General features: G+C 45.6%; 2 long non-coding RNA genes and 1 pseudogene across 2 annotated transcripts; 1 reads left to right on the top strand and 2 right to left on the bottom strand.

Moving 5' to 3' along the window:
* Positions 1-12,097: 12,097 nt before the first annotated feature.
* Positions 12,098-15,742, bottom strand: LOC130207626 (uncharacterized). The gene is made up of 2 exons (XR_008834309.1): positions 15,420-15,742; positions 12,098-12,310 (listed from the first exon to the last, which is right to left on the bottom strand). It is a non-coding gene; the product is annotated as an uncharacterized LOC130207626 (long non-coding RNA).
* Positions 15,743-31,183: 15,441 nt separating this feature from the next.
* LOC130207598 (DNA helicase MCM8-like) lies at positions 31,184-58,585 on the top strand (annotated as a pseudogene).
* Positions 50,504-54,525, bottom strand: LOC130207285 (uncharacterized). Its single transcript, XR_008834267.1, has 2 exons — positions 53,776-54,525; positions 50,504-50,733 (listed from the first exon to the last, which is right to left on the bottom strand). It is a non-coding gene; the product is annotated as an uncharacterized LOC130207285 (long non-coding RNA).
* Positions 58,586-72,089: the final 13,504 nt, after the last annotated feature.

The following is a 72,089-nucleotide window of genomic DNA, read 5'->3' on the forward strand; positions in this document are numbered from 1 at the left end:
TTATGCATGTCGTATCCATGTCGTATGCATGTTGTATCCATGTCGTATGCATGTCGTATCCATGTTGCATGCATTTCGTATGCATGTTGCATGCATCTCGTATTCATGTTGTATGCATGGTGTATGCATCTCGTATTCATGTTGTATGCATCGATTCATGTTGTATCATGTGTATGCATGTCATATATTCATGTTGTATGCATGTCGATTCATGTTGCATGCATGTTGTATGCATCTCTTATGCATGTCGTATTCATGTAGCATGCATGTTGTATGCATCTCGTATTCATGTTGTATGCATGTCGTATCCATGTTGTATTCATGTCGTATGCATGTTGTATGCATGTTGTATGCATGTTGCATGCATGTTGTATGCATGTCGTATGCATGTTGCATGCATGTTGTATGCATCTCTTATGCATGTCGTATCCATGTTGCATGCATGTTGTATGCATCTCCTATCCATGTTGTATGCATCTCGTATTCATGTTGCATGCATGTTGTATGCATGCATCTGTTGTATGCATGTTATCATGTATGCATGTTGTATGCATGTCGTATCCATGGTGTATGCATGTCACATGCATGTTGTATGCATGTTCTCTATGCATCAGTTTCTTCATGTGGTATGCATGTCGTATCCATGTCGTATGCATGTCGTATGCATATCGTATGCATGTTGTATGCATGTCGTATGCATGTTGTATTCATGTTGCATGCATGTCAGATTTCTTCCTCGCATGCATGTTGTATGCATGTTGTATGCATGTCGATGCATGTTGTATGCATCTGTCGTATGCATGTTGTTGTGCCATCAGATTTCTTCGCATGTACCATGTTGTATGCATGTCGTATCCATGTCGCAGATCTATGCATGTCTGTATTTGCAGGTTTCTTCTCGCACCATGTTGTGGATGCATGTCGTACGCATGTCGTCGGCATGTCGCAGATCTACTGCGACATGCCTACGGACTTTTTTTTTTCTCCATTGTGCCAGCTCAGGTTTCTTCCTCGCACCATGTTGTGGATGCATGTGCGCATGTCATGTTGTATGTCGCAGATCTATGCGACATGGACTTTTCCTTGTGCCAGCTCAGGTTTCTTCCTCGCACCATGTAGTGTGGATGCAGGTTTCTTCCTCGCACCATGTAGTGTGGATGTCGACCATGTCGCATGTCGCCGCAGATCTACTGCGACATGCCCACGGACTTCTTTTGTGCCAGCTCAGGTTTCTTCCTCGCACCATGTAGTGTGGATGTCGCATGTCGCATGCGCATGTCCGCAGATCTACTGCGACATGCCTCCGGACTTTTTTTTCTCTCCGTTGTGCCAGCTCAGGTTTCTTCCTCGCACCATGTAGTGTGGATGTCGTACGCATGTCGTACGCACGACGCAGATCTACTGCGACATGCCTACGGACGCCTAATTTTTCTCCGTTGTGCCAGCTCAGGTTTCTTCCTCGCACCATGTAGTGTGGATGTCGACGCATGTCGCATGTCGTAGGCATCGCAGATCTACTGCGACATGCCTACGGACTTTTTTCTCCGTTGTGCCAGCTCAGGTTTCTTCCTCGCACCATGTAGTGTGGATGTCGATGCATGTCGTGTATGCACGTCGCCGCAGATCTACTGCGACATGCCTACGGACTTTTTCTCCGTTGTGCCAGCTCAGGTTTCTTCCTCGCACCATGTAGTGTGGATGTCGCATGCATGTATGTAGGCACGTCGCAGATCTACTGCGACATGCACGGACTTTTTTCTCCGTTGTGCCAGCTCAGGTTTCTTCCTCGCACCATGTAGTGTGGATGTCGTGCGCGTCGCGCAGATCTACTGCGATGCCTACGGACTTTTTGTTTTTCTCCGTTGTGCCAGCTCAGGTTTCTTCCTCGCACCATGTAGTGTGGATGTCGTATGCGCGTATGCATGTCGTAACGCCGCAGATCTACTGCGACATGCCTACGGACTTTTGTTTTTCTCCGTTGTGCCAGCTCAGGTTTCTTCCTCGCACCATGTAGTGTGGATGTCGTACGCATGTAAATGCATGTCGTAAACGCCGCAGATCTATGCGACATGCCTACGGACTTTTTTCTCCGTTGTGCCAGCTCAGGTTTCTTCCTCGCACCATGTAGTGTGGATGTCGATGCATGTCGTATGCATGTCGTAGCGTCGCAGATCTACTGACATGCCTACGGACTTTTTGTTTTCTCCGTTGTGCCAGCTCAGGTTTCTTCCTCGCACCATGTAGTGTGGATGTCGTGCATGTCGACGCATGTCGTAGGCACGCCGCAGATCTACTGCGACATGCCACGGACTTTTTTTCTCCGTTGTGCCAGCTCAGGTTTCTTCCTCGCACCATGTAGTGGATGTCTGTCGTAGGCACGCCGCAGATCTACTGCGACATGCCTACGGACTTTTTGTTTTCTCCGTTGTGCCAGCTCAGGTTTCTTCCTCGCACCATGTGTGGATGTCGCATGTCGTATGCATGTCGTAAACGCGTCGCAGATCTACTGCGACATGCCTACGGACTTTTTTTTCTCCGTTGTGCCAGCTCAGGTTTCTTCCTCGCACCATGTAGTGTGGATGTCGACCGCATGTCGTACGCATGCCGTAGGCCCGTCGCAGACCTACTGCGACATGCCTACGGACTTTTTGTTTTTCTCCGTTGTGCCAGCTCAGGTTTCTTCCTCGCACCATGTAGTGTGGATGTCGTACGCATGTCGTATGCATGTAGGCACGTCGCAGATCTACTGCGACATGCCACGGACTTTTTTTCTCCGTTGTGCCAGCTCAGGTTTCTTCCTCGCACCATGTAGTGTGGATGTCGTCGTGCATCGTCGCAGATCTACTGCGACATGCCTACGGACTTTTTTTTTCTCCGTTGTGCCAGCTCAGGTTTCTTCCTCGCACCATGTAGTGTGGATGTCGACATGTCGTATGTCGTAGCACGCCGCAGATCTACTGCATGCCTACGGACTTTTTTTCTCCGTTGTGCCAGCTCAGGTTTCTTCCTCGCACCATGTAGTGTGGATGTCGTGACGGGCACGTCGCAGATCTACTGCGACATGCCTGGACTTTTTTTTGCCAGCTCAGGTTTCTTCCTCGCACCATGTAGTGTGGATGTCGTGCGCACGCTGTCGTGAAACACGTCGCAGATCTACTGCGACATGCCTACGGACTTCTTTTTTTTCTCCGTTGTGCCAGCTCAGGTTTCTTCCTCGCACCATGTAGTGTGGATGTCGCAATGCATGTCACCGTAGGCACGTCGCAGATCTACTGCGACATGCCTCGGACTTTTTTTCCCCGTTGTGCCAGCTCAGGTTTCTTCCTCGCACCATGTAGTGTGGATGTCGCACGCATGTCAGATAAATGTCGAGGCACGCCGCAGATCTACTGCGACATGCCACGGACTTTTTTTTCTCCGTTGTGCCAGCTCAGGTTTCTTCCTCGCACCATGTAGTGGATGTCGCGCATGTCGTTAGGCACGTCGCAGATCTACTGCGACATGCCTACGGACTTTTTTTTTTCTCCGTTGTGCCAGCTCAGGTTTCTTCCTCGCACCATGTAGTGTGGATGTCGTACGCATGTCGTACGCATGTCGTAGGCACGTCGCAGATCTACTGCGACATGCCTACGGACTTTTTTTCTCCGTTGTGCCAGCTCAGGTTTCTTCCTCGCACCATGTAGTGTGGATGTCGTGCGCATGTCGAAATGCGCGTATCGGCACGCCGCAGATCTACTGCGACATGCCACGGACTTTTTTCTCCGTTGTGCCAGCTCAGGTTTCTTCCTCGCACCATGTAGTGTGGATGTCGTACGCATGTCGTAGGCACGTCGCAGATCTACTGCGACATGCCTACGGACTTTTTTTCTCCGTTGTGCCAGCTCAGGTTTCTTCCTCGCACCATGTAGTGTGGATGTCGAACGCATGTCGTCGTAAATGTAGGCACGCCGCAGATCTACTGCGACATGCCTACGGACTTTTTTTTTTCTCCGTTGTGCCAGCTCAGGTTTCTTCCTCGCACCATGTAGTGTGGATGTCGTACGCATGTCGTACGCATGTCGTAGGCACGTCGCAGATCTACTGCGACATGCCTACGGACTTTTTTTCTCCGTTGTGCCAGCTCAGGTTTCTTCCTCGCACCATGTAGTGTGGATGTCGTACGCATGTCGTAGGCACGTCGCAGATCTACTGCGACATGCCTACGGACTTTTTTTTCTCCGTTGTGCCAGCTCAGGTTTCTTCCTCGCACCATGTAGTGTGGATGTCGTACGCATGTCGTACGCATGTCGTAGGCACGTCGCAGATCTACTGCGACATGCCTACGGACTTTTTGTTTTTCTCCGTTGTGCCAGCTCAGGTTTCTTCCTCGCACCATGTAGTGTGGATGTCGTACGCATGTCGTAGGCACGTCGCAGATCTACTGCGACATGCCTACGGACTTTTTGTTTTTCTCCGTTGTGCCAGCTCAGGTTTCTTCCTCGCACCATGTAGTGTGGATGTAAACGCATGTCGATGCGATATGCGTAGGCACGCCGCAGATCTACTGCGACATGCCCACGGACTTTTTTTTCTCCGTTGTGCCAGCTCAGGTTTCTTCCTCGCACCATGTAGTGTGGATGTCGTGACGCATGTCGTGCGATGTCGTAGGCACGTCGCAGATCTACTGCGACATGCCTACGGACTTTTTGTTTTTCTCCGTTGTGCCAGCTCAGGTTTCTTCCTCGCACCATGTAGTGTGGATGTCGTACGCATGTCGTGCCGATGTCGTAGGCACGTCGCAGATCTACTGCGACATGCCTACGGACTTTTTGTTTTCTCCGTTGTGCCAGCTCAGGTTTCTTCCTCGCACCATGTAGTGTGGATGTCGTACGCATGTCGTACGCATGTCGTAGGCACGTCGCAGATCTACTGCGACATGCCTACGGACTTTTTTTTCTCCGTTGTGCCAGCTCAGGTTTCTTCCTCGCACCATGTAGTGTGGATGTCGTACGCATGTCGTACGCATGTCGTAGGCACGTCGCAGATCTACTGCGACATGCCTACGGACTTTTTTTCTCCGTTGTGCCAGCTCAGGTTTCTTCCTCGCACCATGTAGTGTGGATGTCGTACGCATGTCGTACGCATGTCGTAGGCACGTCGCAGATCTACTGCGACATGCCTACGGACTTTTTTTCTCCGTTGTGCCAGCTCAGGTTTCTTCCTCGCACCATGTAGTGTGGATGTCGTACGCATGTCGTAGGCACGTCGCAGATCTACTGCGACATGCCTACGGACTTTTTTTCTCCGTTGTGCCAGCTCAGGTTTCTTCCTCGCACCATGTAGTGTGGATGTCGCGCGTAAATGCGCGTGTCGATGGCAAACGCGTCGCAGATCTACTGCGACATGCCTACGGACTTCTTTTTTTTCTCCGTTGTGCCAGCTCAGGTTTCTTCCTCGCACCATGTAGTGTGGATGTCGTACGCATGTCGTACGCATGTCGTAGGCACGTCGCAGATCTACTGCGACATGCCTACGGACTTTTTTTTTTCTCCGTTGTGCCAGCTCAGGTTTCTTCCTCGCACCATGTAGTGTGGATGTCGTACGCATGTCGTACGCATGTCGTAGGCACGTCGCAGATCTGCGACATGACTACGGACTTCTTTTTTTTCTCCGTTGTGCCAGCTCAGGTTTCTTCCTCGCACCATGTAGTGTGGATGTCGACGATGACGAGGCACGTCGCAGATCTACTGCGACATGACTACGGACTTTTTTTTTTCTCCGTTGTGCCAACTCAGGTTTCTTCCTCGCACCATGTACTAAGGATGTAGAACGAATGTCCGTAGGGATGTCGCAGCTCTACTGCGACATCCCTACGGACATTTTGTTTTTCTCCCTTGTGCCAACTCAGGTTTCTTCCTCGCACCATGTACTAAGGATGTAGAACGAATGTCCGTAGGCATGTCGCAGATCTACTGCGACATCCCTACGGAAATTTTGTTCTTCTCCCTTGTGCCAACTCAGGTTTCTTCCTCGCACCATGTACTAAGGATGTAGAACGAATGTCCGTAGGCATGTCGCAGATCTACTGCGACATCCCTACGGACATGTTGTATTCTACCGGGCGCGTCGGAAGGGCCTGGAGATGGCGTTGCCCACGGCCGAGAAGAACCTGCCGACGGCACTGAGCTTTCTCGGTGGCGGTGCCAGGCGCTCTTTGACGGAGGAGGCGATGTCGCTCTCAAGCTCTGGTTTCTGCAATTTCGTGGAGCAGCACCATCTTTGCACCGCCCCACGTCTTGCACAGGTCCCGTGAATCGTCCTGTCGAGGTTTTAAAGGTTTTTCAGCGGCAACGAAATCCACACTCGACTTGGACCATGTCCTTTCAAACACTCGCTTAATGTCGGCATCTGAAATCTCAACGGTCCCACCCACTTTGGCCTTCTTGACAATCCGCGACAACAGACCCTCCACGAAGATCTCGACGGACTTCTTGTTCTCGTTGTCCCGTGGAGGTTCGGCACGGGTTTCTTCCTCGATGATGACCTGCGGCAATTCTTCTGGGGTCGGCAAATCAAGGTCCGGCAAATCGTTGCTGCCGACGTCTGTGTTTGTTTCATGGCAGCACGGCGCTTCAGGGGTCTGATTGACCGATTCCTGAGGGATCTGACTTTCCACAGAGATCTCGACGGACTTCTTGTTCTCGTGGTCCCGCGGAGGTTCGGCACGGGTTTCTTCCTCGATGATGACCTGCGGCAATTCTTCTGGGGTCGGCGAATCATGGTCCGGCAAATCGTTGCTGCCGACGTCTGTGTTTGTTTCATGGCAGCACGGCGCTTCAGGGGTCTGATTGATCGATTCCTGAGGGATCTGACTTTCAACGAGATCGGAGGTTTTCTCGCAGGCTGGCGTGTCAGACACGGCCGTAGCCGCCACGGGCTCGCTCTCCTCGACGGCCACCTGGGCCGTCGAATCTGCGGCCGTTATTTGACACTTGCAGGTTGGACAACACGCGTCCATTGTTGCCTTTTGTTTTATCGCCTTGAGGATGCTGATGATATTGGTGCCGATGATGGGATTGGTGAGGTTTTTCATGACTAACACGGGGGACAATATCTTTGCCGGCGGGTCGCTAATCTCGAAAATGAGGTTGACGATCCCGAGAGCGGAAGCAACCCCGTTGACTCCCTTTACCCTCATGTCCTGGTTTTTACCCCCGTATTCAAGATAGGGGGCGTATGTCCTCATCCATTTTTCACTCACTACGGAGACGTTAGCGCCGCTGTCCAGCAGGACTTTGAATGAAACTCCTTCAATCAAACAGGTGATGAACGACGACGGACCGGAAGTTGAGGCCTTCGTGAAGCTGGGAGGGAGCTTGCCCGAGTCTGGGATTAAATCCAAGGTATCCATAACTTTTGTTTTACGTTGTGCGTCTCAAAAAAGAAAGAGGTTATGTATTATTATTACTCCGGTAATAATAATAGTGATAGTTCTGCTTGCTGTACTTTGTCTTGCTTCTCCAGGAGTATATATAGAAACTGAGATCAACGCCACATTCTGTGGGCAGTGTCGTCAAGTGTGTCATAGGCACAGTGAACAGGAAATAGATTAAAGCCACAGTGAACGAGAAGTGGATCAAAGGCAAAGTGGCTAAGATGCCATTATTCTGGGGGCGGGGTTTGTGGCTATTCTGGGGCGGGGCTTATGGAACTATTAAATTTTATTTTACATATTAATAATAAAGAAGAAGTTAACCAGCAGGATTATAGTCTTTACAGCCTTGTTGCACCACAGCTGCACTGAAACATACATATATTTAATTAGTAGTATGTGAAATCAGTAATATTACTGTAAATATTACTTATTTGAAATATTCAAAAATATTTATGGTATCCCAATTTATTTATTATTTTTGTTTAAAACTACAAGACTGAATAAATCAAGAGAAGATGCAAAGTACTTTTATGTAGACTTCTAGACATCCAGAGGAGTCACCCCCTAGTGGTCAGTAGAGAGAATGCAGATTTAGCAAGTGAAGCGTAGACTTGTATACAACCAGAGGAGTCACGCCCTGGTGGTCAGTGGAGAGAATGCAGCTTTAACAGTTCAATTCAATTCAGTTTATTTGTAGAGCCCATAGATGTCATGTGTACAGAAGGAATCATTTTACACAAATTAAAACACAGTAACAACACAATCAATGACTTTGACAGAGTGTATGAATAGTTGGTAGTCGGCATATTCCACGACCCAGACCTCGATGATCCATCAGCAGATAGGATCTATGTCGTCTCATAGGGTCCGATGACCCCATGAGACGTGAAGTCAAAAGGACTCCGGGGAGAAAGCAGAGTTAGTAACGTGTGATTGAGAGATGAAAATGCATCCCCAAGGAGAGAGAAAAGAGGAGATAGGTACTCAGTGCATCCTAAAACGTCCCCCGGCAGCCTATCAGCCCATAGCCAGGGGTGCACATAACTTTCTCAGTACTCAGGTGAGTACTGGGAGATGGTGTTTGGGACTCACATTTTCCCATATGTAGCGTGGTCTTAATAAGTGCAGTCTTCCTCACTGTCCTCTGCTTCAGCTTCCTGCATGGTAGATGATGAAGATGCTGCAGATGCACCTCCTTGTCCTCGGTTGATTCTCCGATTAGCGGTCTTCATCCACAGGTCAACAGCTTGCTTTTAACACGTGAGGCATAGACTTCTAGACAACCAGACTTTCCCTTGGCAGAACAGCAAGCACAGCAAAGTAGGCCGCATCCTTTGAAGCACGAGGTCCATGAAATAGGACTTGCGCCTTACAGCTAGACGTCGGAGCAGGTAATTTATGGGTTTGAAATATACCTTGCATTGAAGTAAATCATCATGTTTCCATCATCCCAGCCTGCAGGATTCACTCTGTGCTTTATCAGGACGACTCAGACGCCCAAACTACTACTTTTCACCAATCTATCTCTGAGTGTGTAAGTGCGTATTGATTTGCCAGAGGTATTTCCAGCTGTGATTCGGAGGATTTGAGACCATCAGCTCCCTTAGTCCTTTGCGGGATTCTTTCAGAAATTGGGTTTCGTCCTTTCTTTGTTTCCTGCTTCTTTTACTTCATTCTTCACATTTCTTGTTTGTGTGTGTGTGTGTGTGTCTTTTCAGCGAGAAAAGTCAATTCCAGTTTGACAATGAACACACGAGACAAACAGACCTCCGGACTGCTGTTTGTTCTCTCTAGTTAGTTTCTATCTAACCAGTCAGAGATACTCCCCTCTCCGCTAACTGGAGAATGTCATTGTCAACAGGGTGTGTGTGTGTGTCTGTGTGCTTATCGCCCACAGAAATGACACTCAGACGGCGACTAAATTGAGTTTGCAATCCTCAGTATTTTGCTCTCATATCTTTTATCAGCACAAGGAGATCTAGTTTGGTGATTTCAACATTTTTCTCGACCCCTTTTGACGCCACTCGTTTCAGTTCTCCTAGAGCGGTTGCTTCCAGAATTTGTTGGCATAAAACATCGACTTTAATTCAATATGCGAGAGGAGCGTTTCCACTCGCACGGAGCGAGCCTTCAGCTGCTGCTGAGATAGAGAGGAGAAGTTAAACACACACACACAGATCTGTTGCTGTCATGTGATATAAGGGTTAACAGTTTCAGCAGCCGTCTTCTGGTCTTCTGACACACAAAGGAATTATCATTATACACTGATGACTGTACACACACACACACACTTTGTATACCCTGCGTACTCTGACACATGCACGCATTAAAGTCTGTTAGATGTCAGTCAAACATGCCCTCAGGAGATGCCTGCATCACACACACACACACACACTGACAGAGATTGATTGGATGAAAGGAGGACGGCTGTAAGTGTGTGTGACGTTAGAGATCACCTAGGAGATGGGGAGACCACACACACACACTTACACGCACACTCACACACAGAGAGAGATCGACTCAAACCAGAGCAGAGCTGTGCCAAGGCAAATGAACCCATCTGAAATGCAATTCCCATGGCCTTATAAACACACACACACACACACACACACAGACAGGCAAGCTGAGCGCTCCCTGTATTCTCATTACTGCAGATGGAGGGAGGAGGATGGTGGTGATGGGGGGGGGGGGGTAGCGACTCAAGACAAGAGGAAGAGGATGAAAGGAAGGAAGCGACAACGAAAAAATAAATGGCTTAAGGAAGGAGGACGGAAGGTAGCGACACGAGAGTAAAGAAGCTGAGAAGATGATGGGAGATTGTGTTATTAGACACAACCGGCTGGCTGGGGGAATTGGTGTGTGTGTGTGTGTGTGTGTGTGTGTGTGTGTGTGTGTGTGTGTGTGTGTGTGTGTGTGTGTGTGTGTGTGTGTGTGTGTGTGTGTGTGTGTGTGTGTGTGTGTGTGTGTGTGTGTGTGTGTGTGTGTGTGTGTGTGTGTCACTGGTGGTGGAAATTGTTGTCGGCAGGACCCCAAATGGCTGTTTCCCTGCCTGACAGAAGATAAGAGAGACAGTATATATATATTTATTTATTTAAGGTAGCAAGCTCACAAGGAGAGAAGACTGAGAAAGAAAGAGAGAGGGGAAAGTTAAAAGGAAGAGTAGGAGGACTAGAAGAGGGGGAGTGAGGTGGAAGTGAAGAGGGCGAGAGAGAGAAGAGGAGATAAAGGGAAACGGAAGGAAAGAAAAAGCCTCAGCAGGTAGAGATGAAGAGAGAAGAGGAGGAGGAGGAGAGTGGCACAAGGATACAAAAAGGAGAGGCCTAAGGTCCTGGTGGTCCTGATAGTCTTGATGGTCCTGATAGTCTTGGTGGTCCTGATAGTCTTGATGGTCCTGATAGTCTTGATGGTCTTGGTGGTCCTGGTGGTCATTGGGTGTAAAGTCCTAAACATCCCCTGGAGGTTGTTGTACAGGTCGTCCGTGTCTGTATACATGGAGGGGGGGGGGGGGGCAGATGCCTATGACAGAGGTCGGAGGTCAGATCCCATCCCAAGATGCTTTGTGGCACAAACCAACCAGGAACGCTGTCAGCCTCCGTCTGGCTTCAGGCTCACCTTACAGAGTGACCCTCGTCTTAGCACACACACACACACACACACACACACACACACACACACACACACACACACACACCTGCCGGCCTACTTGGTTTCCTGTATTGTGTATTCAAGTACATATTGCTGTCTTTTTCTTACATGTTTTAGCAGTGTGTGTGTGTGTGTACATGTGTGTGTGTGTACATGTGTGTGTATAATAGGCAAGCTTTATGATAACAAAGTCTCACCTTCAATACCTACATTTTTGATTTTCCATTAATGGCCCAGTCTTTGAGCCAAAAAGCTTAGTAATATATAAATATATATATATTTACATTTATATTCATTTATATATATATATTTATATTCATTTATATATATTTATATATATATGTATATATATATTTGCAATGGGATTGTGAGATCTGAAATATTGATTTTTAAAGTGAGAAGAAGAGGAAGAGAGACTCCTCTTGTCATCCAAATAGATTTTGTCCCAGCGACTCTTCCCCCGACACAGGCGCCATATGTAATGCTGTAAGGGGGCAGGTGTGTGTGTCTGTGTGTGTGTGTGTGTGTGTGTGTGTGTGTAGAAATTGGTGCTTTCCCGCTCTTTGGGCGGCGGTGAGATTACCCTTCACAGTCTAATGACTTCTGAAGGAGTTGAGCATTAAACGGGAGAGAGACGTTCACAGGCCAGCAGACACACCTGAGAGCGGGGGGGGGGGGGGGGGAGGCGAGGTGGGAGGCGGAGGGGAGGGGGGGGGGGTAGTGGACCTTTAAAAAAAGTGGAATACAAACATCAATGCAGATAAAAATCAAGAGCAGATAGCAAAAGAAAGAAAGAATAAAAGAAAGGGAAGAAGATCATTTGCAAATGTAGAGAAACAGATTTTTTTTTGCACAAATACACAGAAAACCAACCAAACAGCTTGTGATGGAGAACGTGATGTGTGTGTGTGTGTGTGTGAGAGTGCGTGTGTGTGTGTGTAGGTATATGAGAGAGTTTGTGTGCGTGTGTATGTTTGTGAGAGTGTGTATGTGTGGGTGCGTGTGTGAACTTAGTGACACATTTCTAGACACACATCGTTGCATTCATGTGTAATATTTATTGTCTTCGTCTGTTTCTGGTCAATGAGCTCGTCTTCATCACCTGAAGAACGTTCTGCTCTCCAATCAGCTGGAGGTTTGATCTTCCCGAGGGAGACGTGTGATTGGCTCCATCGGGCTCCTCAGCCGGCGGTCGGCCCCCTGCTGGCCGCTGTGTGAACTGCTCACAGCTTTTCATGAGAGACGCTGAAACTATACAGGTAAAAGTTCTATAAATCTAAAACAACAAGTACAAAGTTTAACTTTTGCTTTTGAAATACTTACATGTGATTAACTCGAGCATGTTACGGGGGTTAAACTAAATGAAATGCTTTTTATTTGGTATCTTTTACTTGATGTTTCTGTAGATACCATTTTTGAGGGACTGTGGACAGTTTTGGTACTGCAGGCAGCGATAACAATGTTGACGTATGAATATGAACGCACACGGAGTCGTGGTTAGAGGGGGGGGGGGGCATTTCCATAAGCAGTTTGTCGACATGGATGCACACAAACGCTGCATGTTCTTTATGCATGGATAGGAAAAGCGTGAGGGGTAAGACAGACGGGAGGCGCAGCAGACAGACGGACGCGCTGCTGCATACCAAGGAAAGGAAGTGGAGGCCGAAGGTCTTATATTTTTTTTAAGAGACAAAATGCCTTACGGCCTTAATATATATATATGTATATATATATACATGAATATATATATATTTATATATATAAATATATATGTATATATATAAACATAAATATGTATATATATACACATAAATATATATAGATTTATATATATTTATGTATACATATATATAAATATATATATTTATATATTTATAAATATATATGTATATATATAAACATAAATATGTATATATACATAAATATATATAGATTTATATATATATTTATGTATACATATATATAAATACATATATATACAGGGGTGCACATAACTGGTACGCAGGTACGCATGGGCGATAATCAACAATGCGTAATGCCACTTGTGTTACTCGGCGCCTTTGCGTCCTGACCGATCTGATGTTGGTCGTCTCTAACCAGCAGCAGCAGCGTCTCATTCTGTCTCTACGTGTCGCGTTAACTCTTCTCGGCTCTCCGTCTCGCGCGCCGCAGAGCTCCGATGCCGGTGTTACACCCCTACTGGTTTTCAAACCTACTGGTTTCCCTACGCGTGTGTTGTGTTCTCTTCACATCTGCAGCGGGGCTCTGTCTCGCTCACCAGATTCGTCACACATTCACAAACATATTGCTGGAGATCTTCACGCCTCCGTTCATATCCATTTCGGCGATTACGATTGTATAAGTGAGCAGTGCATCACAGCCACGTAGGAATAAATACATTTAATAAAAAATAAAAATAAAAAGATCGCCCGACCTGGTTTCGATCTCTGTCACGCAAAATGAAACTGCACTCTAAGCCGCGCAGTCTGTGCGCTGCGCCGCCAGATATTAGTTTCAACTCAAGTAATTGATATATTCAACCATTACGTCACATCTTTTGTTTCATGGAACAGTTTGGCGGAGGGGATTTGAAACAACTGGTTACCTTGTTCGGATATTTACACTTTGAAACATGTTTAGCGATGCTTGTTCGCAACACAACAGCCACACAATACCGACAACAACTAATTGACTTTCGTGACGAGTATATAATGACGATGGTACTGTGAACAGAGATTAGAAACATTGCAAACACTGAACAACAGGAAGAATGGAATACTAGTAATGTTCTATCCACAAAACAATGATGAACATATTGCTGGAGCTCTTGAAGCCACATGTCACATCTATTTACGATTGTACAAGTGAGCACTACACATCACACATGAAGAAACACATATTTTTATAAAAAGATCGCATCATGATACAAAAATAATATTGATAAACTGTATTGACATAATTCAAGAGTTTAGAAAATGATGCACAGCTGTCACATCTTGCAATCACAATTCCAATCAAGCAAGGACATAATTAGCAACATCTGTATAAAAGGAAACTGTGTCAGACAAACAAACGGAAGGGAAAAAAGACAAGAAGCTTCGATGGATCCACTTATGGTGCAAGAATTGCTTCAGTTCAAGCTAACAAATGCATTCCCTTAACATTTCCAAAAAAATGATGTCTGAATATTATTTATAAAAGCATCACAAAACATGTTTGGAAGTATTTGAATATCCGCCCAAGGTAACCAATTGTTTCAGGTTGCCTCGACCAAACTGTTCCCATGACGCATACGAGTTGTGACGTAATGGATGAATATCAAAATTACTTGACTTGCAGTTAATATCTAGTGGCGTAGTGCATAGACTGCTGCGCTATAGAGTCGCCAGATTTTGCTTGAAGGAGATCGAAACCAGGTCGTTGCGATCTTTTTATAAAAATATGTGTTTCTTCATGTGTGATGTGTAGTGCTCACTTGTACAATCGTAAATAGATGTGACATGTGGCTTCAAGAGCTCCAGCAATATGTTCTACATTGTTTTGTAGATGGAACATTACTAGTATTCCATTCTTCCTGTTGTTCAGTGTTCGCAATGTTTCTAATCTCTGTTCACAGTACCATCGTCATTATATACTCGTCACGAAAGTCAATTAGTTGTTGTCGGTGTTGTGTGGCTGTTGTGTTGCGAACAAGCATCGCTAAACATGTTTCAAAGTGTAAATATCCGAACAAGGTAACCAGTTGTTTCAAATCCCCTCCGCCAAACTGTTCCCATGAAACAAAAGATGTGACGTAATGGTTGAATATATCAATTACTTGAGTTGAACCTAATATCTGGCGGCGCAGCGCACAGACTGCGCGGCTTAGAGTGCAGTTTCATTTTGCGTGACAGAGATCGAAACCAGGTCGGGCGATCTTTTTATTTTTATTTTTTATTAAATGTATTTCTTCCTACGTGGCTGTGATGCGCTGCTCACTTATACAATCGTAATCGCCGAAATGGATATGAACGGAGGCTTGAAGATCTCCAGCAATATGTTTGTGAATGTGTGACGAATCTGGTGAGCGAGACAGAGCCCCGCTGCAGATGTGAAGAGAACACAACACACGCGTAGGGAAACCAGTAGGTTTGAAAACCAGTAGGCGTGTAACACCGGCGTGTGCGCGCACATCGGGACGAAAGAAAGTCACTTGATCTGGTTGATGCGACGCGATCACGTCATGGGCAACGGGGAAATATATATATATATATATATATATAGCATGTTTATGAATGATTATGATTGATTATTTATTGATTATTTATTGTCTGTCAACACAGAATTAAATCTGGTTTTCTTCCGTGCACCTGTCACTCACATATCGTTGTTTTCGTCGACTTTGCGTTGCTGCCCCTCTTCCTCGGCCGGCCGCACGCTCCTCCGACGCGTCTGAAACCTCCGTGTCTACACTACTAATGTGATGACGTCACGGAGTCCGACTCGTGTTTTCTGTCAACGTGTCGAGGAAACATGGCGACTCAAAGTGTTCCTGACCGGGGAACCGCTGCAGCTGAAGTGTGGAGCCCAGACCCGAAGCTGTCTTGTTGTTGCCTGAACAGAAACACATGGACCCCCCCCCCATGACGTATAAAAACGTGTTTACATCCATCTTGTTTTACATTAAGTGTCTTTTAATCTTGATTTAAGAGACACTGAACAGACTCCTTTCTATGGCTTCCTGTGCCACGTTTTTTTTGCCTGTTTCCGTGAAGATGTTTTTGTCAATATTTTGCTCTTTTTTTGCCCGTTTTTTTTTTGAGGTCTTAATTGTTGGCATTTTTGTGCCTTTTTTTTAACCCTTTTTTGCCCGTTTATTTCCTGTTTTTTGTCTTTTTTCTATGGTTTTATCTTTTTTTTGCCTGTATCTTTTGCCCGTTTATTTGCTTATTATTTCCTGTTTTTTATTGTTTTGCCTGTTTTTCTTTGGCTTGTTTAAAACTTTTGCGGAGCTTCGAGGACGTCTGTGTGGCGAAACCCCAAAGAACTACAAAAGACCCAAAATGTTTCCTTCAGTGTAATCAAGGCTTCATCCAGAGGAGGAGGAGGAGGAGGAGCAGGAGGAGGAGGAGGAGGATACCTGAGCGTGTCGGCTAACAGGCGTGGGTTCTGCGGCTCGGCCCTCAGATGTTGTTTCACACATCAAAGGCTTCTGAAGTTCAACGTGAACATCAGGAGAGACGACGACCACACACACACAAACAAACACACACAAACACACAACAACGACGCTTCTGAGTTCAAACGTCACCGTGATGTTTCTGAGCCGCTCGCGTGTCGCTCCACGGGGTCAAAGGTCTTCAAAGAAACTCGTATGTGTGTGTGCACACGCACGTACGTGTTTGTGTGTGTGTGTGCAAGTGTGCATACGTGAGTGCATTAGTACGTATGTACACTTGTGTGTGTGCATGCAAAGTGTATTTGTTCATGCGTGCACACGTGTACGTGTGTGCGTATTTACAGGTGTGTGTATGTTTGTGGGTGTGTGTGTGTGTGTAGGACAGGGATGACCGCCTGAGTAAAAAGAGGACTCTGGCTCGTGTTCAGGTGGACTGAGGAGACGACGGGGAGAACATGAAAGATTGGAGAGGAGGTGAAGTGGCAGGAGGGGGGCTTCATGAGGGAGAGGAGGAGGAGGAAGACGAGGGGTGATCTCAGCGAGGGTGCAGAGGAAGACGCAAAGGTGACAGCAGAGCCCGAGGTGACGGGAGAGGACTGAGGGTGAAGGAGGGAGGAAATGACAGAACGGGGCTACGGGGGAGGAAGAGTGGCAGGTGGGAGGATTACAGGAGGTCAGACGAGAAGGTCACGGAGAAAAGGGTCAGAGGGGGAGGAGGAGGAGGAGGGACTGTGAGCTAAGGACACCACAAGTGACGGAGCGAAGAAGAAAGGTGCTTCGGCTCCAGCTGCGACTGCTCACCTCCTGTGTGTGTGTGTGTGTGTGTGTGTGTGTGTGTGTACCGGCGGTGCGGAGCAGCTGGGAGGCCCCTCCCACGGCGCCGTGGCCTCTCCGCCCGGCCGCCTGTCACTCAACGTTATCTCATCCGGAGCCGACGCCCAGAGGAGGAGGAGGAGTCCCGGGAGGCGGCGCGACGAAGAAAAGGAGGAGCTCAGAAAAAAAACATGTATTAATAAGTCATGACTCTTTATCTGCTGATGTGTTTCCGTTTGAGTCGAGCTCTTGTTTCCCGCGTGTTCCAGCGCTCTGATTGGTGCTCGTCAACCGGCCTATCAGCAGCGTGCAGAGTGCTCATGAGTCGTAGCCGTGCATGTATGATGTCATCGTTGGAGACGACACGCGCCAAATGCAACCGTACGTTCGGCGGAGAGAGAGAGAGAGGCCCTGCACGAGACTTTAGGCCCCGCCTCCAAACTGCTTGAGTGTCTAGACCCCTGTGGACCCCCCCCCCCCCCGGGCCGTGTGTTCTTCTTCTTCTTCTTTCTCTCTCTCCCGTCTTGACCGCTGTTCTGAAGGTGAAAAATATGTATTTTTACCCACTTGATGTTGTAAGTACGACTTAAGCCACGTACCCCCCCAACCAGAGGAGTCGCCCCCTGGTGGTCAGGAGAGAGAATACAGCTTTAACACATGAAGCATATTTTTAATATTTTCTTTGCCACAAACACATCGGCACTAACAACATACGACCGCAGCACACTTTTGGACATAAACTTTTGCGCAAAACAAGGGTTTTTGTCCACTTTTTCCATCGATCCAGCGTGGCCGGCGGAGATTGTACGAGCGAACCACAACAACAACAGTGGAGCCGCTACTACGGGGAGACGACGAAAACATCGAGGGAAACGGAGCGGAATTCGGAACAGACTGAGAGTTCAAGCCCACCGTCCACCTTTGCCCAGCATCCTTCTTGCTAACGTCCAGTCTCTGGAAAATAAGATGGATGATTTTAGGGCAAGGATCAGATTCCAACGGGACATGCGGGACTGTAACATCTTTTGTCTGACGGAAACTTGGCTGACCCCGCTGGTGCCGGATCGAGTCATATGTCCAACCGAGTCCTTCTCTGTTTTCCGTGCAGACAGAACGGAAGAGTCTGGTAAATCTAAGGGTGGAGGGGTCTGCTTCATGACGAACAACATGTGGTGCGACCCCAAGAACATTAAGACTCTTTCTCGTTCCTGCTCGCCGAACCTGGAACATCTGACGATCTCATGCCGTCCATTCTACCTTCCCCGGGAGTTCAGCTCGGTCATCACCACAGCCGTCTACATACCACCACAAGCGGACACCGACGTAGCACTATCGGACCTACATGATGTGTTATGTCGGCATCAGAACAAGTATCCCGACGCGGCTGTGGTGGTGGCTGGGGACTTTAACAAGGCAAACCTAAAAAAAGTCATGCCGAACTTTCACCAGCACATTACGTGTGCTACCAGAGGGGAAAGAACGTTGGACCACTGCTATACGCCATTCAAGAGAGGCTACAAGGCTGTCTCTCTCCCTCCGTTAGGGAAATCAGACCATGCCGCCATTTTTCTGCTTCCGGAGTATAAACAAAGGATCGCGGGAAGCGGTAGTGACGAGGAACGTAATGCGGTGGTCTGACCAATCAGAGGCTGAGCTACAGGACGCTCTGAGTATTGTCGACTGGGACATGATCCGATCCAGTTCCAGTGACGTCAGCGAGTTTGCGGAAGTAGCAATGAGCCTCATAGCAACGCTAACGGACACCATCGTCCCCACGGTAAAAGTTAGGGACTTTCCTAACCAAAAGCCGTGGGTTGATAGATCCATCCGTGAAGCTGTGAACGCCCGTACTGCTGCCTATAACTCCGGTCTTGTATCCGGCAACATGGACGAGTACAAGGCAGCGGTCTATGGACTGAGGAGGGCGGTGAAGAAGGCCAAGAGGAAGTACCGAGACAGAGTGGAATCACAGATGGAGCAGCGCGACACCAGGCGCCTATGGCAGGGGCTACGGACTATCACAGACTACCAGAGCAGACCCCGCGCAATGGTGAGTGCCGACGCATCCCTAGCGGACGACCTGAACTCATTTTATGCACGGTTTGAGGCTAGCAACAACAGCGCTAGCTCGGGGACTAACAACAACACCGTTAGCGTAGCCGAGGTGAGTTCTACCGCTGGGGATGAACACACACTCTCTGTGACCGAGCACAGTGTGAGGAGGGCTCTGTTGAGGGTGAACACCAGGAAAGCTGCAGGTCCAGATGGCATATCTGGGCGAGTACTGAAGACCTGTGCTAACCAGCTAGCTCCAGTGTTCACCACAATATTCAACCTCTCCTGGCTGAGTCCGTGGTCCCCGCCTGCTTCAAGAGATCCACTATTGTCCCTGTGCCCAAGAATGCTTCTCCAGCATGTATGAATGACTACCGACCGTGGCCCTCACCTCGGTGGTCATGAAATGCTTTGAGAGGCTGATAAAGGACTACATCTGCGCCTTCCTCCTTCCTCCATGGACCCGCTGCAGTTTGCTTATCGCCCAAACAGATCCACAGATGATGCTGTCTCCCAGGTACTGCACACCACACTCTCTCATCTGGACAGCCAGAGGGGGCTATGTGAGACTGCTGTTCATTGATTATAGTTCAGCTTTCAACACCATAGTCCCTCCAGACTGGCCGGCAAGCTGACTGAGGTGGGACTGAACAGGCCACTGTGTGCTTGGATCCTGGACTTCCTGACCGCCAGGCCACAGGTGGTCAGGGTGGGCAGACACACCTCCAAATCCCTCACCATGAACCCAGGATCCCCAGGGTTGCGTCCTCAGCCCCTACTGTACTCCTGTACACACATGACTGTGTGGCCAGGTTCAGCTCAACACCATCATCAAGTTTGCGGATGACACAGTGGTGGTGGGCCTGATCTCCGACAACCACGAGAAGGCCTACCTGGAGGAAGTTGCTGATCTGTCACTCTGGTGCCAGGACAACAGCCTCATCATGAATGTCACCAAAACTAAGGAGCTGATTGTGGACTTTAGGAGGGCACAACAACAGAGGACGTACTCACCACTGGGGATTAACGGGACTACTGTGGAGAGGGTGAGCGGTATAAATACCTGGGAGTCCACATCACCGAGGATCTGACATGGTCAACAAACACAGACACTCTGGTGAGAAAGGCAAGGCAGCGCCTCTACCACCTCAGGCAGCTGAGGAAATTTAAAGTTTCCCAGAGGATCCTTCAGTCCTTCTACTCTGGAGCTGTAGAGGCGTCCTGACAGGAAGCATCACAGCCTGGTTTGGCAACTGCTCCGCTCAGGACAGGAAGGCTCTGCAGAGAGTAGTGCGTTCGGCTGAGCGCACTATTGGAACTACACTCCCCACCCTGCAGGACTTGTACACCAGGAGGTGCAGAACCAGAGCCGGCAGGATCATGAAGGATCCTCACCACCCCAACAACAGACTGTTTCAGCTGCTGCGGTCAGGCAGGCGCCTCCGTAGTCACGCTGCAAGAACAGAGAGACTGAGACGGAGTTTCTTTCCTCAGGCCATCAGGATTGTGAACTCCGACCTCACCAGGACCCCCACATAGACCCACACAACTGCCCCTCTTAGGCACACACACACACACTTACTGTAAATATTGTGTTGTTTTTTATTTGTAAATAGTGTGTACTTGTTGCCCTTGCACATTCCTGCTGAGCATTGCCACTTTCATTTCACTGCACACCCTGTGTGTGTATGTGACAAATAAAACATCTTGAATCTCTTGAATCTTGAATCTTGAATCTTGACTTCTATACAACCAGAGGAGTCCCCTGGTGGTCAGGAGAGAGAATGCAGCTCTAACATATGAAGCATAGACTTCCTCACCTCCATATGTCTGACGTGTTTCCAGCCTCGGAGACGTTTAGTCGACAACAGTTTGAGTGTTGAGCCGGCGGACAGGAAGCTGCCGGCGCCACGCCCGCCGTGTGCCTCCACTCCGGACGCTCCGCTGCTCCCGGCCGGTTCCGGGGGTCCGTGCCGCCGCAGGTTGGTAGTTCTTGTTGTGGCCCAGTCGGACCGCACCGCGCCAATAACCTCCTCTGATTTACGGCCTTTTCGATTTGGACGCGTCCTCCTTCGGCTTCTGCCGAGTCGGCAGCTCGCGGTCTCACCGGCGCCGAGCGGATCCAGTTAGAAACCCAAACGGGAGCTGGACGGACAGAACGGCTCGATGGGGGCAGAACAAAGGAGCCGGACCGCGAGCTCCTGGAGATCAATTCTCTCTTCGTCTGCCAACCGATTCCCTTCCCAAAAGCAGAAGCCCAGATCTGATTCCGTTTGTTCCGTATTGCTTTTTTTTATGGTGGGTTTGTTGTTGCGTTTCACATGCGTCAGATACACAGCCGGCCAAAACACAAGAACAGCTAAATCAGCAAGTCATTCAATCGGGTTCCGGGAGCAGTATTTTTTTAAGTAAACCGAAAAAACTATTCTTCATCTGACATCCATTTGAAAAACACTCACACCGACCAGGTTACCTTTGGTCCCAGCAGGTTTGGGTTTTTTTTTTTGCACGACATTTAAAGAAAACCACAGATCTCAATTACGTCTGGTGGAAACTCGGCCGCCGCTTACTGAGGAATAAAAGATCTGCATTTGGTCTTAACACTGAGAGGGAGATGTACTATTGGCTGTACTCCAGACATGTCTGTATTCTGAACACTGATCCGACCGGGTTCAGGTGTTTCCTCTCCCAAAGAGCATTGTTTTGTTTCCTCTGTATATTTAGTATTAGCATTTAGTATTTAGTATTGTGCTTGTGTTTTATTTAAATTTTGTATTAATGTTTGTATATATTTTTTTATATCTTTTACAATATTTTTGTTGTATAATTTTCTTATATTTAATTAAAAACATTTGTATCAATGTTTGTATATTTTGTTTTCTCTGTATATTTAGTATTTGTATTTAGTATTGATATTGTGATTGTGTTTTATTTTAATTTTTTTAGAAATGTTTGTATATGTTTTTGTATACTTTTTTGTGTTAATGTTTGTATATATTTTTTGTGTATTTTGTTTCCTCTTTATATTTTGTATTTAGTATTGTAATTGTGTTTGTGTTTTATTTAAATTTTTTATTAATGCTGCTGCGATCCTGAAATGTCCCCACTCTGCGACTAATAAGGAATATCTAATCTAATTTTAATTAATTAAGGTATTAGAGGCTCGACAATGCACCCCCGTTGGACCGAGTGGTTCAGCCCGAGCCTGAATTCACCGGCCCTGGGATTTCTCTTGCTTTCCCCTCACGTCAGGAGCCCCAGCAGGGGGCCCGGTCGCCTCCTGCGGCGCCGAAGACCAGATCTGACACCGACAGCGGCGTCCGGGCCGAAGGCCGCTTTGTTCAAAGTCACTTTCTCCCCCCGCTGTTCCCTTTAGAGAAAGACTTTGATTCGCACACCGTGTTCTCCTGAAGAGGACATCGCACATCCTCACCTGCAGCTTCGCCGGGCCGAGGCGTCAGCGTTCGTCCGGCGCCGGTCGGATCCGCCGGCGTCGAGAAACTCGACAGCTTTCATAAAACCTCCGATCGGACCGATCACAGTTCTGCAGAAGAGCATCGCATTGTTTTGTTTTCTCTCTATTTAGTATTTGTATTGTTATTGTGTTTGTGTTTTATTTAATTTTTTTATTAATATTTGTATATTTTTAAAAATATTTATTTGTATATTTCTTTTGTATATTATTTTTTATATTTAAAACTTTTTTTTAGCAATATTTGTATATTTTGTTTTCTCTGTATATTTAGTATTTCGTATTGTGATTGTGTTTTATTTAAATTTGTTATTAATATTTGTATATTTTTTAAATATTTATTTGTATATTTCTTTTGTATATTCTTTTTTATATTTAAAACTTTTTTTGAGCAATGTTTGTATATTTTGTTTTCTCTGTATATTTAGTATTTGTATTTAGTATTGTTATTGTGATTGTGTTTTATTTTAATTTTTTGTTAATGTTTTGTGCATACTTTATTAATGTTTGTATATACAGGACTGTCTCAGAAAATTAGAATATTGTGATAAAGTTCTTTATTTTCTGTAATGCAATTAAAAAAACAAAAATGTCATGCATTCTGGATTCATTACAAATCAACTGAAATATTGCAAGCCTTTTATTCTTTTAATATTGCTGATTATGGTTTACAGCTTAAGAAAACTCTAAAATCCTATCTCATAAAATTTTACTATTTCCTCAGACCAAGTAAAAAAAAAGATTTATAACAGCTGAGTGTTTGTCAAGGCTCAGGAAACCCTTGCAGGTGTTTCGAGTTAATTAGACAATTCAAGTGATTTGTTTAATACCCTACTAGTATACTTTTTCATGATATTCTAATATTTAGAGATAGGATATTTGAGTTTTCTTAAGCTGTAAGCCATAATCAGCAATATTAAAAGAATAAAAGGCTTGCAATATTTCAGTTGATTTGTAATGAATCCAGAATGCATGACATTTTTGTTTTTTTAATTGCATTACAGAAAATAAAGAACTTCATCACAATATTCTAATTTTCTGAGACAGTCCTGTATTTGAAGGAGGAGGTTCAGAAGGAGCTTCAGGAGGAGGTTCACGCTCCTTCTCTTAAAGACAAAGGTCCTTAGAGGAACTTTCATCCGGCGTGGAGTTTGGCGTCCCCTGTGGACAGAAGCGGTACTGCACCCAGAGCACCGTGAGAAAACCTTTCATTGTTCTGCAGCCGGTCTGACGGCTCAAGTATCGAGAGTTTAATAATCCTACAATGTTCTGGAGCTTTTGATCATGACCTCCACAGATCTTCCTCAACTTGACATCATGATGATGATGATGATGATGATGAAACATAAGGTATCAAGGTTTCTAGTTTAGTATCAGTGGTTTTAAACTCCGGTACTCGGAGTAATTTAAGGACCAGAGAATAAAAAAGCTTTTAGCAGTAAGTAGAAAAACATCAAACTCCTTCCCTCCACCTCCTTTACTCGTTATACTGCCCCCCCCCCTATAGATCAGAGATCAATCAGGAGAACTCACTCGTTTTAATGAAAAATACATGTTAAAAACTATTTTTTAGGTACATTGAAAAAAATCTCTATAGAAATTGCATTTGTCTACCGTAACGTGTATTTTCTCCTACATTTTATGAGCATTTTTTAATAATTTTGTTTTCATGAGGTGATGTAGATAAATAGAGATGAGACACCTGTCCAGGGTCATTATGACCCGCTCACTCAGAACCATGAGGCATCAGGATTTATATTGAAATAAACTTTAACTGTATTTATTTGTTCACGCGTTCAGCCTCTTACATAAAGACTGATGGAGTTATGAGTTCTGACTTTAGTGATGAGGAACAATAAAGTTATGAGGATCTTTAGGTTCATGACAACTTTGGATGTTCAGAGCGAGAGCGTCACGGTGAGAACCCGTCAGGACTCACTGAATACAGTAAACAAAGACGTGTTGTTGTTGTTGTTGTAAATCATTTATAGAGAACAGACTTGTTTGTTCACCTCCTTCATTACTTTCTCGTTTCCTTTGAACTCAAACATTCATCATTTGATCAATATTCAATCTTCACGTCTCGGTGTTAAACTAACGACTAATTATACTTTAAACTGACTTATTATTCCTTTCTCCTCACCTTCCTCCTTCCATTCCTCCTTACCTTTCTCCTCACCTCCCTCCTTCCATTCCTCCTCTCCTTCCCTCCCTCTCTCCCTCCTTCCCTTCCTTCCATTCCTCCTTCCCTCTGTACTTCTCTACCTACTTCCCTCCCTCCTTGCCTTCCTCCTTCCCTCATTCCCTTCCTCCTACCCTCCTTCTCTTCCTCCCTCATTCCCTCTCCCCTCCTTCTCTTTCTTACCTCCCTCCTTCTCTTCCTCCCTCCTTCCCTCTTCCCTCCCTCCTTGTCGCACTGGCAGCCTCATCATATAGTCTTGAGCCTTCGTCGTGGTCTTCCTCACGGTCACATGACCAAGAGGACGATGGCCGCCGGTCGACGTTTTAAATTCTAAACTCGCTTCTTTCAACGCCGACGAATGAGTCAGCGACAAAACGAATAATGGCCGACGGTATTGATCATCGATCGGTCTCTGAGTTATTCATTCGGTAAATAAAGAAGTCAGACTTTGAGTCGGTTCGATTTTCTGCTTTTTCTTTGTTTTTAACTTTTTCTTTATTTACTAAATAAATCAACCGGCGACAGCCGGCCCCCCGGGGCGAGAGAGAGAGAGAAGGGTTCTGATTGGCTCAGAGCCGTCTCCTGTAACACGGGACAACCGGAGACGACCTCCGTGGGTCCTTCAGGCCGTCGGGGTCAGAGGTCAAGGAAAGGAGAGGCTTCTCAGAAGTCATGATGTCTTTTCTTCCTCCTTCCCTTCCCCCTTACCTCCCTCCTTCCCTTCCTCCTTCTCCCTCGGCTGAGGCTTTTACCTTGAAGCGTTCCCGTTGAAGGAATGTTCCTCAGGAGAGATGAAGCCCAGAAACAGACTCCATTGAGAAGTATTTGTCTTATTTCACATAATAAAAGCCTTCAGATCAAATCCAACGGAGGGGAAAACATCGAAATGAAAAACAGTGTTGTTCCCCGGTCTCTACTTTTAGATTCCTCTCTCCTTCGCCTCCTTCCCTTCCATCCTCCGCTCGCAGCGGGATGACTATCGGAGAATCGAGCGAGGATTAAACGGGATTCGGTGTCTATCACCGCCGGTGCAGCTTAGCTCGGGGAAGGAGGGAGGGGAGGAAAGAGGAAGGGAAGGATGGAGGGAAAGAGGAAGGGAAGGAGGGAGAAGAGAGAGGGAGGGAAAGAGGAAGAGAAGGAGGGAGAAGAGAGGGAGGGAGGGAAAGAGGAAGGAGAGAGGGATGATTGTCTCAGCATAATCTCAGGCCTCCTGCTGAGAGATACACGAGGAAGAGCTTCACCTCCAGAGCAGCGCCGAGTTATTCAGGAACTAAACGCACTTCTTTTGTTTTAATGCCTGAACGTGATTATTATTATTTTATTTATTATTATTATCATTGTTATTATTATTATTATTATTAGTTTAAACGTAACGACGCGGCAACGAGAAAAAAAAGCCTAAAAATGTGATGATGTTATGAAAATGTGGCGCTTTATATTTCATATTTACGCTTTATATTTCATATTTACGCCTTCCTGTGACATTGGGTTGAAATAAAACAATAAACTATGAATTCATCTGATGGAAAAAATAGAAAAGCAATTAAAGTTTAACTTTAAATACACATCCAGGCTGCACGAGTATAACGGTATAATGTATATAAGGATATACAAGTACATCTCCCCCCTCCACCCTTTAGATTAATGTCGACATAAACTTTACCCAGAGCAATAAAAAACATAAACAGTTGGAAACAGAAACAATGTAACTTTAAGTTCCATAAAGATGTGACTGAAATAAAAGAAAATAAAGAATATAAGTAAGTCAAGTTTATTTATTTTGCGTTTATCACAAACAAAGTTTCACAAAGTGAAGTTACAGTCAATTTATTAAGAAAATAGCAATAACAGGGTCCAAAAAAACAGTTAAAAGAGCAATAAGTACAATAAACTGTAAAAGATGGTGTGATAAAATAAATGAAGCAGAGGAGATAAAAAGCAGGACATAGAATATTAACATATGGATGAAGATTACTCTTAATCTCTTATTATTATCTCATTTTTATTGTTATAATTTTCTAGAAAAAAATATGGATAAGAAAACAACCGGGGGCGGAGCCTGAAGCGGCGGGAAAATATGTCAAATACATCAACAACATATTGTAATAACACAACGGGGTGATGGAGGGAGGAGGAGGAGTTGTTTCTACTGCGGAGCCTTAGAATTTGTTTTTGTTATAATTTGATTTTTACATCATGAATTATGTGACAAAAAGTGTCAACTGCAAAAGACACGAAGAAACCAGAAGTATTAATAAAGTAATAAAGTAATGAAAAATGAGCCTAGCTCGTGAGCATAGCTTAGCTTAGCTTAGCATAACAACAGTAGTACCTGCTGCACCGTGCAACGCTCACAATGTGTGTGTATGAATATGACCGTGTTAATAAGTTAGCGTGTGGTTTTGTCGTCCTTATGCTAAGCTAAGCTAACCCCCTCCTCCTCCTCCAGGCTAATAATAGCGCCGCCAACAGTTTGTTATGACGCATTAATAACAAGATGGTTGATCTCAGGAGGAAAAGTCTTCACTTTGTTTTTCTTCTGCTGGGGAAAAAAACTACGAAGCACGATCGTCTGACGGGACGCGGTTGTAAAACTATATTTATATATATAATTATTTTTTATACGCAAAGCACGTGGAGGATCCAGAGGCCGTGTGTTCCCTGTGGAGCGACTGTACGACGCATCCTTCCAGACGGGAGGGAGAGAGATACAGTGGTGGGGAAAGGGAAAAGGGAGGGATTTAAAGACAGTCGGAGAAAAGAGAGAGGGAGAGAGAGAGAGAGAGAGAGAGATGGAAAAATGAAGGTCTTGAGAGGAGGCATGGCTGCCCAGGTCCAGGTTTGTTAAATGGCTTTTTGATGGAATTGGTAAAGCAGTGAAGCCTGTGACAGAGAGGGGGGGGGAGAGAGAGAGAGGGGGGGGGGGGGTCAACAGGAGGAATGGAGGAAAGATGCAGGCCGAAGGGAGTTTAGAATCAGAGGGAATGAAAGTGAGAAAAAAGATTCAAACGGGGATTATTTGACTTTTCACTGCAGAGTTCTGCTGCCCCCCAGTGGCGAAGAGAGGCATTACAGCTGTGTGAACCGTGTGTTTGTGTGTGTGTTTTTAGTGTGTGTGTCTGTTCGTCATAACAGCTCTGCTATGAACTGTGTGTGTCTTTCTGTGTGTGTGTTTTTAGTGTGTGTGTGTCATCACAGCTCTGAACTGTGTGTGTGTCTGTGTGCTTGTGTGTGTGTGTGTGTTAGACCGAATGACGTTCGATTCATGGGAATCCCCACGCAGCGGGTCAGAGCTGCAGATTTATTTTGTGTGACTTAGTCTTTTGTGTGTGCGTGCGCGTGTGTATGTGTGTGGGTGTGTGTGTGTGTGTGTGTGCACCGCGGCTGCAGCCAATGAGCTCCCTGCTGCCGGTCACGATACACACACCGACTTGACGCACACTAAAATTCACAAAGCACTGAAAAGCCTTTGTTTTGTTTTCTGCTCCGATGGTTAAACTTTTGATTTCACACCAAAAAAATAAATTTAAAAAGTACCACATCTCAGCATCAAAGTGCGAGAAAGAAAGTCTATTTTTGTGATTTATTTTGTATTTATTTATTTATTTATTCTACTCTGTTCCAGATCGATTTGCCTCTTTGAAGACAGATTAGTGAGATGAGAGCGGAGCGGCTCGATCCATGAGGGCGAACTACAGCTTCCCACCACTATGTGGCGGCAATGCATCGGTCGGTTGTTTTAAAAGCTCCAATAGGCAGAAGAAGACCTCTCGACTCCTTTGGTTGTATAGAAGTCTATGCTTCATGTGTTAAAGCTGCATTCTCTCTCCTGACCACCGGGGGGGCGACTCCTCTGGTTGTATAGAAGTCTATGCTTCATGAGTTAACGCTGCATTCTCTCTCCTGACCACCAGGGGGCGACTCGATATCAAAGACATTACGGAGTTGTTACATAATATTTTCTCTCGGGAAATGTACGAAATCTAATCGAGTTCAGCCGGGGCTCGTTTCCACATCTTCAGTTAAAACCAATCAATCCTCACCGCTGGAAACCGGTGATTTGAGAGGGACTCCGTTTCTACGAATACACACACAAACACACACATACACAAACACACACACAAACACAGAAACACACACTCATAGACCATTTAGTGTGCAGTAAATAGACAAATGAGTTGAGATGAAGAGACAGGCTCACTGGGGTTTAGAGCTAAAATGCAGTCATAAAACACACCAACACACACCTCAACACAGACACACACACCTCAACACAGACACACACACCAACACACACCTCAACACAGACACACACGTCAACACACCGTGTGTCAATGAAGACATTTACTGATCACTGAGTCTTTGCTCACCAACTTTCAATTTCCTACCGTAAGCGCTTTTCTCTAAGTGTGTGTGTGTATATGTGTGTGTGTGTGTGTTTTACTGAACGTTGTTATTGCAACAGACAAACAAACAGGGACTATTTTCTCTCGGCTACTGAAAGGCGATACACAACGTTTGGTGGAGACAACTATGTTGTGCTGACAGGCAGCTCACCATCTACTTATTATCTACTTATTATCTACTTACTATTTATAATATCGCACGCAACCGTATTTCATAATTAATTATGTACTTGTGACCAGTTTCCGTTTCATAAGGGTTTTCTGTTCTCATCTTTACTTTGTGCAACAACAATAAAGAAAACAAGTTATTTGAGTCCTCACAAGTGTAGGAATATAAAATAAGGCACTTAAAGTTCAATAATTCATCCAGTGAAACTCATTTTTATTTATATATCTTTCGTATAAGGAAATGTCATAATAAAAGTAGTATTTTTTTTCACTTTTTTCACATTCAAGGGGCGTTGTGTAAAAGAAAAGTTGGTCTATCCTACTGAAATGTTACTGGTTAAGTGATAGCGTCTTTTATTTAATATATTTAGAAGCAATTAGACAACTTTTTTTTAAATAACATTGCAGTGTGCATGAATTAGGTCAAGTCACGTTTATTTTTATAGTACTTTTTTTTAAATGCACTGATAAAAAATTGAATTCATTAATAAAATGATAGGATACATGTAAAAATCACAACACAAACACACAGCATTGCACAAAATCAAATAAAACAATACAAACAAATGTGTGGTCATTTTTTTCTGATGCAATGATGCAACATGTCCACAAGATGGCGGTAGAGAGCCGTCAACATATGTAATGTCATTGAAGGTCGTCGTCATTATATAAAAATATAGCAAACACGCTTAAATATCTTCTAATGTTGGGTTAAATTTAACTAATATCTACTGTTCGTGAATTAATTGCCACCACACATATAATACGATATTTTAAATTTAAAGTATTTATTATTCGTATCTGCAGTAACGTTTCTGTCCTCTAGGGGGCAGCAGAGGGCGCGAGAACCCACTGTGTCGCATATTAAACCGGAAGAAGACGAAGAAGAAGTTTCAAGGTCTGTGGAGGGAAATTATTACAGCCCGTTGAGTGTAAACTTTACCTTAAATTCGTCCCGTTTTGAGTTAATTTAACACCTTTTTGACGCTTTTTAACCGCCACACGGTTCCTCAAGGCGACTCGAAAGGTTTTTATCGCGCTGTCGTGTTTCAAGACAACATTTAGCTAGTAAAACGTAATGAAAGTCGACGTAACTTAAGGCTGAAGCTAACAACGACGTCTAAACAAACGTAAAAGTAGATTTTGAGTTAACACGTTTGATATAAATGTTTATTTTGGGCTGTAACGTTAATTCAATGTCAACTAAATGCCCGTTTTAAAAAATGGAGTTTGTTGCCGTGTAAAAATTACAATATTAAATATATTAAATTACATATTTTTGTTGCTGTATATACTCATAGCAAGATGCACAGAAATACAGTAAGACATGTCCTGTGTTGATATTAAAAGCATTCAATTGGGCTAATTATTTATTTTCCCTCTGCACTTATTTAATATCATTTAAAGTGAGTTGGAAAAAGTGGAAAAGAAGAAGTCACTTAGAAGCTATTTAAATATTTGACTCAAAAACAACAGAAGAAGAAATGTCATTCACCAATGTGCTCTTTCCTCCTCGCTTCAGGAAAGTAATGAGTGGAGAGGAATCCAGAAGAGGCTCGTGGAGGGGTGGAGGAGGAGGAGGAGGCAGTAGTAGTGGTTGGAGAGGAAGAGGAGGATGGAGGAGAGGTGGAGCAGCAGCAGGTGGAGGAGGGTGGAGAGGAGGAGGAGGAGGAGGAGGTGCTCGTGGAGGAGGATCAGGAAACGACCCCTTAAGCAGCCAGAGAGGTGAGTTCAATCCGTCCAGGAATCAACTTTTATGAGGACTCGTATCTCAATATATATAAAATATATTTGTTTTCAAAGGATCAACATTATTTCTGTTAGCTGACGGCTTCGTACGTGTGGAGGTGTGAGGGAAACATAAAACCAGATGACGGAACATGAGCGTCTGACCTTCCGACTTTTTATCTCGAGAAAATGAAATTAACACGAGAAAAAGCTGCGAGAATAAAGATCATGATAATAAATCTTCACCTCTTTTCTTCCTCTTCAGTCCTTTGTCAGGCGACTCTGGACAGACTGTGTCCCTACAAGGGCTGGGCGCTCTACTTCACTGAAGGCAGGCGTCTGTCCACCATGATGATGATGATGATGATGATGCGGCTCTTCTGTGTCTTTGTAACTGAAGTTTCTGTTTGGTGCTCAGGCTTCATCGAGAGCTCTCCCATTGTGGAGAAGATCAAAGTGTTTGAGAAATATTTCACCTCCAAGATTGAGCTGTATGACAAGGTCAGTGAGCCGGTGGGAGAATATCTGCTTTTATTGGCCACATATCGACATGACAGTTCTTCATTTTCCCTGCTGTGTGTGTGTGTGTGTGTGTGTGTCCGTGTCCTCAGGATGAGATCGAGCGGCAGGGCAGTGTTCTGGTGGATTACGCCGACTTGACTGTAAACGCCGCGGTGCGCGCCGCTCTACCGGACCTGCCCACGGAGCTGAAGGAACAGCCGGAGACCGTCCTCAACTGTCTGGGATTGGCCGTCCACCAGGTACACTCACACACACACACACACACACACACACACACACACACGTCATCCGCAAGTTTCAGCCGTTCAGAATGTGGACATGAAGCTATGTGCTCGGTTTATTAGTTAAGTTCTCTGTACATAAACATTGAATGGGAAATTGCAAGTTCTGGTTAACTTGGTGTGTGTGTGTGTGTGTTTGTGTGTGTGTGTGTGTTCCAGGTGTTGACCGTTGATTTGGAGCAGCAGGCCGCCGAGCTGCAGGGGGAGGAGCTTCCCGTCGCTCCGCCGATCGTCAACATCCCTCACGTCAGCGCGAGGTAAAACCTGGAAGTCATGAAATTATAAAAAAAATGTATTTAATTAATTTGTGTCATTTAAGGTTTATAGTCATGTAGACACGGAGATTTCACAAAATGTTTGTTTATGGAAATTTAGTTTAAAGTCCTGGAAATACATGAGTCTCTCTCTCTCTCTGTTTCTCTCTCTCTCACTCCCTCTCTCTGTCACTCCCTCTCTCTCCCTCCATCTCCTTCTCACTCCCTCTGTCTCTCCGTCTCTCTCCCTCATTCCCTCACTCCCTCTATCTCTCTCTCCCTCACTCTCTCTCTCTCACAACCTCTCTCTATCCCTCATTCCCCCTCTCTCTCACTCTCTCTCCCTCTCCCTCTGTCTCTCCCTTACCCCCCCTCTCTCTCTCACTCCTCCCCCCCCTCTCTCTCTCTCTCTCTCCCTCCTCTATGCTTTTGAAGCCTCATTCTTAGTTCAGGCATGAGAATCCCTCACCTTTCGGCGAAATTCGCCGTTTTGAAACCAAAATAGGTGACTTACGTGAATCGTGTAGATCCGAAGAGTTTTTGTTTTGAGGTGGGGGGGGGGGGGGTCAATTGGCCTGCCGGCGTTTATGAGATTGGAGTGGGACGCGGAGAAAGTGTGAAGTGTTGCTCTTCGCAATAAAACATCTTTGATGGGACGTGTCGCGTCTCGGCCAATCAGCGTCAAGATGTCTTCAGCGTTTGGGGGTTCAGGTTAGCTTGAATGTTAGACGCTACTTCTGCTGCTGTCGCGCTGCACGGTGGAGCGATGCTAACAAATTTAGCATATTTTTAGTATTAATACTTCATTAAAAGAGCGATCAGAGCGCACGCGCTGCTCCGTGTCGAGCTGTTTGCACACGCAGCGCAGCGCTCACAGAGGGGCGTTAAGTGGCGGAATTTTCGGCTTTAAAAATAAAAATAAAAAAAGATGCCAGAAGTGAAATGTTTAAGTTCAGTCTGTAAAGTTCTGTAACTCTACAGCTGCTCTTCCTGATGAACTCTGTATCCTCTGGTCAGAGACTAACGGCCTCATAGTGTATAATCATTGATCAATGCTATGATGGCTCCATGTAGTTGCATTAATATCTTGCTGTATTAATACTAATATTACTGCTATTTGTTAAGTGTTGAAAAAGTTGGTAAAAAGTGAACCATACAGATATTTTATTTATTACTATTATAGATAAATATACCAGTATCGTATTTATGGTATTGTATCATGATATTTATGGCAGGTATGGTATAGAAGATCGTGACAACCAGGTAGAGGCAGAACAGACTCGAGGAACAGACTCGTGGCTCAGCAGAGCACAAGACTTGAAGACTTGTTCACGCCAACAACAAAAAAAGGAAGTTGGTTCATGAATGACCATATTATATACAATATTACTATTATTATAGGGCCCGATCACTGACTTGGTGTCAGAATGGAGGTACTATAGATTATCAAACAACGTCCAGCATTGATGTTCGTGGAAGTCACCCCCCCGCGCCTATCCTTCTCACCTTTTTCACCCCTGACCCGTTTTCATGCCTGTTAGTTTAAATACAACATGTTCTCACCTCTTCATGTCTTCACTGATATTTGACTGAATGTTAGTTCCTGTAAACGTGGTTTAAAGTCCTTGAGACGTCTCGCTCATCCATTGGTCACACGGAGGTCGTGCGGTCGCACGACCGACCGTTTTCTCCGACTCGCCACCGCCCGACTTCTCTCTCTCTCGTAACTCCCAGGCTCTACAACTACGAGCCGCTGAGCGCTCTGCGGACGCTGCGCGCCAGCGTGTTCGGCCGGCTGGTGGCCGTGAGGGGGACGGTGGTCCGCGTGAGCAACATCCGCCCGCTGTGCACCCGCATGGCCTTCAGGTGCCTGGGGGGCGGCGCGCACCTGCAGTCGCTGCCCCTGCAGCACGGGAAGTACGCCACACCTACCAAGGTACGAACACACACACACACACATTCAGCTCTCTGTTTCTTTGTTTTTCTTTAATGTTTACACACATCTTTGTGTGTGTATATATATTATATATGTATCTATACGTTATATATATATTATATATATTTATAATATAAATACTAATAATGTATATGTATAATATAGATTTATTTATATATAATATTAATATATATGTATATATAATTTATATATTTATAATAATATTAATATATATCATTAATATTATATATAATAGTATTAATATATATTATATATATATATATACTATTAATATAAATATTATTTATAAAATAATAATATATATTTATATATAAATAATAATATACATACTATTACTATATATTATTAATATATATATATATATATATATATATATATATAAATTATTACTTAAGCGTGCCCATGTGTCTTTCAATAAGTGCATCCAGCCCGATTGCCGCAGTCGTTCCTTCGCCCCGATCCGGAACTCTCCTCTGACTCACACCGTCGACTTCCAGATCATCAAGTGAGTCCACCAGCCAGCGGCTGAATTACAGGAGATGTGTGTGTGTGTGTGTTTGTTTGTTTGTTTGTGGACACTTATGTCATGGTCATACTTCATCTGACCGCCGTTTGTGTCTGCGTGCTCCGTCAGGGTGCAGGAGCTGATCGGCGGGGAGCAGAGGGAGACCGGACGCATCCCGCGCACCGTGGAGTGTCACCTGACCTCCGACCTCTGCGACAGCTGCGTCCCCGGAGACACGGTCACGGTGACCGGCATCGTCAGGGTCACCAGCGACGGTACAAAACGCACACACACACATACACATACATACACAGGCACACACACACACACATGTCTTTAAGTTGGAGTTTAGGGTTGGAGTAAAGTTTTGCCTCTTATTGGCAGTTAGTTAAATGTAAGATATATATATATTTATTATTTATATTAATTATATATATATTATATATTTATTATATAAATACTAATAATATATGTATAATATAGATATATTTATATATAATATTAATATATATATATAATTTAAATATTTATACTATTGATATGTATAATTCTTATTATATATAATAGTATTCATATATATTATATATTTATACTATTGACATATATAATTCTTATTATATATAATATTATTAATATATATTATATATATATACTATTAATATATATTATTAATATATTTATTATAATATATATCTAAATAATATACATATACACACACATACAGTTGGGCTCTCTCTCCTAACACTCTTTCCTCTGCAGGGACTTCCCGGGGGAACAAGGACCAGTGCGTGTTCCTCCTCTACATCGACGCCACTTCAGTCAGCAACACTAAAGGTTCTGAAGCTCGTTTGGACCCGAGTCCTGCTCAGCTGTTACATTTATTTTAAAACAGAGCGATAAGGTGTTCTCTGGTTCTTAGGTCAAAGGTCCAAGTTGGCTCAGGGGTCAGGGGGGTCGCTTGAAGACCGCTGTGGGGGGGAGGAGTTCACCCTGAAGGAGCTGTACGCCGTCCAGGAGATCCAGTCCCAGCCGGACCTGCTGAGGCTCATCGTGCAGTGAGATGTTTATTATTATATTCATTATGTTTATTATTATTATTAGTTTCGGACTCGTAACTCTGGTTTTCTCTCTGCTCTCAGCTCTTTGTGTCCCGTCATCTACGGACAGCTGGTGAGTCGCCCGCCAACGAGACTCAGACCCCCCCCCCCAACGAGACTCAGACCTCCCAACGAGACTCAGACCCCCCCAACAGCCTTTTCATCAGAAGTTACAAATGGATATATTTCTTCACGCCCCCGGTAAACGGGGGTGTTTTCTGTCCTCGGGCCGACGTTGTGTGTGTGTGTGTGTGTTGTGTGTGTGTCCCAGCTGGTGAAGGCCGCTCTGGCCCTGGTGTTGTTTGGAGGTCGACAGAAACACACGGACAAGAACAGCGTCCGGTTGGGGACCCCACATCCTGATGGTGGGGGACCCCGGCGTGGGGAAGAGCCAGATGCTGCAGGTAGAGACGCGTCACACGGAGCCGGAAAACACTAAGCCAGAACGACCCCCAGAAATATAATGTGGCCCCTGATATCACTCGAGGAGGAGGGGCAAAAAGAAATGCCCCCATAAATGCACCCAAAAATTATAATTGTTAATAGTAGTTTAAAAATGTAATAATAACCACAAAAAATAAGAATAACATTGAATATGATTGTCTTGATTTATGTTTCCTGTGTAATAGTCATATTGTCATTTTTATGACAATTGTTCATATACTTTAAGCCTAAATAAGTATATTTATTATTTTTGAACAAAGATTAAATGTTATTTCACAAGTTTCAAAAAGGTGCCGCCAATTTTTTAATTATTTTCATTTTAAATGCCCCTGAAAAATGTGTAAATGTCCTACCCTGCGGCTACACCTTCTACACACCCGTCTCTGTGTGTGCTCATGTAAACATAACACTTGTGTATTCATTGTGTGTACTAGGCGGTGTGTAACTTGGCTCCCAGAGGAATCTATGTGTGCGGCAACAGCACGAGCACCGCAGGTACGTCCTCTCCCTGAGCTCCGCAGGTGGGGATTAATCTCTGGACAGTTGTTTTTATTTTTCCAGGTCTTGTTTGGCAACGTAATCCAAGTTGTGAATTACAATCTGAGTGTTTGTGTTTCCCCGTAGGTCTGACCGTGAGTTTATCCCGAGACGCAGGAACCGGGGATTTTGCTCTGGAGGCCGGAGCCTTGGTGCTGTCTGACCAAGGTGGGAAAGAGAGTGGAAGCATTATAATCATAATGTCATTTATGCATGGAGCAATTCTTTAAATATAAAGTTATGAATTCTTCTTCTTCGAGCTCTCGTCTTCTCTTTTTATCCTCTTTCTCTGGTCTGTTGTGTTCAGGCCTGTGCTGCATCGACGAGTTCGACAAGCTGGGCAACCAGCAGCAGGCGCTGATGGAGGCCATGGAGCAGCAGTCGGTGAGCCTGGCGAAGGCCGGCATCGTGGCCTCGCTGCCCGCCAGGACGTCCGTGGTCGCCGCTGCCAACCCCGTCGGAGGACATTACAACCGGAGCAAGACGGTGTCTGAAAATCTGAAGTGAGTGAACTCGTTGGCCAATAAGCTGATCGAGTGCTGAATGATTTAACTTTTATATTTAGATTTTTATATATATATTTTTTGCGATATATATTTTGGGGGGGGGGCGGTTGTTTTCTTATTTATATATATACAGTATATATATATTTTTTTCATATATATATATTTATATTATTTTTTATATATATATGTTCATACATATTTTTGTATTTATATATATATCTTTATATATATATTTTTTTTTTAGATGTATATAAAATATATATATATTTTTATATATGCACATACATATTTTCTTTTTTATTTATATAGATTTTTTTTATATATATATATATATTGTTTTGAATATATATATATCTTAATATATATATATATATGTTCATACATATATTCTTTTATTTATATTTATCTTTATATATATTCATACATATATTTTTTATATATATTTCTTTTTTCTAAATTATATATATATATATATATATTTCTTTTTTTATATATAAATATTTATTTAATTATACCTGTGCGTCCTTAACTTTAGAATGGGCTCGGCGATTCTCTCCCGATTCGACGTTGTCTTCCTCCTCCTGGACATCCCGGACGAGTCTCACGACCGCCACCTGTCGGAGTACATCATGGCCAACCGGGCGGGGAAAGGCCGGACCAGCGGCTCCGTCGTCACGCGGGCCGGCAGCGACCTGGACACCTCCATCCTGCTGGACCACTCGGACATGCCGCTGTCTGAGCGGCTGCAGGTAAAAACAGACGGGACACACTCTGGGTGTGTCGTGATATATCAAGAATACTCATGTCAAGTGTGTGTGTGTGTCGAGGTCCAATCAGGCGAGACCGTCGACGTCATCCCGGTGTGTCTGCTGAGGAAGTACATCAGCTACGCCCGTCGGTACGTCCACCCCCGGCTCTCCCCCGAGGCGGCCCAGACGCTGAAGACCTTCTACCTGTCGCTGAGAACTCAGGCGCACAGCGCCGACTCCACGCCCATCACCACGCGGCAGCTGGAGTCTCTGATCCGACTCACCGAGGTCGGTCGTCTGTCTGTCTGTGTGTGTGTGTGTCTCTGTCTGTGTGTGTGTGTGTGTGTGTGTGTGTGTCAGAGAGCTGAGGGAGAGGATTTGAAGGCACAGATCATTTCACAGACCTGACACATCATTAGGTCTGAGCAATCAGAACACACTTACACACAGACACACACACATACACACACACACACACACACACTCATAAGTCCTGTGTAGAACAGCTGGTAGAATAAAGCACTTGTAGGATTTGAGGTTTCTCTGCAGGAATATGATGAAATGTATATTTACTATATTTATATATTTATATATAAATATATATATTTAATATATTTACTATATTTATATATGTATATATAATATATTTGTATATATACACTACCGTTCAAAAGTTTGGGATCACCCAGACAATTTCGTGTTTTCCATGAAAACTCACACTTTTATTTATCAAATGAGTTGCAAAATGTATAGAAAATATAGTCAAGACATTGACAAGGTTAGAAATAATGATGTTTATTTGAAGTATTAATTTTTTTTTCTTTAAACTTTGCTTTCGTCAAAGAATGCTCCTTTTGCAGCAATTACAGCATTGCAGACCTTTGGCATTCTAGCTGTTAATTTGTTGAGGTAATCTGTTGACATGTCACCCCACGCTTCCTGAAGCACCTCCACAAGCTGGATTGGCTTGATGGGCACTTCTTGCGGACCATACGGTCAAGCTGCTCCCACAACAGCTCAATGGGGTTGAGATCTGGTGACTGGCCACTCCATTACAGACAGCCAGCTGCCTGCTTCTTCCCTCAATAGTTCTTGCACAAGAAATGTTCTGTATCTGGAATGTTCTCCTGTATCTGGAATGTTCTCCTATATCTGGAATGTTCTGTATCAGAAATGTTCTGTATCTGGAATGTTCTCCTGTATCTGGAATGTTCTCCTGTATCTGGAATGTTCTGTATCAGGAATGTTCTCCTGTATCTGGAATGTTCTCCTGTATCAGGAATGTTCTCCTGTATCTGGAATGTTCTCCTGTATCAGGAATGCAACCAGTCTGGATTTTGTCGAGTGAGTAATTTGTTGTGTTGACGACACGATAATGAATAAATCTGTCAGTCATTGAGGGTCAAGCAGAGGTCAGGTCGGGGTATCATCACCGCGTCAGTAAGGCGGTGTTGCTGGGTGTTATTATGGGATGTCTGCTCTGAGCTCGTTGTTTCTGCCCCACAGGCTCCCAGGGTTTTTCCTGGGTCAAAATGGGTCTTCGGTGCCCCCCAAAAACGGTCTGTGTCTAGCTATCTATTCGCGCACCTCACAGTTGCGTATTGATCAGACAAGAAGACACGCTTATCAACTCGATTACTATTGATCAAAACAGAACGAGGGTTCGGCTGTAGCCTCCTTGAAACATACTATTGAGAACTAGAGATGCACCGATCAGGTTTGTGGTGCCGATCACTGATCACTGAAATCAGTATCTGCCGATCCGATAATACCGATCACCGATCACGGTGTCGATTGAAGCATTCTATTTATTGTGTCGCATTATTGCCTCGGACTATGAGGAAATACATATATAAAGCACTTCAAACATTAAAGAAATTACAGATTTCTTTAAACATTTAGGACTTTTACTTTGAAAAATGTCCTAATTGATACAATAAAATTGATTGATTGCCAGTGTAGGTGATTTCAGATATGTATGGAACACATCTGCATCATTCATTTCCTGGAACTCTTGGGGAAATCCATTTACAGGACTTTTTTTAACATACAAAAGTCTGACTTATTTTTATAAACTCTTCCTTGGTCCAGTAAAAATGTTTTAATGTGAGCATAATTTAAGCTAAATCTCAGAAACGATCTATAAAGATACAAAATCAGTTCATTGTTTACTTGTATATGCTCGTGTATGATTTGTCGACATCTTATTTTGAAAAACGGATGTTGTTTCACGTGGTTCTTTCCGCTCACTTTGCAAAACCGGATGTTGTCACTTAAATCCTTCCGCTAACTTTATCAAAACCCTCGAGCGCTCCCGATCGAATCATCAGTCTATAGAGGCAGACATGTGAGAGTCGGCTGAGTCGACCCAGAGATTCAACTCGGGGGACGGGGACGCCGCTCGGTGGTGAGGATCCCCTCTGACCTCTGACCTCTCACTCTGCGGCCCTCGCCGGGCGCATCGTCTCCGTTGCGGTGCGATTGAAACGTCTGATAGTTCTCGCAGATGTTACGTCATCTGATCGGACAAGTTTCGAGAACGCCGATCAAAACCGATAATGGGAATATCGGCCGATATGGATCGGCGCCGATCAGATCGGTGCATCAATATTGAGAACATATTCGCTGACATGCACGTGATGAACACAGTTTTTTTTTGCCTTAGGCGCTCGGGAAAACGGCTTCGGCGCCCAAATGTTCTCTATGCAGGAAAAACCGTGGCTCCTCCAGTCGGGTCGCTCCATCTTCATGCTGCGCTAACAAAACCAGCCCGAGCTGCCTCTTTGTGTGTGTGTTTGTGTGTGTGTGTGTGTGTGTGTGTGTGTGTGTGTGTGTTGGTGTGTGTGGTTGTGTGTTTGTGTGTGTGTGTATTTCTGGAAATTGCCTTGAGATCACACTCAAGCTGCCTAAGATCTCTCCCGATGTGACAGGCTTTTTTTTTGTTTCTTTCTCCGGGTTATTTGTTCAGCCGTCTCCCAAAAGAAGTGACGCGGGGGAGCTCCTCGCCTTGTTTTCATCACGTTTGGGCTTCTTCTCCGGCTTTCTGCATTTCCAAAAGTACACAGGGAGAAAAAAACCTCCTCCTCCTCCTTTGAAGTGTCAACGAGACGACAACAACAAAACTAAAGAAAGAGGAGGAGGAGGAGGATGATATGTCAAAAAGGTCAAAACAGAGAAGCTTGAGAGAGAGAGATTGCTCGGCGGGATGAGTTCAGGCAATCTGTGAGAGGTCACACCTCCGCCTCTCTGACACTCGACGGATGGAGAGACTTCGGTAAACGAGTGTGACATCACGCCGTCGCCCCGTGTTCCCGCGGCTCGTCTGTCGGTCGCAATCTTGCGGCGAGGCCGGCGCGTTTGATTGTTTATCTGTGTGTGTGTGTGTGTGTGTGTGTGTGTGTGTGTGTGTGTGTGTGTGTGTGTGTGTGTGTGTGTGTGTGTGTGTGTGTGTGTGTGTGTGTGTGTGTGTGTGTGTGTGTGTGTGTGTGTGTGTGTGTGTGTGTGTGTGTGTGTGTGTTTGTTATAGTCGAGGTGGAATGAGGGCACCGAGGAGGAGGAGGGGATGACAGAGAGAAGAAAGAAGAAGAAAAAAACATATCCGAAGGTGCCAGACGACGTAAGTCATTTTTTTTTCTCACTCAGCAGGCATCACCTGCCCGCCCGCCTCCTTTTCTTCTTTTTTTTTCCCTTGTTTTGTTTGCATCTCTTTCTGCATGTCTCTCTGTTGTGTTGTATCATGTTGTATGCATGTTGTATGCATGTCGCATGCATGTTGTATCCATGTTGTATGCATGTTGTATGCATCTCTTATGCATGTCGTATCCATGTTGTATGCATGTTGTATTCATGTTGTATGCATGTTGTATGCATCTCGTATTCATGTATGCATCTCGTATTCATGTCATATCCATGTCGTATCCATGTTGTATGCATGTTGTATTCATGTTGTATGCATCTCTTATGCATGTCGTATCCATGTTGTATGCATGTTGTATTCATGTTGTATGCATGTTGTATTCATGTTGTATGCATCTCTTATGCATGTCGTATCCATGTTGTATGCATGTTGTATTCATGTTGTATGCATGTTGTATGCATCTCGTATTCATGTTGTATGCATCTCGTATTCATGTTGTATCCATGTTGTATGCATGTTGTATGCATGTTGTATGCATGTTGTATGCATGTTGTATGCATGTTGTATGCATCTCTTATGCATGTCGTATTCATGTCGCATGCATGTTGTATGCATCTCGTATTCATGTTGTATGCATCTCGTATTCATGTTGTATGCATGTTGTATGCATGTTGTATGCATGTTGTCGCATGCATGTCGTATCCATGTTGTATGCATCTCGTATTCATGTTGTATGCATGTCGTATTCATGTCGCATGCATGTTGTATTCATCTCGTATTCATGTTGTATGCATCTCTTATGCATGTCATATTCACGTTGTATGCATGTTGTATGCATCTCGTATTCATGTTGTATGCATCTCTTATGCATGTCGTATTCATGTCGCATGCATGTTGTATCCATGGTGTATGCATCTCATATTCATGTCGTATGCATGTTGTATTCATGTTGCATGCATGTTGTATGCATCTCGTATTCATGTTGTATGCATCTCTTATGCATGTCGTATTCACGTTGTATGCATGTCGCATGCATGTCATATTCATGTCGCATGTCATATCCATGTTGTATGCATGTTGCATGCATGGTGTATGCATCTCGTATTCATGTTGTATGCATCTCGTATTCATGTTGTATGCATCTCGTATTTATGTTGCATGCATGTTGTATGCATCTCGTATTCATGTTGTATGCATCTCGTATTCATGTTGTATGCATCTCTTATGCATGTTGTATGCATGTCGCATGCATGTCGTATTCATGTTGCATGCATGTTGTAGCCATGTCGTATGCATGTTGCTACAGACTTTTTGTTTTTCTCCGTTGTGCCAGCTCAGGTTTCTTCCTCGCACCATGTAGTGTGGATGTCGTACGCATGTCGTACGCATGTCGTAGGCACGTCGCAGATCTACTGCGACATGCCTACGGACCTTTTTTTTTCTCCGTTGTGCCAGCTCAGGTTTCTTCCTCGCACCATGTAGTGTGGATGTCGTACGACATGTCGCATGTAATGCATGTAGGCACGTCGCAGATCTACTGCGACATGCCTACGGACTTTTTTTTTTCTCCGTTGTGCCAGCTCAGATTTCTTCCTCGCACCATGTAGTGTGGATGTCGAACGCGTGTAAATGCGCATGTCAAACGCGTCGCAGATCTACTGCGACGTGCCTACGGACTTTTTTTTTCCTCCGTTGTGCCAGCTCAGGTTTCTTCCTCGCACCATGTAGTGTGGATGTCGAAATGCATGTAAACGTGATGTCGTGAGGCACGTCGCAGATCTACTGCGACTTGCCTACGGACTTTTTGTTTTTCTCCGTTGTGCCAGCTCAGGTTTCTTCCTCGCACCATGTAGTGTGGATGTCAAATGCATGTAAATGCGCATGTCGTAACGCGTCGCAGATCTACTGCGACATGCCTACGGACCTTTTTTTTTCTCCGTTGTGCCAGCTCAGGTTTCTTCCTCGCACCATGTAGTGTGGATGTAAATGCGCATGTAATGCGCATGTCGTGAAACGCGTCGCAGATCTACTGCGACATGCCTACGGACCTTTTATTTTCTCCGTTGTGCCAGCTCAGGTTTCTTCCTCGCACCATGTAGTGTGGATGTCGATGCGCGTATGTCGTACGCATGTCGTAGGCACGTCGCAGATCTACTGCGACATGCCTACGGACTTTTTTTTTCTCCGTTGTGCCAGCTCAGGTTTCTTCCTCGCACCATGTAGTGTGGATGTCGTACGCATGTCGTACGCATGTCGTAGGCACGTCGCAGATCTACTGCGACATGCCTACGGACTTTTTTTTCTCCGTTGTGCCAGCTCAGGTTTCTTCCTCGCACCATGTAGTGTGGATGTCGTACGCATGTCGTACGCATGTCGTAGGCACGTCGCAGATCTACTGCGACATGCCTACGGACTTTTTTTTCTCCGTTGTGCCAGCTCAGGTTTCTTCCTCGCACCATGTAGTGTGGATGTCGTACGCATGTCGTACGCATGTCGTAGGCACGTCGCAGATCTACTGCGACATGCCTACGGACTTTTTTTTTTCTCCGTTGTGCCAGCTCAGGTTTCTTCCTCGCACCATGTAGTGTGGATGTCATGCATGAAATGCGCGTATGTGATGTCGAGGCACGTCGCAGATCTACTGCGACATGCCTACGGACTTTTTTTTTCCTCCGTTGTGCCAGCTCAGGTTTCTTCCTCGCACCATGTAGTGTGGATGTCGAACGCATGTCGTGAAACGCGTCGCAGATCTACTGCGACATGACTACGGACTTTTTTTTTTCTCCGTTGTGCCAACTCAGGTTTCTTCCTCGCACCATGTACTAAGGATGTAGAACGAATGTCCGTAGGGATGTCGCAGCTCTACTGCGACATCCCTACGGACATTTTGTTTTTCTCCCTTGTGCCAACTCAGGTTTCTTCCTCGCACCATGTACTAAGGATGTAGAACGAATGTCCGTAGGCATGTCGCAGATCTACTGCGACATCCCTACGGACATGTTGTATTCTACCGGGCGCGTCGGAAGGGCCTGGAGATGGCGTTGCCCACGGCCGAGAAGAACCTGCCGACGGCACTGAGCTTTCTCGGTGGCGGTGCCAGGCGCTCTTTGACGGAGGAGGCGATGTCGCTCTCAAGCTCTGGTTTCTGCAATTTCGTGTGGAGCAGCACCATCTTTGCACCGCCCCACGTCTTGCACAGGTCCCGGTGAATCGTCCTGTCGAGGTTTTTAAAGGTTTTTTCAGCGGCAACGAAATCCACACCCTCGACTTCGGACCATGTCCTTTCAAACACTCGCTTAATGTCGGCATCTGAAATCTCAACGGTCCCACCCACTTTGGCCTTCTTGACAATCCGCGACAACAGACCCTCCACGAAGATCTCGACGGACTTCTTGTTCTCGTTGTCCCGTGGAGGTTCGGCACGGGTTTCTTCCTCGATGATGACCTGCGGCAATTCTTCTGGGGTCGGCAAATCAAGGTCCGGCAAATCGTTGCTGCCGACGTCTGTGTTTGTTTCATGGCAGCACGGCGCCTCAGGGGTCTGATTGACCGATTCCTGAGGGATCTGACTTTCCACAGAGATCTCGACGGACTTCTTGTTCTCGTGGTCCCGCGGAGGTTCGGCACGGGTTTCTTCCTCGATGATGACCTGCGGCAATTCTTCTGGGGTCGGCGAATCATGGTCCGGCAAATCGTTGCTGCCGACGTCTGTGTTTGTTTCATGGCAGCACGGCGCTTCAGGGGTCTGATTGATCGATTCCTGAGGGATCTGACTTTCAACGAGATCGGAGGTTTTCTCGCAGGCTGGCGTGTCAGACACGGCCGTAGCCGCCACGGGCTCGCTCTCCTCGACGGCCACCTGGGCCGTCGAATCTGCGGCCGTTATTTGACACTTGCAGGTTGGACAACACGCGTCCATTGTTGCCTTTTGTTTTATCGCCTTGAGGATGCTGATGATATTGGTGCCGATGATGGGATTGGTGAGGTTTTTCATGACTAACACGGGGGACAATATCTTTGCCGGCGGGTCGCTAATCTCGAAAATGAGGTTGACGATCCCGAGAGCGGAAGCAACCCCGTTGACTCCCTTTACCCTCATGTCCTGGTTTTTACCCCCGTATTCAAGATAGGGGGCGTATGTCCTCATCCATTTTTCACTCACTACGGAGACGTTAGCGCCGCTGTCCAGCAGGACTTTGAATGAAACTCCTTCAATCAAACAGGTGATGAACGACGACGGACCGGAAGTTGAGGCCTTCGTGAAGCTGGGAGGGAGCTTGCCCGAGTCTGGGATTAAATCCAAGGTATCCATAACTTTTGTTTTACGTTGTGCGTCTCAAAAAAGAAAGAGGTTATGTATTATTATTACTCCGGTAATAATAATAGTGATAGTTCTGCTTGCTGTACTTTGTCTTGCTTCTCCAGGAGTATATATAGAAACTGAGATCAACGCCACATTCTGTGGGCAGTGTCGTCAAGTGTGTCATAGGCACAGTGAACAGGAAATAGATTAAAGCCACAGTGAACGAGAAGTGGATCAAAGGCAAAGTGGCTAAGATGCCATTATTCTGGGGGCGGGGTTTGTGGCTATTCTGGGGGCGGGGCTTATGGAACTATTAAATTTTTTTTTACATATTAATAATAAAGAAGAAGTTAACCAGCAGGATTATAGTCTTTACAGCCTTGTTGCACCACAGCTGCACTGAAACATACATATATTTAATTAGTAGTATGTGAAATCAGTAATATTACTGTAAATATTACTTATTTGAAATATTCAAAAATATTTATGGTATCCCAATTTATTTATTATTTTTGTTTAAAACTACAAGACTGAATAAATCAAGAGAAGATGCAAAGTACTTTTATGTAGACTTCTAGACATCCAGAGGAGTCACCCCCTAGTGGTCAGTAGAGAGAATGCAGATTTAGCAAGTGAAGCGTAGACTTGTATACAACCAGAGGAGTCACGCCCTGGTGGTCAGTGGAGAGAATGCAGCTTTAACAGTTCAATTCAATTCAGTTTATTTGTAGAGCCCATAGATGTCATGTGTACAGAAGGAATCATTTTACACAAATTAAAACACAGTAACAACACAATCAATGACTGACAGAGTGTATGAATAGTTGGTAGTCGGCATATTCCACGACCCAGACCTCGATGATCCATCAGCAGATAGGATCTATGTCGTCTCATAGGGTCCGATGACCCGATGAGACGTGAAGTCAAAAGGACTCCGGGGAGAAAGCAGAGTTAGTAACGTGTGATTGAGAGATGAAAATGCATCCCCAAGGAGAGAGAAAAGAGGAGATAGGTACTCAGTGCATCCTAAAACGTCCCCCGGCAGCCTATCAGCCCATAGCCAGGGGTGCACATAACTTTCTCAGTACTCAGGTGAGTACTGGGAGATGGTGTTTGGGACTCACATTTTCCCATATGTAGCGTGGTCTTAATAAGTGCAGTCTTCCTCACTGTCCTCTGCTTCAGCTTCCTGCATGGTAGATGATGAAGATGCTGCAGATGCACCTCCTTGTCCTCGGTTGATTCTCCGATTAGCGGTCTTCATCCACAGGTCAACAGCTTGCTTTTAACACGTGAGGCATAGACTTCTAGACAACCAGACTTTCCCTTGGCAGAACAGCAAGCACAGCAAAGTAGGCCGCATCCTTTGAAGCACGAGGTCCATGAAATAGGACTCGCGCCTTACAGCTAGACGTCGGAGCAGGTAATTTATGGGTTTGAAATATACCTTGCATTGAAGTAAATCATCATGTTTCCATCATCCCAGCCTGCAGGATTCACTCTGTGCTTTATCAGGACGACTCAGACGCCCAAACTACTACTTTTCACCAATCTATCTCTGAGTGTGTAAGTGCGTATTGATTTGCCAGAGGTATTTCCAGCTGTGATTCGGAGGATTTGAGACCATCAGCTCCCTTAGTCCTTTACGGGATTCTTTCAGAAATTGGGTTTCGTCCTTTCTTTGTTTCCTGCTTCTTTTACTTCATTCTTCACATTTCTTGTTTATGTGTGTGTGTGTGTGTGTCTTTTCAGCGAGAAAAGTCAATTCCAGTTTGACAATGAACACACGAGACAAACAGACCTCCGGACTGCTGTTTGTTCTCTCTAGCTAGATTCTATCTAACCAGTCAGAGATACTCCCCTCTCCGCTAACTGGAGAATGTCATTGTCAACAGGGTGTGTGTGTGTGTGTGTGTGTGTCTGTGTGCTTATCGCCCACAGAAATGACACTCAGACGGCGACTAAATTGAGTTAGCAATCCTCAGTATTTTGCTCTCATATCTTTTATCAGCACAAGGAGATCTAGTTTGGTGATTTCAACGTTTTTCTCGACCCCTTTTGACGCCACTCGTGTCAGTTCCCCGAGAGCGGTTGCTTCCACTTCCACGTGATCGTCGGCGTGTTTGCACCGCTTGAGAATTTGTTCGCATAAAACATCGACTTTAATTCAATATGCGAGAGGAGCGTTTCCACTCGCACGGAGCGAGCCTTCAGCTGCTGCTGAGATAGAGAGGAGAAGTTAAACACACACACACAGATCTGTTGCTGTCATGTGATATAAGGGTTAACAGTTTCAGCAGCCGTCTTCTGGTCTTCTGACACACAAAGGAATTATCATTATACACTGATGACTGTACACACACACACACACTTTGTATACCCTGCGTACTCTGACACATGCACGCATTAAAGTCTGTTAGATGTCAGTCAAACATGCCCTCAGGAGATGCCTGCATCACACACACACACACACACTGACAGAGATTGATTGGATGAAAGGAGGACGGCTGTAAGTGTGTGTGACGTTAGAGATCACCTAGGAGATGGGGAGACCACACACACACACTTACACTCACACACAGAGAGAGATCGACTCAAACCAGAGCAGAGCTGTGCCAAGGCAAATGAACCCATCTGAAATGCAATTCCCATGGCCTTATAAACACACACACACACACACACACACACACACAGACAGGCAAGCTGAGCGCTCCCTGTATTCTCATTACTGCAGATGGAGGGAGGAGGATGGTGGTGATGGGGGGGGGGGGGGGGGGAAAGCGACTCAAGACAAGAGGAAGAGGATGAAAGGAAGGAAGCGACAACGAAAAAATAAATGGCTTAAGGAAGGAGGACGGAAGGTAGCGACACGAGAGTAAAGAAGCTGAGAGGATGATGGGAGATTGTGTTATTAGACACAACCGGCTGGCTGGGGGAATTGGTGTGTGTGTGTGTGTGTGTGTGTGTGTGTGTGTGTGTGTGTGTGTGTGTGTTTGCGTCACTCTGGTGGTGGAAATTGTTGTCGGCAGGACCCCAAATGGCTGTTTCCCTGCCTGACAGAAGATAAGAGAGACAGTATATATATATTTATATATTTATTTATTTAAGGTAGCAAGCTCACAAGGAGAGAAGACGGAGAAAGAAAGAGAGAGGGGAAAGTTAAAAGGAAGAGTAGGAGGACTAGAAGAGGGGGAGTGAAGTGGAAGTGAAGAGGGCGAGAGAGAGAAGAGGAGATAAAGGGAAACGGAAGGAAAGAAAAAGCCTCAGCAGGTAGAGATGAAGAGAGAAGAGGAGGAGGAGGAGAGTGGCACAAGGATACAAAAAGGAGAGGCCTAAGGTCCTGGTGGTCCTGATAGTCTTGATGGTCCTGATAGTCTTGGTGGTCCTGATAGTCTTGATGGTCCTGGTGGTCTTGGTGGTCCTGGTGGTCCTGGTGGTCATTGGGTGTAAAGTCCTAAACATCCCCTGGAGGTTGTTGTACAGGTCGTCCGTGTCTGTATACATGGAGGGGGGGGGGGGGCAGATGCCTATGACAGAGGTCGGAGGTCAGATCCCATCCCAAGATGCTTTGTGGCACAAACCAACCAGGAACGCTGTCAGCCTCCGTCTGGCTTCAGGCTCACCTTACAGAGTGACCCTCGTCTTAGCGCACACACACACACACACACACACACACACACACACACACACACACACACACACACCTGCCGGCCTACTTGGTTTCCTGTATTGTGTATTCAAGTACATATTGCCTTCTTTTTCTTACATGTTTTAGCAGTGTGTGTGTGTGTACATGTGTGTGTGTGTGTGTATAATAGGCAAGCTTTATTATAACAAAGTCTCACCTTCAATACCTACATTTTTGATTTTCCATTAATGGCCCAGTCTTTGAGCCAAAAAGCTTAGTTATATATATATATTTACATTTATATTCATTTATATATATATATTTATATTCATTTATATATATGTATATATATATTTGCAATGGGATTGTGAGATCTGAAATATTGATTTTTAAAGTGAGAAGAAGAGGAAGAGAGACTCCTCTTGTCATCCAAATAGATTTTGTCCCAGCGACTCTTCCCCCGACACAGGCGCCATATGTAATGCTGTAAGGGGGCAGGTGTGTGTGTCTCTGTGTGTGTGTGTGTGTGTAAATTGGTGCTTTCCCGCTCTTTGGGCGGCGGTGAGATTACCCTTCACAGTCTAATGACTCCTGAAGGAGTTGAGCATTAAACGGGAGAGGGGAGGGGGGGAGAGGAGGAGGGGGGGGGGTAGTGGACCTTTAAAAAAAGTGGAATACAAACATCAATGCAGACAAAAATCAAGGACAGATAGGAAAAAAAGAAAGAAAGGGAAGAAAGAAAGAATAAAAGAAAGAAAGAAAGGGAAGAAGATCATTTGCAAATGTAGAGAAACAGATTTTTTTTTGCACAAATACACAGAAAACCAACCAAACAGCTTGTGATGGAGAACGTGATGTGTGTGTGTGTGTGTGAGAGTGCGTGTGTGTGTAGGTATATGAGAGAGTGTGTGAGTGAGTGTATTGTGTGAGTGCGTTTGTGTGCGCGAGTATGTGGTGTGTGTGTGTGCGTGTGTATGTTTGTGAGAGTGTGTATGTGTGGGTGCGTGTGTGAACTTAGTGACACATTTCTAGACACACATCGTTGCATTCATGTGTAATATTTATTGTCTTCGTCTGTTTCTGGTCAATGAGCTCGTCTTCATCAGCTTCATCGTCTTCATCACCTGAAGAACGTTCTGCTCTCCAATCAGCTGGAGGTTTGATCTTCCCAGGGAGACGTGTGATTGGCTCCATCGGGCTCCTCAGCCGGCGGTCGGCCCCCTGCTGGCCGCTGTGTGAACTGCTCACAGCTTTTCATGAGAGACGCTGAAACTATACAGGTAAAAGTTCTATAAATCTAAAACAACAAGTACAAAGTTTAACTTTTGCTTTTGAAATACTTACATGTGATTAACTCGAGCATGTTACGGGGGTTAAACTAAATGAAATGCTTTTTATTTGGTATCTTTTACTTGATGTTTCTGTAGATACAATTTTTGAGGGACTGTGGACAGCGATAACAATGTTGACGTATGAATATGAACGCACACGGAGTCGTGGTTAGAGGGGGGGGGGCATTTCCATAAGCAGCTTGTCGACATGGATGCACACAAACGCTGCATGTTCTTTATGCATGGACAGGAAAAGCGTGAGGGGTAAGACAGACGGGAGGCGCAGCAGACAGACGGACGCGCTGCTGCATACCAAGGAAAGGAAGTGGAGGCCGAGGGTCTTATATTTTTTTTAAGAGACAAAATGCCTTACGGCCTTAATATATATATATGTATACATATATATACATGAATATATATATTTATATATATGTATATATATAAATATGTATATATATACACATAAATATATATAGATTTATATATATTTATGTATCCATATATATAAATATATATACACATATATATATACATGAATATATATAGATTTATACATAAATATATATGTATATATATAAACATAAATATGTATATATACATAAATATATATAGATTTATATATATATTTATGTATACATATATATAAATATATATAAATACATATATATACAGGGGTGCACATAACTGGTACGCAGGTACGCATGGGCGAAAATAATCAACAATGCGTAATGCCCAGGGCTCCAGACTAACTTTTTTAACTAGGAGCACAGTGGCCCCTAACTTAAAATGTTAGGGGCGCAAGCAGAAAATTTAGGGGCGCACACAGGGTTTTCCTGGGTCAAAATTTTTGGCACCATCTATTCATGCAATCGAGATGTTGAGTGAGTGATCAGCAGCTGGCCGCTCTGCCGTGATACGCGCACACATCCGCACACACGGGTGAGCACACTCCTCACTAGCACCCCCTCCCCCCGTTAACAACTCTTCTCGGCTCGCCCAAATTTTCTCTATGCAGGAAAAACCCTGCGCACAGTATAAATCGACTTGCAAAGTTTTCCCATCATTTCTACTGTATTACTGATAAATAATTTGACAATATACAATCTTATGCCTTTTTGCCTTCATGAACTGCAAAACATTCACAACAGAGAACTCTTCAGAAGTTACTGTATTGAGTGTAAACATATTTTAAGAAAAAACATACCTTGAGCATGTGCATGTTGCACTTCGATGTGGCCAATCAAAACATTTGTTGGTTTCTAGAGATGCACCGATCAGGTTTTTGGTGCCGATCACCGATCACTGAAATCAGTATCTGCCGATCACCGATAATACCGATCACGGTGTCGATTGAAGCATTCTATTTTTTGTGTAGCATTATTGCTATGAGGACTATGAGGAAATACATATATAAAGCAACTCAAACATTAAAGAAATTACAGATTTCTTTAAACATTTAGGACTTTTACTTTGAAAATGTCCTAATTGATACATTACAATTGTTTGATTGCTATTGTAGGGGATTTCAGATATGTATGGAACATATCTGCATCATTCATTTCCTGGAACTCTTGGGGAAATCTATATACAGGACTTTTCTTAACATACACAAGTCTGACTAATTTTATAAACTCTTCCTTGGTCCAGTAAAATGTTCTAATGTTAGCATATGTTAAGCTAAATCTCAGAAACGATCTCTAAAGATACAAAATCAGTTCATTGTTTACTTTTATATGTTCGTGTATGATTTGTCGACATCTTATTTTGACAAACGGATGTTGTTTCACGTGGTTCTTTACGCTAACTTTGCAAACGGATGTTGTCACGTAAATCCTTCCGCTATCAAACCCTCTCACTCCTGATGGAATGTGTTTACCGTGAGCATCAGTCTCTAGGGGCAGACATGTGAGAGTCGGCTGAGTTGACCCAGAGATTCAACTCGGGGGACGCCGCTCGGTGGTGAGGATCCCCTCTGACCTCTCACTCTGCGGCCAACGCCGGTTGCATTGTCTCCGTTGCGGTGCGCCTCTTTTCACACATTAGCCCCCCCCCGCCCCCCCTCACACACAGGCAGGGTTGGAGTGGGGCCACTTTTCAGCCCGGGAATTTCAGGCTCAAGACCAGCCCACTTTTTTTATGGTAGTGGAAATTGGATAATGCAATGCCAATACTTGCGCGCGCCGGCATCGAGCCGAGAAGAGTTGTTGACGGGGGGGGGGGGTGCAAGTGACTGCTCGCAGACCGGCGTCGGAGCTCTGCAGCGACCGCGATCAACCTATCGAAGTGTCAACAAATAAAATTCTCGACCGGCCCAGAAGTGAAGCGGCCCACCGGGAACTCTCCCGATTACCCACCCCGGGCCTGCACACAGGCCAGCCTTCTTCTTCGGTTTTCGTCTCCTTTCTTCTTCTTCTGGAGTTAATGTCGGTTAGCAAACCAGTCATTCAGGCATTACCGCTAACTATAGTGGGCTGAAGTGTAGAACAAGTTTGTCAGCAACAAAAATATTTAATAACAACAAAACAAAAAAATCTACTAATTTACTGGTCGCGCATGCGCGAGTTGATGAAAAATTTACTCGCACTGTGTCTAATTTTAGGCGCAAAATGCGACCATTTGGTCGCAGTCTGGAGCCCTGGTAATGCCACTTGTGTTACTCGGCGCCTTTGCGTCCTGACCGGTCTGATGTTGGTCGTCTCTAACCAGCAGCAGCAGCGTCTCATTCTGTCTCTAGTGTCGCGTTAACTCTTCTCGGCTCTCCGTCTCGCGCGCCGCAGAGCTCCGATGCCGGCGTGTGCGCGCACATCGGGACGAAAGAAAGTCACTTGATCTGGTTGACGCGACGCGATCACGTCATGGGCAACGGGGAAATATATATATATATATATATATATAGCATGTTTATGATTGATTATTTATTGATTATTTATTGTCTGTCAACACAGAATTAAATCTGGTTTTCTTCCGTGCACCTGTCACTCACATATCGTTGTTTTCGTCGACTTTGCGTTGCTGCCCCTCTTCCTCGGCCGGCCGCACGCTCCTCCGACGCGTCTGAAACCTCCGTGTCTACACTACTAATGTGATGACGTCACGGAGTCCGACTCGTGTTTTCTGTCAACGTGTCGAGGAAACATGGCGACTCAAAGTGTTCCTGACCGGGGAACCGCTGCAGCTGAAGTGTGGAGCCGAGACCCGAAGCTGTCTTGTTGTTGCCTGAACAGAAACACATGGACCCCCCCCCATGACGTATAAAAACGTGTTTACATCCATCTTGTTTTACATTAAGTGTCTTTTAATCTTGATTTAAGAGACACTGAACAGACGCCTTTCGATGGCTTCCTGTGCCACGTTTTTTTTGCCTGTTTCCGTGAAGGTGTTTTTGTCAATATTTTGCTCTTTTTTTGCCCGTTTTTTTTTGGGGGTCTTAATTGTTGGCATTTTTGTGCCTTTTTTTTAACCCTTTTTTGCCCATTTATTTCCTGTTTTTTGTCTTTTTTCTATGGTTTTATCTTTTTTTTGCCTGTATCTTTTGCCCGTTTATTTGCTTATTATTTCCTGTTTTTTATTGTTTTGCCTGTTTTTCTTTGGCTTGTTTACAACTTTTGTGGAGCTTCGAGGACGTCTGTGTGGCGAAACCCCAAAGAACTACAAAAGACCCAAAATGTTTCCTTCAGTGTAATCAAGGCTTCATCCAGAGGAGGAGGAGGAGGAGGAGCAGGAGGAGGAGGAGGAGGATACCTGAGCGTGTCGGCTAACAGGCATGGGTTCTGCGGCTCGGCCCTCAGATGTTGTTTCACACATCAAAGGCTTCTGAAGTTCAACGTGAACATCAGGAGAGACGACGACCACACACTGACCAATCAGAGGCTGAGCTACAGGACGCTCTACGTATCGTCGACTGGGACATGATCCAATCCAGTTCCAGTGACGTCAGCGAGTTTGCGGAAGTAGCAATGAGCCTCATAGCAACGCTAACGGACACCATCGTCCCCACGGTAAAAGTTAGGGTCTTTCCTAACCAAAAGCCGTGGGTTGATAGATCCATCCGTGAAGCTGTGAACGCCCGTACTGCTGCCTATAACTCCGGTCTTGTAACCGGCAACATGGACGAGTACAAGGCAGCGGTCTATGGACTGAGGAGGGCGGTGAAGGAGGCCAAGAGGAGGTACCGAGACAGAGTGGAATCACAGATGGAGCAGCGCGACACCAGGCGCCTATGGCAGGGGCTACGGACTATCACAAACTACCAGAGCAGACCCGCGCAATGGTGAGTGCCGACGCATCCCTAGCGGACGACCTGAACTCATTTTATGCACGGTTTGAGGCTAGCAACAACAGCGCTAGCTCGCCGCTAACAACAACACCGTTAAGCGTAGCCGGTGAGTTCTACCGCTGGGGATGAACACACACTCTCTGTGACCGAGCACAGTGTGAGGAGGGCTCTGTTGAGGGTGAACACCAGGAAAGCTGCAGGTCCAGATGGCATATCTGGGCGAGTACTGAAGACCTGTGCTAACCAGCTAGCTCCAGTGTTCACCACAATATTCAACCTCTCCTGGCTGAGTCCGTGGTCCCGCCTGCTTCAAGAGATCCACTATTGTCCCTGTGCCCAAGAATGCTTCTCCAGCATGTATGAATGACTACCGACCGGTGGCCCTCACCTCGGTGGTCATGAAATGCTGAGAGGCTGATAAAGGACTACATCTGCGCCTTCCTCCCTTCCTCCATGGACCCGCTGCAGTTTGCTTATCGCCCAAACAGATCCACGGATGATGCTGTCTCCCAGGTACTGCACACCACTCTCTCATCTGGACAGCCAGAGGGGGCTATGTGAGACTGCTGTTCATTGATTATAGTTCAGCTTTCAACACCATAGTCCCTCCAGACTGGCCGGCAAGCTGATTGAGCACCCCTGTGTGCTTGGATCCTGGACTTCCTGACCGCCAGGCCACAGGTGGTCAGGGTGGGCAGACACACCTCAAATCCCTCACCCTGAACACAGGATCCCCCAGGGTTGCGTCCTCAGCCCCTACTGTACTCCCTGTACACACATGACTGTGTGGCCAGGTTCAGCTCAACACCATCATCAAGTTTGCGGATGACACAGTGGTGGTGGGCCTGATCTCTGACAACGGAGAAGGCCTACCTGGAGGAAGTTGCTGATCTGTCACTCTGGTGCCAGGACAACAGCCTCATCATGAATGTCACCAAAACTAAGGAGCTGATTGTGGACTTTAGGAGGGTACAACAACAGAGGACGTACTCACCACTGGGGATTAACGGGACTACTGTGGAGAGGGTGAGGGTATAAATACCTGGGAGTCCACATCACCGAGGATCTGACATGGTCAACAAACACAGACACTCTGGTGAGAAAGGCAAGGCAGCGCCTCTACCACCTCAGGCAGCTGAGGAAATTTAAAGTTTCCCAGAGGATCCTTCAGTCCTTCTACTCTGGAGCTGTAGAGGCGTCCTGACAGGAAGCATCACAGCCTGGTTTGGCAACTGCTCCGCTCAGGACAGGAAGGCTCTGCAGAGAGTAGTGCGTTCGGCTGAGCGCACTATTGGAACTACACTCCTCACCCTGCAGGACTTGTACACCAGGAGGTGCAGAACCAGAGCCGGCAGGATCATGAAGGATCCTCACCACCCCAACAACAGACTGTTTCAGCTGCTGCGGTCAGGCAGGCGCCTCCGTCACGCTGCAAGAACAGAGAGACTGAGACGGAGTTTCTTTCCTCAGGCCATCAGGATTGTGAACTCCGACCTCACCAGGACCCCCACATAGACCCACACAACTGCCCCTCTTAGGCACACACACACACACACACACACTTACTGTAAATATTGTGTTGTTTTTTATTTGTAAATAGTGTGTACTTGTTGCCCTTGCACATTCCTGCTGAGCATGCCACTTTCATTTCACTGCACACCCTGTGTGTGTATGTGACAAATAAAACATCTTGAATCTTGAATCTTGAACACACACAAACACACACACACAACAACGACGAGTTCAAACGTCACCGTGATGTTTCTGAGCCGCTCGTGTGTCGCTCCACGGGGTCAAAGGTCTTCGAAGAAACTCGTAGGTGTGTGTGTGCAAGTGTGTGTGTTTGTGCGCACGCACGTGTTTGTGTGTGCAAGTGTGCATACGTGAGTGCATTAGTACGTATGTACATGTGTGTGTGCATGCAAAGTATGTGTGTGTGTGTGTATTGTGTGTGTGTGTGTGTGTATATTTGTGTGTGTGTGAGTGTGTGTGTGTGTGTGACCGAGGGATGACCGCCTGAGTAAAAAGAGGACTCTGGCTCGTGTTCAGGTGGACTGAGGAGACGACGGGGAGAACATGAAAGATTGGAGAGGAGGTGAAGTGGCAGGAGGGGGGCTTCATGAGGGAGAGGAGGAGAAGGAGGAAGACGAGGGGTGATCTCAGCGAGGGTGCAGAGGAAGACGCAAAGGTGACAGCAGAGCCCGAGGTGACGGGAGAGGACTGAGGGTGAAGGAGGGAGGAAATGACAGAACGGGGGGAGGAAGAGTGGCAGGTGGGAGGATTACAGGAGGTCAGACGAGAAGGTCACGGAGAAAAAGGTCAGCGGGGCAGGAGGAGGAGGAGGAGGGACTGAGCTAAGGACACCACAAGTGACGGAGCGAAGAAAGGTGCTTCGGCTCCAGCTGCGACTGCTCACCTCCTGTGTGTGTGTGTGTGTCCCAGGACGCCTGCCCTACTGCAGGACCACCGGCGGTGCGGAGCAGCTGGGAGGCCCCTCCCACGGCGCCGTGGCCTCTCCGCCCGGCCGCCTGTCACTCAACGTTATCTCATCCGGAGCCGACGCCCAGAGGAGGAAGAGGAGGAGTCCCGGGAGGCGCCGCGACGAAGAAAAGGAGGAGCTCAGAAAAAAAACATGTCTTAATAAGTAATGACTCGTTTATCTGCTGATGTGTTTCCGTTTGAGTCGAGCTCTTGTTTCCCGCGTGTTCCAGCGCTCTGATTGGTGCTCGTCAACCGGCCTATCAGCAGCGTGCAGAGTGCTCATGAGTCGAAGCCGTGCATGTATGATGTCATCGTTGGAGACGACACGCGCCAAATGCAACCGTACGTTCGGCGGAGAGAGAGAGAGAGTCCCTGCACGAGACTTTAGGCCCCGCCTCCAAACTGCTTGAGTGTCTCTAGACCCCTGTGGACCCCCCCCCCCCCCGGGCCGTGTGTTCTTCTTCTTTCTCTCTCTCCCGTCTTGACCGCTGTTCTGAAGGTGAAAAATATGTATTTTTACCCACTTGATGTTGTAAGTACGACTTAAGCCGCGTACCCCCCCAACCAGAGGAGTCGCCCCCTGGTGGTCAGGAGAGAGAATGACGGGGGTCCGTGCCGCCGCAGGTTGGCAGTTCTTGTTGTGGCCCAGTCGGACCGCACCGCGCCAATAACCTCCTCTGATTTACGGCCTTTTCGATTTGGACGCGTCCTCCTTCGGCTTCTGCCGAGTCGGCAGCTCGCGGTCTCACCGGCGCCGAGCGGATCCAGTTAGAAACCCAAACGGGAGCTGGACGGACAGAACGGCTCGATGGGGCAGAACAAAGGAGCCGGACCGCGAGCTCCTGGAAATCAATTCTCTTCATCTGCCAACCGATTCTCTTCCCAAAAGCAGAAGCCCAGATCTGATTCCGTTTGTTCCGTATTGCTTTTTTTTGGGTGGGTTTGTTGTTGCGTTTCACATGCGTCAGATACACAGCCGGCCAAAACACAAGAACAGCTAAATCAGCAAGTCATTCAATCGGGTTCTGGGAGCAGTATTTTTAAGTAAACCGAAAAACTATTCTTCATCTGACATCCATTTGAAAAACACTCACACCGACCAGGTTACCTTTGGTCCCAGCAGGTTTGGGTTTTTTTTTTGCACGACATTTAAAGAAAACCACAGATCTCAATTACGTCTGGTGGAAACTCGGCCGCCGCTTACTGAGGAATAAAAGATCTGCATTTGGTCTGAACACTGATCCGACCGGTTCAGGTGTTTCCTCTCCCAAAGAGCATTGTTTTGTTTCCTCTGTATATTTAGTATATTTAGTATTAGCATTTAGTATTTAGTATTGTGCTTGTGTTTTATTTAAATTTTGTATTAATGTTTGTATATATTTTTTATATCTTTTACAATATTTTGTTGTATAATTTTCTTATTTAATTAAAAACATTTGTATCAATGTTTGTATATTTTGTTTTCTCTGTATATTTAGTATTTGTATTTAGTATTGATATTGTGATTGTGTTTTATTGTAATTTTTTTAGAAATGTTTGTATATGTTTTTGTATACTTTTTTGTGTTAATGTTTGTATATATTTTTTGTGTATTTTGTTTCCTCTTTATATTTAGTATTTAGTATTGTAATTGTGTTTGTGTTTTATTTAAATTTTTTATTAATGCTGCTGTGATCCTGAAATGTCCCCACTCTGCGACTAATAAGGAATATCTAATCAAATCTAATCCATCTAATCTAATTTTAATTAATTAAGGTATTAGAGGCTCGACAATGCACCCCCGTTGGACCGAGTGGTTCAGCCCGAGCCTGAATTCACCGGCCCTGGGATTCCTCTTGCTTTCCCCTCACGTCAGGAGCCCCAGCAGGGGGCCCGGTCGCCTCCTGCGGCGCCGAAGACCAGATCTGACGCCGACAGCGGCGTCCGGGCCGAAGGCCGCTTTGTTCAAAGTCACTTTCTCCCCCCGCTGCTCCCTTTAGAGAAAGACTTTGATTCACACACCGTGTTCTCCTGAAGAGGACATCGCACATCCTCACCTGCAGCTTCGCCGGGCCGAGGCGTCAGCGTTCGTCCGGCGCCGGTCGGATCCGCCGGCGTCGAGAAACTCGACAGCTTTCATAAAACCTCCGATCGGACCGATCACACAGTTCTGCAGAAGAGCATCGCATTGTTTTGTTTTCTCTCTATTTAGTATTTGTATTGTTATTGAGTTTGTGTTTTATTTAAATTTTTTATTAATATTTGTATATTTTTAAAAATATTTATTTGTATATTTCTTTTGTATATTATTTTTTGTATTTAAAAAATTTTTAGCAATATTTGTATATTTTGTTTTCTCTGTATATTTCGTATTATTGTGATTGTGTTTTATTTAAATTTGTTATTAATATTTGTATATTTTTTTATTATTTATTTGTATATTTCTTTTGTATATTCTTTTTTATATTTAAAACTTTTTTTGAGCAATGTTTGTATATTTTGTTTTCTCTGTATATTTAGTATTTGTATTTAGTATTGTTATTGTGATTGTGTTTTATTTTAATTTTTTGTTAATGTTTTGTGCATACTTTATTAATGTTTGTATATATGGGGCGGCTTTAGCTCAGTGGGGTAAGAGGGCCGTCCTGCAACCGCAGGGTTGTGGGTTCGATCCCCGCTCTCCCCATTAGTTGCAAGTCGAAGTGTCCTTGAGCAAGGCACTGAACCCCCAGTTGCTTCCCGGGCGCTTCACCGCAGCCCACTGCTCCTTAATAACTAAGGATGGGTTAAATGCAGAGAACTAATTTCCCCTTAGGGATTAATAAAAGTGTATATTCTATATTCTATTTGAAGGAGGAGCTTCAGAAGGAGGTTCACGCTCCTTCTCTTAAAGATAAAGATCCTTAGAGGAACTTTCATCCGGCGTGGAGTTTGGCGTCCCCTGTGGACAGAAGCGGTACTGCACCCAGAGCACCGTGAGAAAACCTTTCATTGTTCTGCAGCCGGTCTGACGGCTCAAGTATCGAGAGTTTAATAATCCTACAATGTTCTGGAGCTTTTGATCATGACCTCCACAGATCTTCCTCAACTTGACATCATGATGATGATGATGATGAAACATAAGGTATCAAGGTTTCTAGTTTAGTATCAGTGGTTTTAAACTCCGGTACTCGGAGTAATTTAAGGACCAGAGAATAAAAAAGCTTTTAGCAGTAAGTAGAAAAACATCAAACTCCTTCCCTCCACCTCCTTTACTCGTTATACTGCCCCCCCCCCTATAGATCAGAGATCAATCAGGAGAACTCACTCGTTTTAATGAAAAATACATGTTAAAAACTATTTTTTAGGTACATTGAAATTGCATTTGTCTACCGTAACGTGTATTTTCTCCTAAATTTTATGAGCATTTTTTAATAATTTTGTTTTCATGAGGTGATGTAGATAAATAGAGATGAGACACCTGTCCAGGGTCATTATGACCCGCTCACTCAGAACCATGAGGCATCAGGATTTATATTGAAATAAACTTTAACTGTGTATTTATTTGTTCACGCGTTCAGCCTCTTACATAAAGACTGATGGAGTTATGAGTTCTGACTTTAGTGATGAGGAACAATAAAGTTATGAGGATCTTTAGGTTCATGACACCTTTGGATGTTCAGAGCGAGAGCGTCACGGTGAGAACCCGTCAGGACTCACTGAATACAGTAAACAAAGACGTGTTGTTGTTGTTGTAAATCATTTATAGAGAACGGACTTGTTTGTTCACCTCCTTCATTACTTTCTCGTTTCCTTTGAACTCAAACATTCATCATTTGATCAATATTCAATCTTCACGTCTCGGTGTTAAACTAACGACTAATTATACTTTAAACTGACTTATTATTCCTCCTTCCATTCCTCCTTCTCCTCACCTCCCTCCTTCCCTCCTTCCTTCCTCCCTCTCCTCCTTCCCTTCCTCCTCCTTCCTTCCTCCTCCTTCCTCCTCCTTCCCTCCCTCCTCCTTCGGCCGGTCGACGTTTTAAATTCTAAACTCGCTTCTTTCAACGCCGACGAATGAGTCAGCGACAAAACGAATAATGGCCGACGGTATTGATCGCCGATCGGTCTCTGAGTTATTCATTCGGTAAATAAAGAAGTCAGACTTTGAGTCTGTTCGATTTTCTGCTTTTTCTTTGTTTTTAACTTTTTCTTTATTTACTAAATAAATCAACCGGCGACAGCCGGCCCCCCGGGGCGAGAGAGAGAGAGAGGGAGACACCGGAGAGAGAGAGAAGGGTTCTGATTGGCTCAGAGCCGTCTCCTGTAACACGGGACAACCGGAGACGACCTCCGTGGGTCCTTCAGGCCGTCGGGGTCAGAGGTCAAGGAGAGGAGAGGCTTCTCAGAAGTCATGATGTCTTTTCTCCCTCCTTCCATTCCTCCTTACCTTCCTCCTTCCATTCCTCCTTTCCTCCCTCTTTCCATTCCTCCTTTCCTTCCTCCTTACCTCCCTCCTTCCATTCCTCCTTCCCTCCCTCCTTACCTCCCTCCTTCCATTCCTCCTTCCATTCCTCCTTACCTTCCTCCTTACCTCCCTCCTTCCATTCCTCCTTTCCTCCCTCTTTCCATTCCTCCTTACCTCCCTCCTTCCATTTCTCCTTACCTCCCTCCTTCCATTCCTCCTTACCTCCCTCCTTCCATTCCTCCTTCCCTCCCTCTTTCCATTCCTCCTTTCCTTCCTCCTTACCTCCCTCCTTCCATTCCTCCTTACCTTCCCCCTTACCTCCCTCCTTCCATTCCTCCTTACCTTCCCCCTTACCTCCCTCCTTCCATTCCTCCTTCCCTCCCTCCTTCCATTCCTCCTTACCTCCCTCCTTCTATTTCTCCTTCCCACCCTCCTTACCTTCCTCCTTACCTTCCCCCTTCCCTCCCTCCTTCCATTCTTCCTTACCTTCCCCCTTACCTCCCTCCTTCCATTTCTCCTTACCTCCCTCCTTCCATTCCTCCTTACCTTCCCCCTTACCTCCCTCCTTCCATTCCTCCTTCCCTCCCTCTTTCCATTCCTCCTTTCCTTCCTCCTGACCTCCCTCCTTCCATTCCTCCTTACCTTCCCCCTTACCTCCCTCCTTCCATTTCTCCTTCCCTCCCTCCTTACCTCCCTCCTTACCTTCCCCCTTACCTCCCTCCTACCATTTCTCCTTCCCTTCCCCCTTACCTCCCTCCTTACCTTCCTCCTAACCTTCCCCCTTACCTCCCTCCTTCCCTTCCCCCTTACCTTCCTCCTTTCCTCCCTCCTTCCCTTCCTCCATCTCTCCCTCCTACCCTCCTTCCCTCCCTCGGCTGAGGCTTTTACCTTGAAGCGTTCCCGTTGAAGGAATGTTCCTCAGGAGAGATGAAGCCCAGAAACAGACTCCATTGAGAAGTATTTGTCTTATTTCACATAATAAAAGCCTTCAGATCAAATCCAACGGAGGGGAAAACATCGAAATGAAAAGCAGCGTTGTTCCCCGGTCTCTACTTTTAGATTCCTCTCCTCTCTACTCTCTCCTTCGCCTCCTTTCCTTCCATCCTCCGCTCGCAGCGGGATGACTATCGGAGAATCGAGCGAGGATTAAACAGGATTCGGTGTCTATCACCGCCGGTGCTGCTTAGCTCGGGGAAGGAGGGAGGGGAGGAAAGAGGAAGGGAAGGAGGGAGAAGAGAGGGAGGGAGGGAAGGAGGGAGGGAAAGAGGAAGGAGAGAGGGATGATTGTCTCAGCATAATCTCAGGCCTCCTGCTGAGAGATACACGAGGAAGAGCTTCACCTCCAGAGCAGCGCGGAGTTATTCAGGAACTAAACGCACTTCTTTTGTTTTAATGCCTGAACGTGATTATTATTATTTTATTTATTCTTATTATCATTGTTATTATTATCATTATTATTTTATTTCTTATTATTATTGTTATTATTTTATTTATTATTATTGTTATTATTATTATCAGTATTATTATTTATTTGTTTGCCTCAACCCGACTGCGGCAGTTTAAACGTAACGACGCGGCAACGAGAAAAAAAAGCCTAAAAATGTGATGATGTCATGACGGGTGGAATGTTATGAAAATGTGGCACGTTATATTTCATATTAACGCTTTATATTTCATATGTACGCCTTCCTGTGACATCGGGTTGAAATAAAACAATAAACTATGAATTCATCTGATGGAAAAAATAGAAAAGCAATTAAAGTTTAACTTTAAATACACATCCAGGCTGCACAAGTATAACGGTATAATGTATATAAGGATATACAAGTACATCTCCCCCCCCTCCACCCTTTAGATTAATGTCGACATAAACTTTACCCAGAGCAATAAATAACCAACCCTGTATCACAAAAATTACGTTCCCCCAGACCTAAAATGCAATTTGCAGTTACGTTTGACTGAAACGTATTTCTCTCCAAATTACGTTTGACTGAAACGTATTTCTCTCCAGATTACGTTTGTATTTGACGTATTATAATAACAAATACGTCTCTGATCAACGTATCTTTGCCATTTGTTATCTCTTTTCTACAATGCTGTTATGAATTGTAAAAAGCGTCCTCTAGTCTTATTTATTATTATGTTATACAGGACTGTCTCAGAAAATTAGAATATTGTGATAAAGTTCTTTATTTTCTGTAATGCAATTAAAAAAACAAAAATGTCATGCATTCTGGATTCATTACAAATCAACTGAAATATTGCAAGCCTTTTATTCTTTTAATATTGCTGATTATGGCTTACAGCTTAAGAAAACTCTAAAATCCTATCTCATAAAATTTGAATATTTCCTCAGACCAAGTAAAAAAAAAAAATTATAACAGCAAAACAAAATCAAACATTTGAAAATGTGTTTCCAGGTGTTTCGAGTTAATTAGACGATTCAAGTGATTTGTTTAATACCCTACTAGTATACTTTTTCATGATATTCTAATATTTAGAAATAGGATATTTGAGTTTTCTTAAGCTGTAAGCCATAATCAGCACTATTAAAAGAATAAAAGGCTTGCAATATTTCAGTTGATTTGTAATGAATCCAGAATGCATGACATTTTTGTTTTTTAAATTGCATTACAGAAAATAAAGAACTTTATCACAATATTCTAATTTTCTGAGACAGTCCTGTATATGTTGTTTCGCCTGCGTATTCTGACAGCAATAAGCGTTGTCGGATCATATGAATTGGCGTGAAGACTTACTGCTGGTGACTCCTTTATTTTCTTTTTTTAGGTGACAATACATTAATTAAAACTCGTAAACTATCACCACCTCATCACCACCTTAACAGAGTCAGTCCCATACGGGTCAAATCAACTATTAAACTTGTTATAAAATGCGCATCTGTCCGTAATCTATACCATAAAGTTCGCATTTTAACCTAAAAAAAAGTGCGCTTCCTTGTTACCTTTCAAAATAAAAGTCCGATTTGTCTGTTAAGCGGAAGTAGTATGAGACGTCTATATTTATACAAACAATACGATATAAAGGCATACATCAAAATCAATAGAGAAAATGCTGAACAGTCAAACAACTCAAAACAATAAACCCTTCATGGGGTTATTTACAGGCGTGTTACTTCTCATCAAACAAAAGAGCAGGTATCTGGAAAAATCTGGGAAATAATTTGGGAATTGTTAATAAAACATGATTTACCCTTCAACTTCCACTGATATGCATGCAAACTAATACATCGCTTCACACACACACACACACACACTGACAGAAACACATTGACACTCATCACACACACACACACAGGCAGACACACACACACACACACACACACACTCTTACACACACACACAGACAGACACACACTCACACACACACACACAGAATGACAGACACACACACACACAGAATGACAGACACACACTCTCACACACAGACACTCAGACACACATACAGACACTCACATACACAAACACAGGCAGAATCACACACACCCACACACACAAATACACATGCACACACGCATACTCTGCAGACTGACCTTTGACCTCCCAATTGTCTCTCAGATATAACCCTTCTGCTATATATTAAATATATTATATTTACCTAAATATAAGACTTTGAGGTCGTGGGGGGAATCCCCTCCAAAAGATTCACAAGAGAAAATTGTCACCGTACAATAACCCTTGTACGATCCTTAAAACCAGTCTTTTAGTTAATTTTGCACACTTTCAATCAACTTAAAGATCTGGATTCTTTTCAGATTCAAAGAGGGGCCTCTGAATATGATATACCCTACAGTTTTGGACCGATAGCTCTGAGCTAAGGGCCCCAAAAACAGGTCCAAAGGGTCAAATTGGGCCTTATTCTCTTAAATTTGCATATTTTTTGACAAGTGCAAAAATGGCCATAATCTCCTAAATATTAGTCCTGGAAATCCCAAATTGAACACAGACACTCAGGACAGGGCCTACAATGAGGTGATGGGGTGAAATTTCCTCCGAAACACCCACGAGAGTTAATTGGCCGTCTGAAATCCAGGCCTTGAAGAGGGTGTGGTTTAACAAATCTGAGACCCTGTTGTGAGTTTGGGCTGATTTTTTTTTTCTTCTAAACATGTCAGAGCTCAGCTTTCTGTTGCAGGTTGTAGCCCCTCCCAAATGGGTCCCAACCATGTAGGCTGTTTTTGGGGCCCTTAGCTCAGAGCTATCGGTCCAAAACTGTAGAGTATTCATATTCAGAGGCCCTTCTTTGAATCTGAAAAGAATCCAGATCTTTAAGTTGATTGAAAGTGTGCAAAATTAACTAAAAGACTGGTTTTAAGGATCGTATAAGGGTTATTGGCACGGTGACAATTTTCTCTTGTGAATCTTTTGGAGGGGATTCCCCCCACGACCTCAAAGTCTTATATTTAGGTAAATATAATATATTTAATATATAGCAGAAGGGTTATATCTGAGAGACAATTGGGAGGTCAAAGGTCAGTCTGCAGAGTATGTGTGTGTGCATGTGTATTTGTGTGTGTGTGGGTGTGTGTGGGTGTGTGTGTGATTCTGCCTGTGTTTGTATGTATGTGAGTGTCTGTATGTGTGTGTCTGAGTGTGTGTCTGTGTGTGAGAGTGTGTGTCTGTGTGTCTGTCATTCTGTGTGTGTGTGTGTGTCTGTCATTCTGTGTGTGTGTCTGTCTGTGTGTGTGTGTGTAAGAGTGTGTGCGTATGAGAGTGTGTGTGTGTGTGTGAGTATGTGTGTGTCTCTGCCTGTGTGTGTGTGTACGTATGTGAGTGTCTATGTTTCTGTCAGTGTGTGTGTGTGTGTGTGTGTGTGTGTGTGAAGCGATGTATTAGTTTGCATGCATATCAGTGGAAGTTGAAGGGTAAATCATGTTTTATTAACAATTCCCAAATTATTTCCCAGATTTTTCCAGATACCTGCTCTTTTTGTTTGATGAGAAGTAAACACGCCTGTAAATAACCCCATGAAGGGTTTATTGTTTTGAGTTGTTTGACTGTTCAGCATTTTCCTTATTGATTTTGATGTATGCCTTTTATATTGTATTGTTTGAATAAATATAGACGTTTTATACTACTTCCGCTTAACAGACAAATCGGACTTTTATTTTGAAAGGTAACAAGGAAGCGCACTTTTTAGGTTAAAATGCGAACTTTATGGTATAGATTACAGACAGATGCGCATTTTATAACAAGTTTAATAGTTGATTTGACCCGTATGGGACTGACTCTGTTAAGGTGGTGATGAGGTGGTGATAGTTTACGAGTTTTAATTAATGTATTGTCACCTAAAAAAAGAAAATAAAGGAGAGTCACCAGCAGCAAGTCTTCACGCCAATTCATATGATCCGACAACGCTTATTGCTGTCAGGCGAAACAACATATATAACATAATAATAAATAAGACTAGAGGACGCTTTTTACAATTCATAACAGCATTGTAGAAAAGAGAGATAACAAACGGCAAAGATACGTTGATCAGAGACGTATTTGTTATTATAATACGTTGTGGTGACACGTAATGTAACATAATTCACCTTTAGGAATAGTGTTGCCACACGGACTGATTAAGTGGTAACACAGGGGGAGGCAGGTCATTCCTGCTAACTCGCTATGCTAGGCAGTTGTGTTGTTAAGGTTCTCTGCCTGTATGGATATTAAAGATTGGAATTCGATCCTGAATACTCCGCCTCCGACTCCGTATCTCCGGTACTACAGTGGTGACCCTGACGTTTCTAGGAAAGTTTCCAGAAACTTAGTGAACATGGCAGAGCGTGATGTTTATGTAAAGTTGCCGGAGTTTTGGGAGCATGCGGCGGAGGCATGGTTTGCCCACGTGGAGGCACACTTCGCCTGCCGTCAGGTCCGTGACGGGACGCAAAATACTACCTAGTGGTAACGGCGCTGGAAGTTCCACATCGCCCAGGTTGGTGGGATTCATCGCTGCCCCCGCTACAGGGCAACACGAGGCGATTAAAGAGCTCCTCCTTAAGACATTTAGCTTATCTGCTAAGGAGAGCCCGCCAGATTCTTGACATTCAGAGCCTGGGGACAGCAGACCGCCTCATCTCATGGAGAAAATGCTGAATCTGCTCGGGGGGGAAGATCCCCAGATATTGTTCATGGAGGTTTTCCTGCGCCGCTTGCCACCCCGGGTCCAGACGGCGCTGGCCAACACGGCCATCACAGACCCCTGCGCCTTGGCTGAGGAGGCGGACCGCTTTTTCCTGGCGGCACGAGAGCCAGAAGCGGAGGCGGCTGTGACGCCGCGGCCCGTTTACAGGCAGGACGAGGGCGGCGGCCGGAGGCGCCTATGTCTAATCAGCGTGGAGACACCGGACAGTGCTTTTACCACGCACGTTTCGGGACAAAGGCAAAGAAGTGCATCGCTCCATGCAGCTACAAACCTCCGAAACGGAGGCCCACGCCAGTAGTGGCCGTGAGCGTGCACGGGCAGGCTCTTTTATCAACGACAGCATTTCAAGACCCTTTTTCTGTGTGACACGGGCGCCCAGCGGAGTGTAGTTCCTGCGCCGAGGGAAGACGTCGCTGGAGAGTATGGTCCGCGTTGACGACGGTTAATGGCGCCTATTCGCACATACGGCGGCGGCCTATGTGTTTGTGCATCGGGGTCAGCGTTTCAGCTGGGAGTTTGTGACAGCGGACATTTTTCCCTGCTTGGGGCAGATTTTTTTGTGCCCATGGACTGTTAGTGGACGTTAAAATAAACGCTTGGTTGACGCCTTGACGCTTTTCTCCCTGGTGTGCACACTCGCAGCGCAGCGCATTTACGGACTGTCGAGCTCGCTGTCAGGGTCAGACATTTTCTTAAACTTTTGGCTGAGTTTCCAGACCTGTCGTTACCCACCTTTTCTGCACTCACTACCAAGCATGGCGTGGAGCACCACGTCACGACGGAGGGTCCTCCTGTTCACGCCAGGGCCCGCGGTTGAACCCTTCTAAGCTGGCTGTGGCGAGGGCGGAGTTTTCGACTATGGAGCGCCTGGGCATCGCCCGCCGCCCGACAGCCCTGGGCCTCTCCGCTGCACGTCGTTCCCAAGCCGAACGGCGGATTCCGCCTGCGGGACTATCGCCGCTCAACGACGCCACTCACGCCCGACCGCTATCCGTGCCGCATACAAGACTTTTCGCGCATCTGGCCGGGCGCAAAGGTGTTTTCCAAAGTGGACCTGGTGCGTGGATACCACCAGGTGCCCATGCACCTCTAGACATTCCCAAGACGGCGGTGATTACGCCTTTTGGGCTTTTTGAGTTCTGCGGATGCCTTTTGGGCTCAAAACGCCGCTCAGACATTCCAGCGCCTGATGGATTCTGTGCTACGGGACCTGCTGCTCGTGTTTGTGTACCTGGACGACATACTGCCGCCAGCGCTTCAGTGGAAGAGCACCTGTCCCACCTCCGCCCCTTTTCACGCTCAGCGATCATGGATTAATCATTAATCCTGCAAAGTGCCAGTTCGGGCTGTCTGCCATTGACTTCTCGGACACCGCACACAGACGGCGGCGACACCCTGCCGGGCGTGGAGGCTGTCGCGTTTTCCTCGCCCGCTCACAGTCCGTCGCTACGGAGTTCCTGGGATGGTGACTTTATCACCGCTTTATCGCCCGAGCTGCCCACATCGCGCGGCCGCTGTATGAGGCTTTGAAGAAGACCCCGCCCAGGCGATCGACTGGACGGTGGAAACGGAGGGGCTTTACTGAGGTCAAGGCCGCTGGCGCAGGCGGCTTTGTTGGCACACCCATCACCCACGGCACCCATCTCTATCACTACAGATGCGCCGGACTACGCGGTCGGCGCGGTGCACGAACAGTGGGTGGAGGGCGCTGGCAACCGCCGCTTTTTCAGCCGCCAACTTACGCCCAGAGAACGAGGTACAGCGCTTTTGATCGTGAACTCATGGGTCTTTATTTGGCGATGCGGCACTTCCGCTTGCTGGAGGGCCGTGAGTTCACGGCGCTTGTCGATTATTACAGCCGCCACCTTCGCCATGTCGAAGGTGGCGGAGCCTTGGTCGGCGCCAGCAGCGGCAGCTCTCATACATTTCAGAGTTTACCACGGACATTAAGCATGTGGCTGGCAAGTCAAACCTGGTGGCTGATTGCCTCCAGGGTCGCCATCGGGCCGCCCAGTTGGGCCTGGATTATACGCGATGGCGGCGGACCAGGTCGCTGACCCTGGCGCCCAGGCTCTGAAGTTGGAGAGCACTGGATTGCGCTTGAGGACGTGGTGTTCGCGACGCGACATCACTCTGCTTTGTGACGTTTCTACGGGCCTGTCGCGCCTGTCGTCCCGCCTGCTGGAGGCGCCGTGTTTGAGGCAGTGCACGGCCTATCGCACCCCGGCGTTAAGCCTTCAGTGCGTTTGGTGGCCACAAAGTTCGCCTGGCATGGACTTAAAAAGACGTGAGGACTTGGGCAGGGGAGTGCGTGGCTTGTCAACGCTAAGGTGCACCGCCACACGAAGGCCCCTTTGGAGCGTTTCCTGGTGCCGGAGAGGAGGTTTGACCATGTGAACATTGATTTAGTTGGTCCGCTGCCTCCTCTCAGGGTTTCTCATACCTCCTCACTATGGTGGACAGGACGACTGCTGGTCGGAGGCAGTTCCGCCGGGTCGACGCCGGCCGCTGACGCTGCCCGGCTTTCATTGCAACGTGGGTGTGTCGTTTGGCACCCCATCAGACATTTCTCGGACAGGGGCTCGCAGTTCACGCCCCGAGCTCTGGAACGCCGTGGCTGGCGGTCTGGGGTTGCTGCACAGGACTACCGCTACCACCCTCAGGCTAACGGCCTCTGTGAGCGCCCATCGCCCATGAAGGCGGCCTTAAGGCCAGCCTTACGGACGGCAACTGGGTCGACAAGCTGCCCTGGGTGATGCTGGGGTTGCATCGCGCCCAAGGAGGATCTGCAGTGCTCTTCGCGGAGTTGGTTTACGGTCAGCCGCTGAGGGTTCCAGGGATTTCTCCCGGCGCCGGCCCCTGGTCGGCGAGGGCCCAGCGGGCTTTCTTGCTGGACGCCGCGGAGGCTTCGCCTGCACCTACTACTCAGCACGGCACTGGGGTTCAGGTGCCCACGGATCACGCCGGCTGGGCACGTTTTATCCGCCACGACGCACACAGAGGTCCCCTGCAGCCTCCTTATGATGGACCTTTCAGGGTCTTGGAACACGGGATAAGCACCTGGTGGTCGACCTGGGTGGCAAGGCGGAGCACATCTCGGTCGATCGGGTGAAGGCTGCTCATTTGGACTTGGGCCAACCGGTGGTGCTCGCTAGGCCGCCGAGAAGGCCGCCCCAGCTTTGACTCCTGTCACGGTGCTAGACCTGTTGTTCCGGTCCCTCCTCTACGGGGACCGCACAGGAAGGAGTCGCTTTTACCAACCCAGTTATTAGGAGTTGTTGTGGTCGGGCGTGTTGTTCCTCCCCGCCACGCAGATTTTGTTTATGTGTGAATTCTGGGGGGGCTTGTGTGGTGACACGTAATGTAACATAATTCACCTTTAGGAATAGTGTTGCCACACGGACTGATTAAGTGGTAACACAGGGGGAGGCAGGTCATTCCTGCTAACTCGCTATGCTAGGCAGTTGTGTTGTTAAGGTTCTCTGCCTGTATGGATATTAAAGATTGGAATTCGATCCTGAATACTCCGCCTCCGACTCCGTATCTCCGGTACTACAACGTCAAATACAAACGTAATCTGGAGAGAAATACGTTTCAGTCAAACGTAATTTGGAGAGAAATACGTTTCAGTCAAACGTAACTGCAAATTGCATTTTAGGTCTGGGGGAACGTAATTTTTGTGATACAGGGTTGTAAAAAACATAAACAAACAGTTGGAAACAGAAACAATGTAACTTTAAGTTCCATAAAGATGTGACTGAAATAAAAGAAAATAAAGAATATAAGTAAGTCAAGTTTATTTATTTTGCGTTTATCACAAACAAAGTTTCACAAAGTGAAGTTACAGTCAATTTATTAAGAAAATAGCAATAACAGGGTCCAAGAAAACAAACAGTTAAAAGAGCAATAAGTACAATACACTGTAAAAGATGGTGTGATAAAATAAATGAAGCAGAGG

This window comes from Pseudoliparis swirei, chromosome 17 (assembly GCF_029220125.1).
Source record: "Pseudoliparis swirei isolate HS2019 ecotype Mariana Trench chromosome 17, NWPU_hadal_v1, whole genome shotgun sequence".
NCBI classification, from domain to species: domain Eukaryota; kingdom Metazoa; phylum Chordata; class Actinopteri; order Perciformes; family Liparidae; genus Pseudoliparis; species Pseudoliparis swirei.